The following is a 65,930-nucleotide window of genomic DNA, read 5'->3' as shown; positions in this document are numbered from 1 at the left end:
ACAGGGACTGAGTGTGCTTATATTGCTTTCGGCAGAAAACATCACCCCCGAGGCCTTGGCGATGCCTCTCCTGCATTGCCATACTTTCGCAACGATAATGGCAAGAACGTGTCCCAGGAGACTCTGACCTGGAGATGGAGGACTTCCTGCTTGTGGATCAGCACCTTCTCACTGGCCCAGGTCACTTAGAAACATAGAGCTGGAAAGGACCAAGAGGGTCATCTAGTCCAACCCCCTGTCCAATGCAAGAAATTCACAGCTCCCTCCCCGCTCCCACTCCCCCAGTAGAATTTAGAATTATCCTATGGCGGTGGGTGTGGTATAGCCAGGAGATCTGAACATTGTCTGGCAGCCTGAAACTCTAGCTCTTTTTGTGGGGAGCTAGGCTGGTTTTTTTGGGAACTGACTGACCTAAGATCACCTAACTGGCTTCAAGTAAGAACATACGAACATAAGAGAAGCCAATGTTGGATCAGGCCAGTGGCCCATCCAGTCCAACACTCTGTCACACATTGGCCAAAAATACCAGGTGCCATCAGGAGGTCCAGCAGTGGGGCCAGGACACTAGAAGCCTTCCCACTTTTCCCCCCCCCACCTCCAAGCACCAAGAATACAGAGCCTCACTTGCCCCAATCTGAGAGTTCCTATCTATAACTTGTGGCTAATAGCCACTGATGGACCTCTGCTCCATAGGTTTATCCATAGTAGAGGAGGAGGGAATCGAACCCGGTTCTCCAGATTAGAGTCTGCCACTCTTAACCACTCTACCAGACTGATCTCTGCTGTATGCCCAGAGGAAGGCAAAAAAACCTTCAGGATCCCTGGGCTCAACTGGCCTGGAGGGAAATTCCTTCCTGACCTAGGCTTGCCAAGTCCCCCAGAGGCCCATTCCCCGCCGCCGGAACCCAACCCCCAAAGCATGCGATGTGCACCTCACCCGGAAACGTCTTTGGTTTTCCCTCGGATGGTCGTGGCCCCGCCCCCAGCATGCCCAGCGTGGTCGCGTCACTTCCGGGTGATGTGGTTGTGGTGCACGCGTGCGCGCACACTCTCCCAAGGCAGCGCTGGAGTCCCCCGCTCCAGCGCCACTTCTTACTTGGTAACCCTATCCTGACCCCAAAGTGGCGATCGGCATTTCCATGGGCGAGTAAGAAAGAGCCACGAGAACTAAGCCCTGAGGCGACCCTTCCTGCCAATGCTCCCTCTAAGCTGTGGAGTCTTGTGAGCAAAAAGTCTACTTTGTGAGCTACTGGCATTAAAGTTGTGAGCGAGCGATTTGGCTGCTGCATAAATTAGTTTGCCTCTGGAGCCCTCCTTCCTGAGCTAAGACAAAAAGGTGTGAGCCGGATGCTAAAAACACTGTGAGCTAGCTCACACTAACTCAGCTTAGAGGGAACACTGCTTCCTGCTCTCCCTCTCGTGATCTGCCTAGATTCACAGAATCAGAGACGCTGTCAGACGGCCATCTAGCCTCTGCTTCAAAACCTTCCAAAAGCGCCGTCTCTCAGCTCAATCTGATTCTTGTTTCTCCGGATTTGGCAAGCAATGCCAAATTTGGGATCCAGATTTCAGCGTGAAAACAGAGCAAGGCTCTAGCCCTCAAGGGGAATTTCAGAGGCGGTATGGGTGGTGCCGACATCACAAGGAAAGATTTGCTGGATCAGAACAAAAGCCTAGTCTCTTGTTCCCAACCGGGAGTGGCCGGATGACTCAGAGATGAACATGAAAGGCATGATGGCAGCAGTCTATTTCTAGGGTTGCCAACCTCCCGGTGGGAGCTGGAGATCTCCTGGGATTAACACTGCTCTCCGGGAGACAGAGATCAGCTCACCTGGAGAAAATGGCTGCTTTGGGAGGTGGACTCTATGTCGTTACACACCCCTGAAGTCCCTCCCCTTCCCAAACCCCACCCTCCTCAGACTCCACCCCCAAATCTCCAGGTCTTTCCCAACCTAGAGCTGACAACCTTACCTCTCTTATCTCTAGTGTTTCGTGTACAGTGATGTACTGCCTCTGTTAGGGTAACCTGCTCCGAGTTGGGAAATTCCTGGAGATTTGGGGGTGGAGCCTGGGGAGAGCAGTATTTGGGGACGAGAGGGATCTCAGAAGGGTATAACGTCTTAAGAGTCCAGGGGAACTGATCTCTGTAATGTAGAGATCCGTTGTAATTCTGAGAGATCTACAGGCCCCACCTGGACGTTGGCAACTGTACATGGATACATTCGCTATCTTGGTGTTTTGGGGGCAACTTTGGGAAGGGCTTCTGGAGTTCTGGCCCCGCTGGTGGACCTCCTGGTGGCACCTCGGTTTTGACCACTGTGTGTGACACAGTGTTGGACAACAGCAGTGCCACTTCAGCTAACCCCGGTTAGCACTGCGCAGAAAAGGCAATGATGAACCACTTCTGACCAACTCTTACCTCATAAACACGATTATGGAATCCTTGGACTGCCAAAAAGACAAACAAGTGAAGACACCTTTGGATCTGGCATATGTTGAATAGTTGGTGTCATGTTACGGAATGCTCGCACACATTCCAATGCGGTTCTGCTTCTGTGAGGGAGGGCAGCATTTCCTCCTACCCATTCCATTTCTCTCCCACCCACCCTCCCTTTAAATAATTCAAAAACAGCCAACATTTTGATTCCTTTGAAATGTGGTGTTGGGGGAGAGTTTTATGGACACCCTGGACCACCAGAAAGAGAAATCAGTGGATTGTACAGCAAATCAAGCCTGAAGGCTAAAATGGCTAAGGGAGCCGCAGCCCTTAAGAAACAATGTTTTGGAGGTCATTAATTCATAGGGTTGCCATAAGTCGGAAGCAACTTGATAGCCCTTCACACACACACACACACACACACACACACACACACACACACACAGAGAGAGGCCTATGAATTTGTTCCGATTTATCAGAGACAGTCTCGCTCTTGGTTGCATCTGTTCCCATCCCTAGAGTGAGCCAGTGCGTGGCATGGCTGCTGGCATCAGACTAGGACTGCAGAGTGTTGTAAGAATTTTTGGGATGTGTGGGTGTGTGTTTAACCCTGTCACCCACACTCCCCCTCCCAACATCAAAGGAGGAGTTCTTTTTGATGATCATATCAGGTGTTGATTAGCATGGAAGTGGAAATTGCCTATCTGAAAATTGCTTCCTAAAAGATGAGATTGTATTACAGGAAATATTGTTTCCTTGGTCTCACACAATAAAAGTTCACATTCCAAAGGGATCAATACAGTGTCATCCAGGTGTCCCCCAATCAGGGAAATAAACTGTGCTTTGATGTTTAGAGAGATGAAAGCAGGGTGTGTGTGAACCCTCTGCATTTCAGGAAATTAGCTTGTCTTGCCAGCTGGTCAAATGACCATATATCTAGGAAATTGGGGTTATTGGCCAGTTTCACATCTGTGGAGTTTCCCTGGGAATTGAATATGTTGCCTCCTCAGTGAAAGAAAGGTCAAGCCTGTTTTTTTTTTTTCTCTAGCCAGGGCAGAGCCAGATATTGTATATGGAAATCATAAACTTAGTTGGTTCATTTTAAACCCAAATACTTCCATCTTTCAATATTTCTTACCACACAGAGTTCTGGGTTCATGTCCCCATGCAGCTGTGGATTTTACTGGGCAGTTTAACTGTGCTGCATCTCTACCTCAGGTGTTCCCAATTCAGGCATAGCTAGAGTCAAGTCCAGTAGCGGCTTAGAGACCAGCAAGATTAAAGTCTCAGGAGTCAAGCCTGCCTTTGGCAGATCCCTGTTCGGGGAGGTCACTGAATTATCCGCGGCTTCTAAGAGTCTACCCATCACTTCTCTGCATGAATATGTCGGAGGACCAATAATTCTGTTGCATCTCTGTATATGAAATGATTTTATGATTCATAATAAGGGAGATTTATTGGTACTCTGGATTTTCCTCCTTCTGATTAGCATCTATATTGGTCATTTTTACCCTATCTCTGTATTGTGATCTTATCAGCCAGACACACCCAAGGCAGAATGACTCATCCTTGGAGAAGGCTTCCCGTTGAGCTTCTGGATGAGTCACTGTCCTGGGTGCACCTCTGGATTGGGAAGAGGCAGCTCTTTCGCTGAGGTCCTTCTTACAAGTACAGTCTCTCAAAGAAGACCTCCTTGGCACTGCAAATGACGAGACGGCACTCCAGCTGGGAGTGAAATGAATTCCAAGGGGGATAAATGTCAAGTTCTGCATTTAGGTAGGAAAAATCAAATGCATAATTATAGGATGGGGGAGACTTGTCTTGGCAGTAGGATGTGTGAAAAGGATCTAGGGGTCTTAGTAGACCATCCGCTGAACAGGAGTCGGCAGTGTGATGCGGTAGCTAAAAAGGCAAATGTGATTTTGGGCTGTATCAACAGAAGTATAGTGTCCAGATCACGTGAAGTGATGGTATTGCTTTACTTTGTCCTGGTTAGACCTCACCTAGAGTATTGTGTTCAGTTTGGGGCACAACAATTTAAGAAGGGTATAGACAAGCTGGAACGTATCCAGAGGAGGGCAACAAAGATGGTGAGGGGTCTGGAGACCAAGGCCTATGAGGAAAACTTGAAGGAGCTGGGTCTGTTTAGCCTGGAGAGGAGACGACTGAGAGGTGATACGATAACCATCTTCAAGTACCCGAAGGGCTGTCATAGAGAGGATGGTGCGGAGTTGTTTCCTGTTGCCCCGAAGGTTTGGACCAGAACCAACGGATTAAAATTAAATCAGAAGAGTTTTCGGCTAAACATTAGGAAGAACTTCCTGACAGAGTGGCTCCTCAGTGGAACAGGCTTCCTCGGGAGGTGGTGGGCTCTCCTGCTTTGGAGGTTTTCAGACAGAGGCTAGGTGGCCATCTGACAGCAATGCGGATTCTGTGAACTTAGACAGTCCATGAGAAGAGGGGGAGGGAGGGTCGCCTCAGTGCTTAGTTCTCGTGGCCCTTTCTTACATTCCCAGAGAAATGCTGGTCGCCACTCTGGGGTCAGGAAGCAATTGTTCTCCAGGCCAGTTTGACCAGGGATCCTGGAGGGGTTTTGCCAACTCCTGGGCATGGAGGGGAGGTCACTGGGGGGGGGAGTATTTGTGAATTTCCCGCATTGTGCAGGGGGTAGGACTAGATTGCCCTGGAGGTCCCTTCCAACTCTATGATTCTATGAAACATGCCTAGACCAGGGAAGGCTTGAGAAGTTCTCATCACAAGAAGTGGAGCAGGCAAGTTCCCTTGGATGCTTCGGAGGTGGGCAGAGAACCTGACAGGCTCTGGGTGAGGCTGGCAGAGTTTACCACAGCAGAGGTTGCAAAATCCACCCCCTATTCCCCAAAGGAGCAGCAAATTTGCAAGCTGAGGGAAGAAAGCGTCCTCAGCCGGAGCTGATTTTCTCGCTCAGCCAGACTGGCTGGGCCCGCCCCGTGATGCTTGGGAGATCTAACAGCCACCTGCTTTGGGGTGTCTGGATATTTAGCAGAGCCATACGAGGATCATCTCCCAGAGCCTCTGGGTTTGGACGGAGGGTCCCTTTTCAGATCTTTGGGGCGACAGGTAAGCCGGGGCCAGGGAGGCTGTGGGGAGAGGGAGTAGGAAAGTGGCCTTTGAGATGATGCAGTTTGAGAGACAGGGATGGCCTGCGGCTTGGGGAAGTTGGGGAAGGGCTGTAGCTCAGTGGCAGGCAGTGTTCCCTCTAAGCTGAGTGAGTGAGAGCTAGCTCACAGGTTTTTAGCCTCCGGCTCACACTTTTTTGTCTCCGCTCAGGAAGGAGGGCTCCAGAGCAGACTAATTGATGTAGAAGCCAAATCACTCGCTCACGACTCTAATGCCAGCAGCTCACCAAGTAGAATTTTTGCCCCATGTTATTACTGTTTTTAATAACTCCGATTCTATTAAATTTTCCAGGCAGATCTAATGAATTTAATATCTCCCTCCCCCCCCCTTTCATATTGTTTTTACAAAATCGCCTCTAAGGTGGCCAAATCTTGCCCCTCGGCAAGATCAACAAGGAAGCAGCCAGTCAAGGCTTCTTACGAATTGTCTCTACTATCGAAATCGGCCTGGTAGGCTGCCTGGGAATCTTAGTGTCAATCGTGACTTATCTATGATTGTAACTAATAAAGAAAGAAAGTAGAATTTTTGCTCACGAGACTCCGTAGCTTAGAGGGAGCATTGGTCTCCAGCATCTCCAGAGAAAAGGATCAGGTGATGGGAATTTGGGAAACAAGGAAAAGAAAGACCTCTGGCTGAGACCCCAGAGCGCAGCTGCCATTCGGAATAGGGGCTGTGGCTCAGTGGGAGAGCTTCTGCTTGGTTTATTTGTTTGATTGTTTGTTTAATTTCTCTCCTGCCGTCCCCACGAACGGTAGGCTTGCCGAGTCCCCCCGGGGGTGGGGGGAACCCCTTCCCAGACGCCCGTTCCCTGCCGCCGGTAGATTGGGCCCCAGGGGGAACCCCACCCCCAAAGCACGGGATGTGCCCACGTCAGCACGTCACCTGGAAGTGACGCAGCCACGCCGGGCACGCCGGGGACGGGGCCATGGTCATCCGAGGGAAAACTCTATGTTTTTCCCTCGGATGACCGCAGCCCCGCCCCCGGCGCACCCGACGTGGCCGCGTCACTTCCGGGTGACGTGCTTGCGGTGCGTGTGCGCTTTGCGTGTGCGCTCCCGGAGCAAGCCAGGAGTCCCCCGCTGCGGCTTAAGGTAGGACTTGGCAACCCTAACGAACGGGCTCAGGGCAGGTTACACCATAAAAGTTATGACAGTGTTCACATTAAAATCCTAAAAGCCGTCAATTAAAATCACCAAAAAAAAACCCCAACCCCAATAAAGATGGCTGCGATTACACACACTAAGCAATGTGCCTTCAGTCCACTCTCTGTGTACTTTCCAACTGGATTTTACTGTGCGAACAAGCAATATCCAGTTGGAAAGTTCAGTGAAAGTGGATTGAAAGCGCATTATTCAGGGTGTGTGAGATCGCAGTCAATGGCATTCTGAATCCACGAAAGCTCATACCCAGAATCAGAGGTCATTTCCTGCAGGAGCGCACGGGAGCGGCGCACTGGCAGTAAAGAGCCCAGGGGGTGGGCACATGCAACAAGCCCCACCCCCTGCTCCCAGTAGCCCTCAGTCAGAGCAAGAAGCAGCCAGGTAAGCTGTAGAGAGCCAGTTTGATGTAGTGGTTAAGTGCGCAGACTCTAATCTGGGAGAACCGGGTTTGTTTCCCCCACTCCTCCACTTGCAGCTGCTGATGTGACCTTGGGTCAGTCACAAGCTCTGGCACAGCTGTCCTTGAAAAAGAGCAGTTGCTGTCAGAGCTCTCTCAGCCCCGTCTACCACACAGGGTGCCTGTTGTGGGGAGGGAAAGGGAAGGGAAAGGAGTTTGTAAGCCGCTCTGAGACTCCTTTGGGTAGTGAAGGGCGGGGTATAAATCCAATCTGTTCTTCTCTTCTTCTTCTTCTAGAGCCCTGCCCGGCCCCCCAGTCTAAAACAGTCCAGTGGCACCTTTAAGACCAAGTTTTATTCAGGTACCAGCTCTCCCTCCTCTGCGAGGACAGATCTGCATGCCCCCCCCCATAGCTAGCAATCCAAAACAGTTCAGTGGAGCCTGAGCAGTGGGTGTTGCCTTCTGACACACTTCCGGTGATGTCAGGGTGTGTGGCATATGCAAATAATTTATGCTAATAAGTTATGCGAATGAGCTCCTGCACCTCTTTTTCTACAAAATGACCCCTGCCCAGAAATTAAACTTTGTTGGTCTCAAAGGTCCCACTGGACTAAACGTCGTTCTGCAGCAGAACAGCTAGAGATACGAGACCGACAAGGTTTAGGGGGTTATAAGGGGGTCAAGAGTCAAAGCTGCCTTTGTCAGATAAGAGTCAGTTAGCCTGATCGCACCAGATCTCAGAAGCTAAGCAGGGTTGGTACTGGGAAGACTTTGCAGGAGGGAAGACTCTGCAGAGGAAGGCACTGGCAGAGCCACCTCTGCTTCTCACCTGCCTTGAAAGCCCCTTGGCTGGGGCAGTCCTATGTTGGAAGTGAAGCAGGGTCGGTACTTGGATGGGAGACCACCAAGGAAGGCTCTGCGGAGGAAGGCCATGGCCAACCACCTCTGCCTCTCACTTGCCTTGAAACCCCTTGCTGCATTTGTTATATGCTGGAAGCTAAGCAGGTACTTGGATGGGAGACCACCAAGGAAGGCTCTGCGGAGGAAGGCCATGGCCAACCACCTCTGCCTCTCACTTGCCTTGAAACCCCTTGCTGCATTTCTTATATGCTGGAAGCTAAGCAGGGTCAGTACTTGGATGGGAGACCACCAAGGAAGGCTCTGCGGAGGAAGGCGATGGCAAACCACCTCTGCTTCTCTCTTGCCTTGAAAGCCCTTTGCTGGGGTGGCCGTAAGCCGGTGGTGACTTGATGGCGCTGATGTATGTATTTAGTCTCTATGTGAGGCCCTCAGAAGAAATCACGAGGTCTGGAACTGGGTGTCATCAATGTGCTGATAGATCCAGGTGTAAATCCAAACAACGTTTAAGACCAAGACTAGTGTCGCCGAAGTCCCAAATATACACCAGGGGTCATTTTGTAGAAAAAAAGCTAGGGGAACTCATTAGCATAACTAATTAGCATATGCCACACACCCTGACATCACTAGAAGTGTGTCATAAGGCCACACACCCTGACATCACTGGAAGTGTGTCATAAGGCCACACCCACCACTCAGTTAGTCTTAGTCTTAGTCTTAAAGGTTAGTCTTAAAGGTCTTAGTCTTAAAGGTTAGTCTTAAAGGTTAGTCTTAAAGGTGCTATTTGTTAGTCTTAAAGGTGCGAGGAAGCCCCGCGAAGGCCCCCCGCCCCCAACGGTCCCGGCCGCCGCCGCCCTTGTGGCTCCACTGCCGAGCCCCATGAGGCGCCCGGCGGTGGACCTGCAAGGCCAGTGGGAGTGCGAGGAAGCCCCGCGAAGGGCCCCCACCTCCAACGGTCCCGGCCACCACCGGCCTTGCAGCTCCACTGCCGAGCTCCATCAGGGGCCCGGCGGTGGACTTGCAAGGCCGGCGGGAATGCGAGGAAGCCCCGCCAAGGCCCTCCCTGGCCCCAGGCAGGCAGGGGTGGGGAGAGGCGGGGAGGAAGCAACTTACCCTCCCTCTTCTCCTGCCTCCTCCTGGCTGAATGAGGGCCGGAAGCGGGGCAGCCGGAAGCAGGGGGCGGGGCTTCATCGTGTGCCCCGCCCCCCGCACCTCACTCGGGGGAACTGCGATCCCCCGCGATCCCCCCCGAAATGACCTCTGATCCCCACAAATGTGGGGCTCTAGGCGATGGACAAATGTGAAACTATTAAAAATGTAAAGCCATATCCGACATATTATAACAGTTAAAACAAGCAGCGAATTTTGTGTTTTGTAGTTCCTTCTCATTCCTGGTCTGTGAGTGCTTCATGGGCACGGGGAGGGAATAACTTCACAAGGGATAGGAGATCCGGGTAGGGTAGGGTACCAGCCACGATGTCAGCCGTGGTGTCACAACAACACTCATGCATACTGTGATAAGGCATTAGATACAATATTTCCTCCTCTGAAGATAAGACATAAACTCCATTTACTCAGTGTAACTTGATAGGAGGAGTCCACGTAATTATAACATATTCCAAACAGCCTTTGCAAAGACGCCCATTCTAGATATTTGGAAGATGCGTTTCCTTCGACTTCTTCAGTTTGCCGGCTGTGTGAGTGGAACCTGATTTCAGCAATTTCAACAGACCAAAAGGTTCATAGTGTAAGGACGGAATCACCAGATGTCTGGAACTGGGTGTCATTGATCTGCTGATAGATCCGGGTGGGTAGCCATGTCCGTCTGAAGCAGCAGAACACAGGCCAGTGGCACCCTTGAGACCGACAAAGTTTTATTCAAAGTGTAAGCTTTCGTGTGCAAGGCACCCTTCTTCTTCTTTTTCTTTTTTATAATCATTTTATTTTATTATACCGTTACAAACGATTTAAAGAGGAAACAGATTTGCATCAACAGGATAAACATAAAAAGGAGAAAATTAATAGGAATGTTGCTTACTGCGGCAAAAATTCTTATAGCCAGATCTTGGAAAGAAAAAGCAATTCCTACGGTAGCACAATGGGTTCATAAAATCTGGGATTTGTTTATGTTAGACGTTTTTTTCTGTTTATAAGGATTCTAACCACAATGAACAACTTTTTTGCAATCCGTTAAATATTTGGTTTCCTTTAGTAGAAAAGATAGATTTAGAATGTTTTGAATGGGAGGCTATTAAAGCTGCCAAATATAAGCTCCTCCTATTTTGTTGAGGCTACAAAAGGATTTTGCTTAATAGACTGTATTTTCACAGAAGTTAATGGTTGTCAGTTTATCAAAATTGCTTATATATTTAAATAGTTTTGTAAATGATATGGTTGTTGCGCCCCTTTTTCTCCTGTTGTCATATATATTATGTTATTGCCGCTGCTATTTTAAAGTGTAACATTATATAATTAAATAAAAAATTTAAAAACAGGACTAAAAAAAAATCAAAATGACACATTCAATAGATAAAAAGATTAAACTGGGGGATAATAGCCGACAATGAATACATGAGTCGGGAGTAATCGAATAGCCTCAGCATAGGAGCATAAAAGTCAACAACACGGACATAAACCGCCAAGTACTAAAGCATGACCATTATGTCAGAAAGTTAGCATTTTTTATATTCGACATTTTTAGGAATGATTTCACCTGAGGCAAAATATGCCAAGACTGGGAACCAGATTTCTGTAAAATCGGGGATATCTCCCCTTAATGTGTTGTGTTTGTGACTTTCTGCCACAAAACACCCTTCTTCAGACAAAAGTGGAATAGAATCTCAGAAGCTAGTTACAGGGTGGAAAGAGGGTGGGGGTAAGCCATTAGGAGGGGCCACACATTCCAGTTTCAGCTCTGCATATGCGTCTCAGCTCTGAACGGCCTCTCCTAATGGCTTACCCCCGCCCTCTTTTCCCCTGTAACTAGCTTTTGAGATTTTATTCCAGTTTCGTCCAAGGAAGTGTGTTTTGCGCACGAAAGCTTACACTTTGAATAAAACTTTGTCGGTCTCAAAGGTGCCGCTGGACTCAAACTTTGCTCTGTCAATATGCTCAGGAAGGGAACTTCGGCTCTTGAAAGTTTACACCCGACCCCCCCGATCTTGTCGTCCCTCTAAGGCGCTACTCAGGCCCGTAGCTATAGTGGGGCATTTTGGGGCTCCACCCCCTCAAATGTGAGGCGCGCCCCACAGCAGCTGCTGCCCCTCCCCACCGTGACATTAAAAGGGCCCTCCAGCTGATCGGAGGGAGCACGTGGCCCACCGATCAGCTGGAAGGCCCTTTAAATCTCACAGCCGCCTCTCTCCTTCCCCTCCTCCAAGATTTAAAGGGCCCTCCAGCTGACCAGCGGGCCCTTTAAATTTTGCAGGAGGTGTGAGAGAGGGGCGGCTGCCCACTGCGTGCCTTCCCTGAACTCAAAGGGGCTTGAAGTTCAGGCACAGGCAGCCTCCACTTGAAAGAACACCATTTAAAGGAAACCCTTTAAATGCTGTTTTTCTAGCACTGCTACTGGACTCGAATCTTGCTAATATATTGGCTGGCTGTGCACCGTAGGCTCCCTTCAGACACAGGGAACAATACTGGACTTTCTTTGGGATGGGCATAATCCTGGTTAATTGCTGGGCCCCCCCCCCCCCCCAGGTTCCTCTCCTTGTGTGGAGAAACAAGACGGAGATCTTGTATCAGGACCAATTTGTCGTGACTCCCAAATGCAGGCTCTGTAACCGGTTGTGGTTTGTTCTTTTCCTGGGATTAAGCTGTGGTTACAAATCTCGGTGATTGGGAAACCGACCGACTGCTGTTGACGAGCGTTTAACAGACCCGGGTTCTGAGTTGGGATGGAACCATGGCGAAGAATCCCCAGTTTACTGGGGAAAGAAACACACCTTGGTGTGTGAGGGCATCCATGTTGGGATGTTGCCGTAACCGGGGAAGGGTCGGTTGGTTTTTGATCTAAGCAGGGGAGGGGGGGGTGGGAAAAGGAAAGGTCCAAGCTTGACGGCTAATTGGAATTGTGTCTGTTCTGTTTCTAACATCTGAAATGGGCCTAAGTCTTCATGCATGCACACTGAGACATATGTGTGCTGCAGATGTTTTCCCCTTTTCCTACTCTGCGTTTTAGGGAACAGCAGTCACTGGGGGTGTGGAGGGGAGGAGAGGTAGTTGTGAATTTCCTACATGGTGCAGGGGGTTGGACCACATGACCCTGAAAGTCCCTTCCAACTCTATTATCATCAGCAGCAGCAGCAGTTTGTAAGCCGCTCTGAGACACCTTTGGGTAGTGAAGGGCGGGGTATAAATCCAATCTCTTCTTTCTTCTTCTTTTACCTCACAGGGTGTCTGTTGTTGGGAGGGGAAGGGAAAGGAGATTGTAAGCCGCTCTGAGACTCCCTTGGGTAGTGAAGGGCGGGGTATAAATCCAATCTCTTCTTTCTTCTTCTTTTACCTCACAGGGTGTCTGTTGTGGGGAAGGGAAGGGAAAGGAGACTGTAAGCCGCTCTGAGACCCCTTTGGGTAGTGAAGGGCGGGGTATAAATCCAATCTCTTCTTCTTCTAGTGTCATTTCCAGGTGGGGGTGGGACCCTCCAGCCAATCCACATGTGATAGGAGGGAAGCTATGATGTCAGAAGAGAGAATACAACTCCCAAGAGGGAAAACATCAGGCAGTCTTTCTTTAACTCTTTAAGAAAGAGTTTGCTGTCCCTTCACTCCCTTGAAACATACTGTCATAGCTAGGGATGCCATCCTCCAGGTGGGGCCTGGAGATCCCCTGGAATTACAGCTCATCAGATTACAGAAATCAGTTCCTCTCTGGAGAAAACGGATGCTTTGGAGGTCGGCCTCCGTGGCATTGCACCCTACTGAGGTCCCTGACCTCCCCAGGCTCTGCCCCCAAATTTTCAGGAGTTTCCCAATCTGGATCTGGGAACCCTACCCCCCATCCCCTGCTGATGGCCAGGGGGACCTGGCAACCCCATTTTGGTGTGGTTTGGTATAGTGGTTAGGAGCACAAACTCTAATCTGGGAGAACCGGGTTTGATTCCCCACTCTTCCATATGAAACCAGCTGGGTGACCTTGGGCAAGCCACAGTTCTCTCAGAGCTGTTCTCTCAAGACCAGTCCTTGAAAGAGCTCTCTCAGCCCTCACAGGGTGTCTGTTGTGGGGAGGGGAAGGAAAGGAGATTGTAAGCTGCTCTGAGACTCCTTCAGATAGTGAAGGGCAGGGCATAAATCTAACTTCTTCTTCTTCTTCTTCTTCTTCTTCTTCTTCTTCTTCTTCTTCTTCTTCTTCTTCTTCTTCTTCTTCTTCTTCTTCTTCTTCTTCTTCTGTGTCATGCTGGGTAGTGTCTGCTTGTGGGTTTCTAAGCTGAACTTTTTCCTCTTCAGGAAAAGGAAGTTCTCAGTATTTAACTGAAAATTGTACATTACACCTCTTTCTGGAAACGTAGCCAGCTTAGCGCCAGCACAGTATAGTGGCTGGAGTGTCAGACTCCATCAGGAGAGACCCAGGTTCAAATCCCCACTCAGTCACGATGCTCATCTGGCCAGTCACACAGCCTGCCTCACAGGGTTGTTGTGTGGGGAACCATGTAGACTCCCCCGAGCTCCTGGGAGGAAATACTTACGAAATGAATTCTACGTAGGCTGGGAGACAGGGGAGGGGTGGAGTAAAAAGGTTGTAAATGGATAGCTGTGGTGAAATCAGGCTTCTGGACATTATTGGTGGCCCAGTTTTGGCTACAGCCCTGCTAGGGAAGGAGTGGAATCCTGATGAATGAGAACTCAGACTTTAGTAGAGCTTAAGAAGGCATCCCTGAAGGGGGAAAAGAGGTCAAGATGCGGCAGAGATAAGGACGAGCTGAGGGCAGAGTGCAAAACATCTGGCCTTCCCCAAGGACAGTGAGAGCGCCACAGCTGTGCCCAAGTGTTGCAGTTTTAAATAGCAGGATGCGCAACGCTGGAGTCAGCTTCTCTCTCTTCCCTACACTTTCTTAGCCTCTCGTGGCGGAGCAGGTACTTTCCCTCCGGCTGGTTCATCCTGTACCTCTTCCAGCTCTGCAAGGCCGTCGCTCGCATCTCTTGACTCAGAGATGGGGCTAGATAGCGACGTTGCGATGGAAATCATAGAGACGCCTTGCATCCAAGGGGACTGCAGGATAAAGGTCATGTGCTTGATTCCGGGTGTTGAAAACACCTGGATACGGCTCGTTAAAAAAAAACAACCAGACAAACAACAGGGAGCCCAAACGGGCAGCCTCAGAGTCGGGGACTTTGGACTGATGTACGACACACCCGAGCACATCAGGGCGCGTCAAAGAGGCTGCCTGGGAGTGGCAGGTGTGGGCGGAGGAGAGAGAGGTGATGGGTGGGAGAACCTTCCCCTTGAGCAGTTTGCAAACGAAAACAAGAGCAGAGCATGACTGGAGCCTGGCACGAGGATGGTTTATTGTCAATCTGGTTTCCGGGCCTCCTAGGGTTGCCTAGGGGGCTGGGAGGGCAGGATTGCCATCTTCAGGTTGGGAAATGCCTGGAGATTTGGGGAGGGAACCTGGGCAGGACGGGGACCTCAGTGAGGTACTACACTACAGAGTCCACCACCCTCCGAAGCGGCCATTTCCTCCAGGGGAACAGATCTCTGCAGTCTGTGGTTGAGCTGTAATTCCGGGGGATCCCCAGGTCCCACCTGGAGGCTGGCATCCCTAGGGCCTCCGAACGTCAGACCAAAGTCTTGGGGAGGGGCTGCGGCAGAGCCTCTGCTTGGCATGCGGAAGGTCGCAGGTTCGATCCCTGCTATCTCCACGGAAAAGGATCAGGTGGTTCGTGATGTGTAAGAAGAAGAAGAGATTGGATTTATACCCCGCCCTTCACTTGGAGTCTCAGAGCAGCTTACAAACTCCTTTCCCTTCCCCTCCCCACAACAGACACCCTGTGAGGTGGGTGGGGCTGAGAGAACTCTGACACAAACTGCTCTTTTTCAAGGACAGCTGTGCCAGAGCTTGTGACTGACCCAAGGTCACATCAGCAGGTGCAAGTGGAGGAGTGGGGAATCAAACCCGGTTCTCCCAGATTAGAGTCCGCACACTTAACCACTACACTAAACTGGCTCTCAGCCTGGGATCCTGGAGAGCCACCATCAGTCTGAGTAGTCAATACTGATCTCACTGGACCAAATATCTGATTCGGTATGGCAGCTTTGTGTGTTCATCGAGGCCCGTATCCTGTTTCGAACGGGGGGCACCCACTCTGATACCTACGGGAAACTCCCAACAGAGCCACGAAGGCAAATAGCCCTCCCTGATTGTCACTTCCGAAAATGGTAACAGGAGTAGACTGCTGCGGTACATGGAAGTTTCATTTCATGATCACCCCCACCAGCTGTTACCGTCATTGAAGTCTGTACCGCTGACTTCCATCATGTTAAAAAAAAAAATCTGTTACATGTCCCATTTTCTGATTATTTAGATTACCCGCTGCTTCTGTTTCACCTTGACGGTTGTCTGAAGCAATTTTTTTGACTCATCCCAATCACCCACATTATTACAAGGTCAGTTTACCAGTGTGAACCTATACAGAGTTATTCTGGTCTGAGCCCGTTGGTGGGTTTAGGGTGGAGCAGGTGCCACAGACCGGCTGATACCTTTCCTGTTGTTGCCAAATGTTTTTACAAAGTGGGTGAGGCCCGGTGGGATCCAGCATCCTGTATCCAAAAGAGCCCTGCCAGTTGTGTCTGGGAGGCTGAAAATGAAGGCCCCTTTCAGACCGCCTTTGTACTCCATTTTGGCAGCTGGTTTCTAACGGATTTTTGTGTCATTTCAGACACAACCGTTTTAGCAACCGGCCTCGAATGGATTTTATTTACCTTTTCATACAAAGCCGCTTGCGTCCGGTTAGCAAAGCGCGATTGAGCCATTCTTGAGGTAAACAGCTTCCTTCCGTTTTCACCTGTTCTTTGCGCTTCTGAATCGCTGTAGTGTGCTGTTTAAAATGTCTGCAGCGCTTACAATAGCACGACGCACCCCCACACGCTCTTTTTCACCACACGATCTTCCACAAAGGGTTTTTTAAACATTCTAATGGAGCGCTATAGTGCTAGACCAATGTAGTACTTCAGTACCACAGCAGCACCAAAGAAGAAGAAGAAGAAGAAGAAGAAGAAGAAGAAGAAGAAGAAGAAGAAGAAGAAGAAGAAGAAGAAGAAGAAGAGGAGGAGGAGATTGGATTTATACCCCGCCCTTCACTACCCAAAGGTGTCGCAGAGCGGCTTACAAACTGTTTTTCCTTCCCCTCCCCACAACAGACACCCTGTAAGGTAGGTGGGGCTGAGAGAGCTCTGACAGAAACTGCTCTTGAAGAAGAAGAGAAGAAGAGATTGGATTTATACCCCGCCCTTCACTACCCAAAGGTGTCTCAGAGCGGCTTACAAACTCCTTTCCCTTCCCCTCCCCACAACAGACACCCTGGGAGGGAGGTGGGGCTGAGAGAGCTCTGACAGATTAGAGCCCGCGCACTTAACCACTACACCAAACTGGCTCTCTGGCCAAGGCACTGAGATGCCTTGGCATCACTGAGAGGTGCCATATTGGTCTACTGCTATAGTGCTCAACTTAGAACATTAAAAAAAAAGTCTAAAAGAACGTGGGGGGGGGGGGAAGGGCGGGAAGAAAGCATGGCCCTGTTTGAAATGGCCAGATTGCTTCAGAGACAGCTCATTCCGGGAATGAATTTCGCTGTATGAAACCTCCGTCCCTGTATTGCTTTACTCGGAACCGGGCCAACAACGGATAACATCTGAATGGTAATGTGGAAGGGGCCTGAGACGCAGAGCTGACAGAGAAATCTTGTTGGTTCCTAACCACTGTCATCCACTGGAAGACTGCCTCTGAACAGGGTGTTTCCAGTCTTAGCTGTTGTGGTTAATAACTCCAAAGACACCACACATTAATTACAGTTTATTAAAATCTCCCTTCTGGGTTAGGCAGAGGGACTACCTAGTTCAGCATCCTGCTTCCAGCACATTGTGAAAGCTCACTGTCCACCAGTCATGTCGACTGTACTTTCTCCCTTTTAAAATGTGTTAGGGAGGGTTACCGTATTTTGAAGAGCAAAAAAAGAGGACGTATTTCCCGACTGACTATTTCAAATGAGTGATCACTATGACAAATCTCATTTTAAATACCCCTCCTATTGAAGCTGTAGTAATTGCTCCTAACTAGGAATAGTCCTAACCTTCCAAACCAAAACCGGAGCTGCGGTGGCTCAAGTGGTTAAGACGCTGAGCTGCAGGCTGTGGAAGGTCAGTAGTTCAGCAGTTCGAGACCCGGGTGCCGCGTGAAGGAGTGAGCTCCCGTCTCTAGTTCCAGCTCCTGCCAACCTAGCAGTTCGAAAGCAAGAAATTGCAAGTAGATAAATAGGTACCACTTCGGTGAGAAGGTAACACACATCCTTGGTGTTTAGTCATGCCGGCCACATGACCACGGAAACGTCTTTGGACAGCGCTGGCTCTTTGGCTTGGAAACGGAGATGAGCACCACAACTCTAGAGTCGGACTCGACTGGCTTTCGAGCAAAGGAACCTTTACCTTTACCTTTTTTTTCCAAACCAAAAGAGGACATTTCCATCAGTTTTTTTAAAAAAGAGCCCAAAAGAGGCCAGACACCAGAAAAAGAGGACATACTTTCTAAAAAGAGGACATCTGCTAACCCGAAAATACGCAGGTTTTCCTTGTTAATTCCCCCCGGAATTATACCTTCTTGAGATAATTAGTAACAAAAAAACCGGCACTAGCACATGTTTAGTTAACATCCCAGTCGAAGGCTATCACCCGACGCTGAAGAATTCTGAGCTGATTTGTTGTTCCACATCTTAATCAATGAATCGATCGATGAAATATGCACATGAATAAAAATGATGGGTTTGAAAGGAAAGATGGAGTAGAATATATCTCTGGTATACCTCCTGTATATCTCTTCTGAGTTAAATCCTATACTTATCACAGCATTAATTTCAGAAGACTCACGTTGAGGACCCCTGAGCAGTGTTCCCTCTAAGCCGAGTTAGTGTGAGCTAGCTCACACTTTTTTAGCCTCTGGCTCACTCATTTTTGTCTCTGCTCAGGAAGGAGGGCCCAGAGCAAACTAATTTATGCAGTAGCCAAATGGCTCACTCACCTTTTTAATGCCGCTATCTCACAAAGTAGAACTTTTGCTCACAAGACTCCACAGCTTAGAGGGAGCATTGCCCCTGCGTCAGAGCTACATTTTTAGTTGATCAAAATATTTTAGCATTTCCAAACTTCCTTGTTATCTTTCTTGTTATCCAGTTTGGTGTAGCGGTTAAGAGCCCGGACTCTAAACCGGGAGAACCGGGTTTCATTCCCCACTCCTCCACTTGCAGCTGCTCGGTGACCTTGGGCAAGCCACAGTTCTGTCAGAGCTGTTCACTCAAGGACAGTTCTGGAAAGAGCTCTCTCGGCCCCTACCTCACAGGGTGACTGTTGTGGGAACGGGAAGGGAAAGACTCTGAGTGAAGGGCAGGGTATAAATCCAATCCCCCCCCTCCTCCTTCTTTCTCTTTTTAGGATCCAGTAAGAATGGGGCAAGGCCACCAAACATACATGAAATCTACTCCACTGGCATTAATTTATTTGTTTATTATTTATTTATTTCGTTATTTGTGAAGCAGATTATACTCCCCCACCCCCCTTTTTGACCTTGTTGAGGCGTAATACTAGTAGGATTCAGTCTTAGGCTATTGCCCTGTTTGGCCAGCAAATCAGTCCACTATACGGAGGCCAGCATCCAGTTGGGGCCTGGAGATGGTCTGAAATTACAGCTCATCTCCAGACGATAGAGATCCATTCCCCTGGAGAAAATAGCTGCCTTGGATGGTGAGCTCTATGGCACTGTACCCCACTGAGGTCCTTCCCCTCCCCAAACCTCACCCTCCTCAGGCTCCACCCCCAAATCCCCAGGAATTTTGCCACCCGGGGCTGGCAACCCTAGTCCTCGATCATTAACAGCCCTCTGAGCTGCACTCACGTAGCCAATTTCTTATTCGCCTGTGGTGAGCAGTAATGGCTCTGTAAGTGATCAGGAGGTAAACTAGAAGGACATTTGATGCCCTGTGCCAAATTGCCAGCTCGTACGCCCGCTGACATTATTGATACACTGACAGCACTGATATGCCAGTTTGGTGTAGTAGTTAAGAGTGGCAGCCTCTAATCTGGAGAACCGGGTTTGATTCCCCACTCCTCCGCATGCAGCTAGCAGGCCAGTCATAGTTCTCTCACAGGTCTCTCAGCCCCACTTACCTCACAGGGGGTCTGTTGTGAGGAGAGGAAGGGAAGAAGAAGAGATTGGATTTATATCCCCCCCTTCACTACCCAAAGGAGTCTCAGAGCGGCTTACAAACTCCTTTCCCTTCCCCTCCCCACAACAGACACCCTGTGAGGGAGGTGGGGCTGAGAGAGCTCTTGACAGAAATTGCTCTTTTTCCAGGACAGCTCTTGTCAGAACTATGGCTTGCCCAAGGTCATCCAGCCAGGTGCAAGTGGAGGAGTGGGGAATCAAACCCGGTTCTCCCAGATTAGAGTCTGTGCACTTAACCACTAGACCAAACTGGGAAGGCAGTTGTAAGCCGCTCCGAGACTCTGACCAAAGGGCAGGGTATGAATCCAACTCTTCTTCTTCTCCTCCTCCTCCTCCACTTCCCATGGGTTTAATTTGCAAGGTGCTTTTCCACATGTTCGGAGTCATTCTCATCTTCTTGCGGGTCTCTCTGCCCCAAGCTTGAGTGTCAAACTACATTATTTATTTAAAATATTTCTATGCCACCTTTCCAACAAGAGTCCCCAAGAGGGCGGACATTAAAAAGTTTCAAAGATTAAAGCAGTGTTTAATATATAAATGTATATATTAAATATTAAGTGCTGTTCGCCACTTTGGGGTCAGGAAGCAATTTTTTTGCAGGCCAGTTTGGCTGTAGATCCTGGAGGCTTTTTGTCATCATCTGGGTGTGGAACAATGGTCACTGCGAATGTGGGGAGGGAGGTATTTGTGAAGGTCCTGCATTGTGCAGGGAGTTGGACGAGATGACCCTGGAGGTCCCTTCCAACTCTATGATTCTATGATTCATATAAGTTCACAGTTTTGGTTTTGACCTTTTAAGGCCTTGAGTGGTCTGGGACCAATGTATCTGCGGGACCGCCTCTTCCGTTACACCCCCGGTAGAGCATTACGCTCTTCACTGAATATCTTACGGGTGGTCCTCAGCCAGCCCTGGCCCCAACCTGGTGGAAGTCTGTGCCAAATAACATCGGGGCTCTGCGGGATCTGATGCAATTCTGCAGGGCTTGTAAGGCAGAGATGTTCCGCCAGGCATTTGGTTGAGGGCAGCGACGGTTGACATCGTGGCTGGTACCCTACCCTACCCGGATCTCCTATCCCTTGTGAAGTTATTCCCTCCCCGTGCCCATGAAGCACTCACAGACCAGGAATGAGAAGGAACTACAAAACACAAAATTCGCTGCTTGTTTTAACTGTTATAATATGTCGGATATGGCTTTACATTTTTAATAGTTTCAAATTTGTCCATCGCCTAGAGCCCCACATTTGTGGGGATCAGAGGTCATTTCGGGGGGGATCGCGGGGGATCGCAGTTCCCCCGGGTGAGGTGCGGGGGGGCACCACGTTGGGGGATCGCAGTCCCCTAATGAGTTATGCTAATGAGTTCCCCTAGCTCTTTTTCTACAAAACGACCCCTGGTGGGGATTAGGCGATTTATAAATGTAATGAAATAAATAAATTAAATAAATAAATGAAATAAACACACTGTCAGAGAGGAGGCTAACTATTGCTAAAGAGGGAATGCCAAACAGAACAAAACATCTTCACCTGCAGGTGAAAGACAACAATAGAGGGAGACAGACGAAACTCCCTGGGGAGAGAATTTCATAATGTTAGTGCCACTACCCATCTTCTCAGTTTCCTTCCTTCCTGGGGTTGCCAGCTCTGGGTTGGGAAACACCTGGAGATTTTGAGGGTGGGGCCTGGGGAGAGTGGGGTTTGAGGAAGGGAGAGACCTCAGCAAGGTATTAATGCCACAGAGTCCACCCTCCAAAGCAGCCATTTTCTCCAGGGAAACTGATCTTAGTCGTCTGGAGATAAATTGTAATAGCAGGAGAACTCCAGGTGCCACCTGGAGGGGTGGCAACCCTATATACTCTAGCCTTAGAGGGGGAACCTTTGGAATTCTGACACAGGGAGGTGGGTGTAACCACAAAATGGCTGCCACAGGGGGTGGAGCCAACCACAAAATGGCCATTACAGGAGGCAGAGCCACATGTACATAAGAAGCCCAAATACAGGGAGAAGTGGGACAATTAAAACAATATATATACTAGGAAAGAGAAGTGAGTCACAGGGTAAAACCAATACTGTGGTGATAGCTGTTGCCGAAAAAACATTATTTTAACCTGCACAGTCAATCAGATCTCCAATGGCCAATCAGAAGCCCTGCTTAGTAAGGGCCCCACCCGCTTTCTAAAAAACTCTGGGCAATAGGGTTGCTAGGCACCATGGTGGAGGCAGGGGTCCTGTGCTGCCAGGCCTTGTGCTTCAATCCCAATCAGCTGGCCGGCAGGGGGACTTACCAGGAGAGAGAGTGAGGCCCAGGTTTCTTCACCAGCATTGTGGTGACATCACTTCCAGTGTGCACCGGAAGTGACATCATCAAGTTGGCAGTGCCCGAACCACGTGTGGTATTTGGGCAAAAACTCTATGGTAAAAGCCATTTTCACCATAGAGTTTTTGCCCAAATACCAGCATTTCACCCCCAACATCGCAAAATGACGATGTCACTTCTGGCACATGCTGGAAGTGATGTTGCTACATTGCTGGCAACATCACCTGGACGTCCCTTCTGCTTCTGGTAAGTCCCTCCAGTCCCCTGCCAGTTGCTAGGGGGGACCTGGCAACCCTACTTGGCAGGCATCAGGAAAGGAATTGGTAGGCACCATGATGCCCTTGGGCACCACATTGGAGATCCCTGTGCTAGGGTAACTCCTAATGCTTTATAACATCTAAAAAATTCATTGAAAGATTTGATCAGGAAGTTCCTACGTACGTTTGACCCTGAGCCTTGACAATGAAAAAACCTTTGGGGACTACAGAAGTGTGGGAAGCTACTGGGGACGGGGCAGTGCGGCTCAGATCCCATCCCTTTTCTCTTCTCGTTTCAGGTACCCGAAGCTGCTGAATCCCTTCTGGACTGTAAAATCCATACCGAGGTGTGCCAGGGTGTCGCCATGTGGCAGGGGAAAGTTGGTGTCTTGGCTGGCGTCCTGTTTTTCCAGTTGACAATTAGCGTGGCAGGTGAGAGGGCGAGATTGCTTTAGGACAAACCAAAGAAAGGACTTCCAAACATAACGCCTAATTAATGTATGCCGTGTCCTGCCTAAGATGTGGCAAAGGCCATCAACTTCACAAAGAAGGAACTGGAGAAAGTTGTTACGGTAGCAAGGGGGAAAAGGGTGTCTTTCCTTCCTGGGAAACTCTCTCAGACCAAGGATTCCCTCAGAGCCTCCTGAGAACGTCTAGACCAGGGTCCCCAACATGGTGCATGTGGGAGCCATGGCAGCCGCTGACACCTTTTCTGGTGACCGCCAAGGATTTTTAGGAAGTGAGTGGGGCCAGGTAGGGCTTTTGGCCGGCTAGGCTTCTGACTGACAAATGGAGATCTGATTGGCTGTGCGGATTTTTTAAAATGTTGCTTTGGCAGTGGCGGCCACCACAACACAAAGATCTGCACAAAGAAGAACTGGCCGAACCTTTAGTTACAGTTTGTAATTCAATTTTAGATCCTGGAAATATGCCTGCTTCATGGCCGGAGGCGAACGACAGTTCCAAAGGGAAATAAAGATAAAAAAGATCCAGCTGCTTATCGTCCGATATCTTTGCAGAATACGGACGCAAAGATATTTACAAAAAATTTAGCCAACCGTTTGACACAGTTTATAGCACAGTACATTAAAAAAGATCAGTCAGGGTTTATCTGGAAGAGGCATCTGAAAGATAGCATCGAAAGGACTATAAAAATTATTAATCATTGTAGGCATTCAAAGCAGGAGTCCCTGATCATACAAAAAGCCTTTGATTGATTGGAAATTAATTATCTAAAAATGCTTTTACGACTTTCTGGGTGTGGCCCAAAATTTTTGAATGCTATTAAGGCAATCTATGGTCATCCGTCAGCTAAAGTAAAAGTGAATAATTGCTTTTCTTCAAGGTTTAACATATCTAGAGGCACGAGACGGGTGTTTCCCTTGTCACCCCTGCTCTTTGCCTTAGCAATAGAACCTTTGGCAGAGGCTATTCGGTCTAATCAACAAATTTCGGGAATTACTACAGGAGGTTTTACCCTTACGCTCAGATTTTATGCTGATGATTTTGTAGTTTATATCTCTAACCCAAAGATGTCACTCCCAGCTTTGTTAAAGATGCTCGACAATTTAAGTAAAGTTTCTAGTTTAATGGTAAAAGAAACCCTCCAAAAATCAGATTTATATCTAATTTTTTAAAGCTTTGAATTAACAACCGATTTGTAGGAGAACTTTCAATTGGAAAACTGAACAATGGAGGTAACTAGGGGTACAGATCCCTTTAGATCTATCCACACTACTTTAGGCAAATTTTTATAGATTATCTACAAACATAAAAGCTCAACTAAAAACATGGTCCACTTTAAATCTTTCCTGGGCAGATAGAAGTCATACTATAAAGCCTTACATCATTCCCAAATACCTATTTTTATTTCAAACTATTCTGATAACAATTCAAAAAACTGATTTGAAAAATTGCCAAAGAATATTAAATAATTATCTGTGGAACTCAAAAACTCCAAGAATAAGCTTTAAGACTTTAAAATGTTCAGTAGGCAATGGAGGCCTGGGTATTCCAGATTTACAACTTTACTATGGCCCCTGCCACACGGCAGGGAAAAGACGGGGCGAAGCACGGCTTTTAAAAGCCGCACCAAAAAAGAAATGCCCCGGCGGGATCCCACGGATTCCGGTTGCTGCACTCCGTCGCTCCCCGGCACGATCAGATGCCGGGGAGGACAACACTAGTCGGAGGGGGAGGCTGCCGTACTGCGCATGCTCGAGCATGCGCAGTACGGCAGGGGGCCGGGGATGCGACGGCGGCAAGACACGCCGCCGATCCCACGGCCAGGATGAAGCGCCTCAACCGGATGAACCACCGAAGTAGGTGGTTCATCTTTGACGCGCTTCATCGGGGAAAGGGCCGGGTTGGAGGCGGGAGCGCGACGCCAGGCAGATGTTGCCATGGGATCACGCCCGTCTGATGCGCCTCCAATCCGGCCTGCTCCCGGCCCAAACTGCCTCGTATGAACGGGGCCCTTGAAGCAGCAAATATAGCAAAAATATTAAATATACTCACCAATGCCTCTAATGAAGAACGGGGTCAAATAGAGGAATCTTACTCTGACAAGATTTTTGAGCTATATTGGACAAAACACAAATTGAGAAATTCAGCAATAAAACATGATGAATTTTTACAGACCTCACTAAAGATTTGGGATAATAGACGGACAAGAGTAGCTCCAGATATAACCCCAGTTTCATCCTTTCTAAATCAAGAATGGTTCCCTTTGGAAAAGAATATTTAGCATTTCTGCACAGGCAAAAGAAAGGGATATGCAGGATAATGAACTTGACAGGCAAAGGCCACGGTCAGACATGCCATTTGGTGCGGAGGGGAAGCGAGCCTATTTCCCCCGGGCCTGGAGCTCCCTGCTGGTGCCCGCTGGAGGTCGCCGCCGGCTGTGGGGAGGACACACTTCCGGTGATGTCAGGGGGTGTGGCATATGCTAATGAGTTATGCTAATTAGTCCCCCTAGCTCTTTTTCTACGAAATGACCCCTGCTTCTGACTCCAGCAAATCTTATTTAGCAACTCCTCTGGCTCCTGAGAGGTCACTGGGCCTTGCTCAAAGACTTTCAAGCAACCATGTGGACTACAGACTTGTTTTATTGGTTTTAAAAATAAAAGGGGTGAGTCTTAGCCAAGTTGGGATGGGGCATTCTGCAGCTTTTACATGCAGGGAGTGCAGAGCCTTCTGGCAGCGCCCTCTGGACATAGGGTTACCAACCTCCAGGTGGCACCTGGAGATCTCTGGTTTATTGTAACTGATCTCCAGACAACCAAGATCATTTCCTCTGGGGAAAATGGCTGCTTTAGAGGGATGACTCTATGGCAGGGGTGTCGTACTCATTTGTTACGAGGGCTGGATCTGACGTAAATGAGACCTTGTCGGTCCGGGCCACGTGTGACATAAAAGGTAAAGCCAGGTAGCGGAGATATAAACTTTATAAAGGACACAAACAAAGGGGGTTTTTTTTAAAACTTAAAATGAAAACATGCTTAAAACGTTAGCACTCTTACAATATTTTGTTTATTTAACAGTGTCTGATAACTGACACCTCTTGCTGTGAATCATTGCATCAAAATGTCTGTGCTGTTGCAATCTTGAGTGTGCTGTTCAGGTGTGTATCTGTAAGCTGCAAACCTACGATGACGCAGCAGCAGCAGAAGTGGAAGAAGAAGCAGAAGACAGCCAGTTCCACTGCAGGCCTGATAGAAGTCCTCCGGGGGCCTGATCCGGCCCCCGGGCTGCATTTTTGACACCCCTGCTCTAGGTGGTATAGCCTGCTGAGGTCCCTCCCCTCCTCAAAGCCCCGCCCTCCCCAGGCTCCAACCCTACAATCTGAAGGCATTTCCCAAACCAGAGCTGGCAGCCCTATAGATGAAGGATCCACATCTCCAATAGGTGGATATGGAGCTCCTGTGTTCAGACACTGTGTACTTCTGATTGCTAAAGTATATTAGAGTTGCCAGACTCCGGGTGTGTCCTGGAGGTTTCCCAGAATCACAGCTGGAGAAAGCGGCTGTTTTGGAGGGTGGACTCTATGGCTTTATACCCCACTGAGGTCCCTCCCCAAACCCCGCCCACCCCAGGCCCCACCCCTCAAATCTCCAGGAATTTCCCAGCTCACAGTCGGCAACTCTATGTTGATTGTGACAATATTCCAAGGTGAAATTCTGGCACTGAGACTCTATTCCAGTCAAGACTCACCCCTGAGGCTTGAGTGTGTATGGGATTCTGCCCCTCAAGCCTGTCCAGGAATGAGAGGGAACCCTATACTTTTTCAATACAGTAAACAACAACCCACAGAGGTAGGCTACCGTCATCGGCTACATGACTTTTTGCACGCTGGCCTAGCTTCCAGCATAGAAGTGTGAAGAATGTGTGGTTATATGGCAGGGCTATAAAGTTTCTCCGGCCAAATGTGCAGGCCATGTGGCTTCAACAGGAAACAAGGCACAGCAGGTTACCAGCAAGACATCCCAGGGGAAGGCAGGGGCTTTTAGAAATCAATATTTCTATACAGGATAAGCCCACTCAGGCCTGTCCAGGGATGAGGGGAATCCTGTACTTTTTCAGTACCTTAAACAACAACCCACAGAGGTAGGCTACCCTCTCTGGATTTCAGAACAATAAGCCACCAGAACCTCTTTTAACTAGAGTCCCCTTTCAGCCTAAGAGCAAGGTTCAGGCTCTTAGCTGGCATCTGGGCTTTACACATTAGCACCTCTACCTAGAGATGCACGCTTAATTCTTACAAAGGTAGCTTATATGGTGAGCAGAAGGCACAGGAGTTTAGCCTTAGAACTCAGTTACACATCAGAGACCATTTAGAAATAATCAGGTCTTCATTCCATTCAGAGTCTTGCAAATAGACTACAAAAGATTTCAAAACAACAAGCCTAAGGCAGTTTGCCTTGACTACACAGTAAGGTACATAATTACCATATCAGGAACATCTACAGTCCAGGGTTCCAGGGGATCTTGAAGGGAAAGCCCATTTTTGCACACCATGTGCTCCAGTTACCAAGCAGGTCTTTGTTCTCCCAGAGACCACATGTCCAGGTGCAATAAAACAACAAGCAGGGAGCAGAGAGCTCACGAGCAGGAACAAGAACACAAGAGCAGCAGAGAGAACAGAGCTCTCTCCCATTGGGAATGACCAGTTATAGGCCCATTCCAGTCACAAATTAGCTCTGGCCAGGAGCCAATTGTGAGTGGGCAGGGGGGTGGCCAATTCTTGGTTGTCATGGGTGCAAGTGGGGATAGGCTGGGAGTCTGGGAACTCCCTCTGCAGTCAGGTGACCCAACCTCCAGCCTTCCCCATCAGCTACGTGACTTCTGGCATGCTGGCCTAGCTTCCAGCATAGAAGTGTGAAGAATGTGTGGTTATATGGCAGGGCTATAAAGTTTCTCCGGCCAAATGTGCAGGCGATATGGCTTCAACAGGAAACAAGGCACAGCAGGTTATCAGCAAGACATCCCAGGGGAAGGCAGGGGCTTTTAGAAATCAATATTTCTATACACTTGAGTGAGGCAGCCTATTCCTGTGCAGGGACTAGCAGGAAGCTGAATTAGGGTTCCCAGACCCCCAGTCTGGCCAGGGGATCCCCCAATCTTCAGGGTCCAATCCACTGCCAGCCAGCTGTCCAGCAGGGGAAACCCCACCCACGAAAAGGCCCGTTGTGTATCAACATAGTCAGCGCAATGACGTCACACAGAAGTGATGTCATCATGCAGGTACGTCGCGTGTCGACACTCTATTATCTTGGCTGAGAACTGCATGGTAACCATAGAGTCTCAGCCAAAATGCTAGAGCATCAATGTGCGATGTTCCCGGTGTGATGATTTCACTTCTGTGTGACGTCACTATGCAGACGATGTCACATGCGGTGATGTCACCCCACCTCCCACACTCCTGGATGGCTTCCTCCCACCTGCCGCTGCCGGGACAATCAGACCTGACAACCGTAAGATGAATCCCGTTTGCAAGTAGGTGTTCAACACCAGTCACTTCGACTCAAATAATTTTTATTTTACTCTACGTACATTCAGAAGATCATTACTCACGATCCAGCTGCTGAATGGTGACACAGTTCATCTTTAATGACAAGAGCCCATTTGTATGACTTTGAGTGACTTTGATTAAAAGAGGTGATCCTGTGTGTGTCTTGTTTGCTGCTAGAGTTTTCTAAAGAGTGGGAATAGGCGGGCTTACTAAGCTACCAGAAAGGAACCTGTGTATGACCAATAAAAAGGCTATCTCAGAGCATCTCACCTAAGGGGCTAATGAACTACAATTCCCATCATACCTTACTTTAAAGGTAAAGGACGTATTTTCCTACACTGATGCAAACTGCGTATTATGTGCCCTGCCGGGGCAGTCCACAGCCCAAACCTACAGAGGAGCTTGGCCGTATGTTTAACTCAGCACAAGCTTTCCTGCTGACAAAAGCATGCTTGTCTTTCGCAGGAGGACACCCTTGCTCTGCCAGGAATTTTGGACATGGCTCCTTGGTGTGCGAATGTGGAGCCTCCTACTGTGACACATTAGAGCCTGTCTCCCTTCCTCCCTTGGGCTCTTTCGTCAAGTATGAAAGCAGCAAGGCTGGGAGGCGCATGGAGCGCAGCGAAGGAAGCTTGCTTGATCATCTTCAAGACACAGGTAGGTTGGTCTGCTGTTTAAAGCTGTCTCCATTTTGTAAAACTGTCTCCATTCAGTGGTGCTCTGTCTCCATTTGGTTCTGCTCTGTCTCCATTTACATAAGAACATAAGAGAAGTCATGCTGGATCAGGCCAATAACCCATCCAGCACAACACTGTGTCACACAGTGGCCAAAACCCAGGGACCATCAGGAGGTCCACTAGCAGGGCCAGAACTCCAGAAGCCCTCCCACTGTTGCCTCCCAAGCACCAAGGATACAGAGCATCATTGCCCCAGACAGAGTCGTCCATCTAGACCTTGTGGCTAATAGCCACAGATGGACCTCTGCTCCATATAAGAACATAAAGAGAAGCCATGTTGGATCAGGCCAATGGCCAATCCAGTCCAACACTCTGTGTCACACAGTGGCCAAAACTCAGGCGCCATCAGGAGGTCCACCAGCGGGGCCAGAACTCCAGAAGCCCTCCAAGCACCAAGAATACAGAGTATCACTGCCCCAGACATGGTGTTCTCTCTAAACTTTGTGGCTCATAGCCACTGATGGACCTCTGCTCCATATACTCCATATGCTTATCCAGTCCTCTCTCAAAGCTGTCCATGCTTGTAGTCACCACAGTGGCAGTGCATTCCACATGTTCCTGACTCTTTGCGTGAAGAAGGACTTCCTTTGAGCTGTTCTAAGCCTCCCGCTAATATCTCAGCAGGCAGGCATTCTCTCCTGTGTCAGAAAGACAGGAAATGCATCTTTTTTTGGGTTGCCAGCTTCCAGGTGGTAGCTGGAGATCTCCTGCTATCACAACTGATCTCCAGACAATAGAGATCACCTCACCTGGAGAAAATGGCCACTTTGGAAGCTGGAATCCGTGGCATTCTATTCCACTGAAGTCCCTCCCCTCCCCAAACACCACCCTCCTCAGGCTCCCCCCCCAAAAAAAAATCTCCAGATATTTCCCAACCTGGAGCTGGCAACCCTAAATGCCCACACCTGTCAAGCAGTCCCTGTTTTAAAGAGCCAGTTTGGTGTCGTGGTTAAGAGCAATGGACTCTAATCTGGGAGAACCGGGTTTGATTCCCCACTCCTCCACATGCATCTGCTGTTGTGACCTTGGGTCAGTCACACGTTCTTTCAGAGCTGTTCTCTCAAGGGCAGTTCTCAAGAGAGCTCTCTCAGCCCCACCTACCTCACAGGGTGTCTGTTGTGGGGAAGGGGAGGGATAGGAGATTGTAAGCCGCTCTGAGACACCTTCAGGTAGTGAAGGGAGGGGTATAAATCCAATCTCTTCTTCTCCTTCTTCTTCTCTTCTAGAATAGGGATTCCCTCCCTATGAGCAGAGGAAAGATTCTTCTTAGGTAGCACCTACTAGTATCACAGCAGGCAGCATCTCACAAGAGGCATTCATAGAATCATAGAGTCGGAAGGGACCTCCAGGGTCATCTAGTCCAACTCCCCTGCACAAGGCAGGAAATTCACAAATACTTCTCCCTCCACACCCCCAGTGCCCAGATGACAAAAATCATCCAGGATCTCTGGCCAAACTGGCCTGGATAAAAATGGCTTCCTGACCCCAAAGTGGCAATCAGCATTTCCCCAGGGGTGTAAGGAAGGGCCATGAGAACTGAGCACGGATGCAACCCTTCCTGCCCTCCCTCTCATGATCTGCCGAAGTTCAGACTCAGCATTCCCTACTATGCATGAGAGAAAGGCAGCCCCCTTTTAACAATGTCTTTATTTACTGATTTACTTCATTTATACCCCACCTTTCTCCCAAGTGGCTTCCATCATTCTGTTCTCTTCTACTGTATCCTCACAACAACCTGGCAAGGTAGGTTAGACTGAGAGTGTATCACTGGCCCGAGGTCACTCAACAAGCGTCCAGGGCAGGTCGCTGTCCAGCTCTCTAACCACTGCAACACACCACCTGTAATTATTTATAGCGGTAACATCATACTGTTAATCAGAGCATGGCGGTCGTGTTTTTAAAAGAGCTGATTAATTTAACCAATTAGTGCATTTCAGCTGCATTCGGACCTCATGTTAAACTGCAGTTTTATTGAAGTCTCCTTTAGGATGTCCTCTGCAGCTTTATTAAACTCTTTTTTCAAAATATGGTATCTGATTCCTGGCCACTCCATGTAAATCTGGTTAGCTGCTGTTTTGGTTAGTGGCTCGCTAGGTCTAAATTCAGGAATCCCAGTTTGATCTCGTTTTGTTCATGGATAGGTTTATCAGTGGCTATGAGTAGCCATAGTGACTGAATGGAACCTCCTCGTTCAGAGGCAGTCGGTTTCTGAGTCCCGGTGCTGGGAGGCAACATCAAGGGAAGGCCTTGGCAACTTGGCCTCTCTGCCCTGTTGTTGGCCCTCCAGAGGAACTGGTTGAGGCCACTGTGTGAGACGGGATGCTGGACTAGATGGACCCTCACTGGTCTGATCCAGCAGGGCTCTTCTGATGTTCTTATGAGGGGAAGGCCTCGGCCTCTCTGCCCTGTTGTTGGCCCTCCAGAGGAACTGGTTGAGGCCACTGTGTGAGACGGGATTCTGGACTAGAGGGACCCTCAGTGGTCTGACCCAGCAGGGCTCATCTGATGTTCTTATGAGGGGAAGGCCTCGGCCTCTCTGCCCTGTTGCTGGCCCTCCAGAGGAACTGGTTGAGGCCACCGTGTGAGATGGGATGCTGGACTAGATGGACCCTCACTGGTCTGATCCAGCAGGGCTCATCTGATGTTCTTATGAGGGGAAGGCCTCGGCCTCTCTGCCCTGTTGTTGGCCCTCCAGAGGAACTGGTTGAGGCCACTGTGTGAGACGGGATGCTGGACTAGATGGACCCTCACTGGTCTGATCCAGCAGGGCTCTTCTGATGTTCTTATGAGGGGAAGGCCTCGACCTCTCTGCCCTGCTGTTGGCCCTCCAGAGGAACTAGTTGAGGCCACTGTGTGTGAGACGAGATGCTGGGCTAGATGGACCCTCACTGGTCTGATCCAGCAGGGCTCTTCTTACGTTCTTATCAGAAGAAGGCCTCAGCCTCTCTGCCCTGTTGTTGGCCCTCCAGGGTAACTGGTTGAGGCCACTGTGTGTGAGACGAGCTGCTGGGCTAGATGGACCCTCACTGGTCTGATCCAGCAGGGCTCTTTTGACATTATCAAGGGAAGGCCTTGGCCTCTCTGCCCTGTTGTTGGACCTCCAGAGGAACTGGTTGTCCACTGTGTGAGACAGGGTGCTAGATTAGATGGACCACTGTTCTGATCCAGCAGGGCTTTTCTTATGTTCTTATCTTCTAAATGTTCAGCTCCTGGGAGCATGACTATAGAGGAGAACAATCGAGGTGTGTAGCCATGTTGGCCTGAAGCAGTAGAACAAAGTTTGAGTCCAGTGGCACCTTTGAGATCAACAAAGTTCTATTCAAAGTGTAAGCTTTCGTGTTCAAAGCACACTTCTTCAGACAAATAGGAATAAAATCTCCTCAAGGGCTACTTACAGGAGAAAAGAGAGTGGGGGGCAGCCGTTAGGAGTGGCCCCTCAGAACCAAGATGCATATGGAGAGCTGAAATTGGATCAGGCAGCCAGTAAGATCAATGAATGGCAACAATTTAGAGTGTAAATTAGGGTTGCCAAGTCACTTACCTCGTGTGGCGGGGGAGTCCTTGTCCCCTCCTGGGACATTCGTGCGGGCGCATAGTGCGGATGTGCCGCTGTGACACCACTCATAAGTGACGTCATCATGCCGGGGGCATCACCAGGTGACGCTCTACCAGTTGCCCAAAAAACTCTATGGTACCATAGAGTTTTTGGGGGGGCGACTGCTAGAGTGTCACCCGGTGACGCCCCCGGCGTGATGACGTCACTTCCGGGTGGCGTCATCACACTGGGGGCGTGGGCCTGATCTGGCCGTTTCGGGGGTGGGGTTCCCCCCGGCGGCCCAATCCCCGCCGGCAGATTTGGGGCCGTTTCGGCGGGGGTTCCCCTGCCCCTGGCGGGGCCTTAGCAAGCCTAGTGTAAATGCAAGAGTTTACAAAGAGAGGTGAGAATGAAGTTAGAGTCCAGCGGCACCCTCAAGACAAGACAAGCTCAACCCTGTGTGCATGCGAGAACAGAGAGAGAAGAAAGGAGGAAATACCCACCTCTTCCATTTTGGTTGTGGTAGGTGTCCCATTTCCGCCTTGTATCTTCAGAAACCAGAAAAACCTTTCCATTCCTCGGCCACCGGTTCTTCTTGGCACCAGACAATCTGGGATTTCTGAGCAGACTTGTCAGTCATTAACCATCCGAATGCAGCCCTAAGAAAACGTTTGCCATTTTCAACAATAACACACAGACTCTGTGGGGCTCATTTGGGTGTTCAAGGCACTTCGCGTACAGGGCCGGCCCCAGCTTATTTTGCACCCTAGGCAGGGATCCCTTCTAGCACCACCACCCCCATGCGCCCACCATGGCTCGGACCCATTAATTGGATCTGTACCCCGGACCTCCTGTTCCCCTGGCACCCATGCTCTTAACACTCACTTTTGCTTTTGTAACTTTGCCTGCTTTGCACATCTGGCTTCCACCAAGGAAGACTCTGCAAAGAAAGGCACTCGCAGTCGCAAACAACCTCTGCTTCTCACTTGCCTTGACAGTTCCTTGCTGGGGTTGCCATAAGTCAGTTGCAACTTGAGTGTCCTTATGTAATAGCCCCCCTACTTAGGTTCTTCTTTGACTCAGCTGAGTGACCCTTCTGTGCCCAGAGGGCTATGTTCTTTGTTGGGATTGGTGTTTGTATCATCAGAAAGATCATAACATGTTTAAAACTCAGTAGTGTTTGCAGCTGAACCAGAACAGGGTGTGTGTGTGTGCCAGTTTGGCGCCCCTAAGGGCCGGCACGCTCTAGGCGAGCGCCTAGTTCGCCTAGTTTGCGAGCCGGCCCTGTTTGCGTACATCCACTTGTAATCTTGAATAATAGACAGATTGTCTTCGGTTCTGGAATTTAAGAGAACTGATTCTGGATTTTTGTTTATAGTTTGTTCAGTAATATACCTAATTTGTTCTAGTATTTTGTCCCAAAAAGTTGTAATTACTGGACAATCCATGCAGCAGTGTATATAAGTCCCAATCTCTTTCCACTTTCTCCAACAAAACGGATCAGAATTGTTTGTAATATGGGATATTTGCACAGGGGTTAGATACCAATGTGTCTTTATTTTAAAATTTTGCTACTTTAATGAGAAAATAGATGTATTGTTCTCATAATTACTCCAAATTTTAACCATATATTATTAGTAAGCTCTGTTGTGCATATTTTTGCCAAAGTTTCTGATACGTTAATGGTGTATTTTCCTGCAATATATCTATAGCAGAATATATCTTAGATATAACCCCCTTTTATTACCTTGTAATCTTGACAGCAGTCCTGTAGGATAGGCCCTCATCATTACACCTATGTTGCCTAAAGCCCTCCTAGCAAGTTCTCAGCAGAATCCAAATTTGAACTGGGGAGGTTCTCGCTTCCACTCAGTCTCGTACAATGTCAGCAAATAAAACTAAGTGCTCCCAGCTAAAGCCGTTCTCCAAAATTTAGAAGTCGTATAAAACCAGCCAGATCTGTTTATAGATGGCGGTTGGTCTGCCGTAAATCATCTTCTGCAACTTGAGAGCCAGTGTGGTGTAGTTGTGAAGACTGCTGGACTAGTATCTGGGAGACCTGGGTTCGAATTCCCACTCATGCCATAGAAGGTGGCTGGGTAACCTTGGGACAGTCATACACTCTCAGCCTAACCTACCTCACAGGGTCATTGTGAGGACAACATGGAGGAGAGGAGAATGATGTAGACCGCTCTGGGTCCCCGCTGGAGAGAAAGGTGGGATATAAATGAATTAAATAAACAAAATAAACCTACATCAAAGAACAGCCTTAAAAAGTTCTGCTTGAACAAAGAATTTCGACTAGTCTAAGACACCAAAGATATACAGGTCTTTCCTAAAAATAATGACCAGTGTTTCTGTCCTGGATGAATGATAACATTTTTACTCTCTGAGATCCTTATAAATATTTAGAAATCGTTAGCATCCTCCCCTCCAAATCCTAATCCCCCAAAATGAAGCATAACTGGTTATGGAAAGGATTATTCAGTGCCGATGCTGCCTAAAATGGCATTGGCGTCACGTGCTGCAGCATCACAGCACTGGCACCCATTCCAGCTGTTATTCACCACAGTCTAGCCTTTTATTGTTGGTTTGTGCAAATGTGCAGGCCAAACATATGCATGTTATATTTATTATCCCAGGACTGATCACTGAAGCGGGGTTGGGATTAAAAAAAAAAAAGACCTGACGAGACACAACCCCCGGTGCCTTCTTCCTAACACAGCTCCTTTCTCCCCCACCAGCAGGTCTCCAGCTGAAGCTCAAGACATTCCAGAAATATCAGAAGATCAAGGGCTTCGGAGGGGCTCTCACAGACTCTGCAGCTATCAATATACTGGCACTGTCGCCAAAGGCTCAGACGAATCTTCTCAAGTCTTACTTCTCGGAGCAAGGTAAGCGCCAGGGGAAGGTTCTCCGGTGCTCCCGTGCCTTTAACAGGGCTGGCCAGCTAAAATTAGATAAGCAAAGATTCTCCTATCCTGTTGCCTCCATGCCAAGCTTTGTCTGTTCAGCTGATTCAGATGGTTGTTAAGAGTTGGTCACGTTCAGGGCTGGCTCACTCACTAGGCGATCGCCTAGAGCGGGACGGCCCTTAGGGGCACCAAACTGCACCCGGCCCCGTACTCTGGGAGTTTCTTGATTATTTGTGTTTTTCATTCTTCCTAAAATGCATTTATTTTTGAACATTGGTGGGCATATGGGGGGGGGGGCAGAAGGGATCCTTGCTTAGGGTGCAAAATAAGCTGGAGCCGGCCCTGGTCACGTTCAGGCAGAGCCTGGGGCTGTTACTCCATACAGACCTTCCGAAATGCACAGATAATTATGATCGATCACTGCAAATGTCCCATTCAGGGCAGATCCTGGCACTTTTTACTCTACCTGGGATCTCCCGGAGCCACAAAGGCAATCACGATAAATCAGGCAAGAGATAAAGGCAAGGTCAACCAACCGGCACAGAGTCAGAGAGAGAAGGTTCGGTCCCCAGCGTTGGGGGAACAGGAAGATGTGGAGTCCAGGGTCCAAAGCCTGGAAGTGAAAGCAAGAGATGGGATCTGGAGTTCTAGCTGAAAAGCAAACACAGGTTAGCAGGACAGGGTACAAGGTAGTAATCTGTTCATTCAGTGGTTCCGCTCACAGCAGGGGTGGCGAGGGAGGTTTTATCTGCCTTTTATTTGCCTTGTTAGCTGGCTCATCCCCCGAGCCCAGGTGTTTCCCAGCTTGTCCTTCCTGCTCCTGTAAGGAGTCTGCTTCAGGCATTAGCGTTGATCACTGTTGGGCTTCCCTGTGTAATCTGATATGGTAATTGGATGTGTTGTCCAGCCTTTCAGTGTCTTGGAATAAGATACTGCGTCCAGTTTCAGTTAGGCTATGTCCAGCCACTGCTGATTTTTCAGGTTGGCCAAGTCTGCAGTGTCTTTCATGTTCTTTTATTCTTGTCTGGATGTGGTGTTGTGCGGTCCCATTATGTGGTCCCAGGGAAGCCATTGAAATTCACAAACATAAACACAATTTCAACCGTAAAAAAGAGAGTTTAAAAATAAACGGGGCATGGTTTCCTGTCCTGTTGCATATTTGATGGAATTTACAACATTTTACGCAATTTACAGTTTGTGTTTTGCATTGTATTGACTTTACACTACAAAAAAATATCCTAATAAAATGCCTGTCTACGTGACTGCTAAAAGTGTTAAAAGAAGTAAGCGTTTATGCTTTGTATACAACGTCCAGGTAAGGTCTGAAGCTCTCCTGGAATTGCAACTGATTTCCAGACTATGGAGATCAGTTTCCCTGGAGAAAATGGCAACTCGGGAGGGTGGAGTCTATGGCATTATAGCCTGCTGAGGCCCAGCTCCTCCCCAAACACTGCCTCCCCCAGGCCGCACCCCCATATCTCCCAGTTTCCCAACCCAAAGTTGGCAATCCTAGTTCTTACTCAGCCATTCCTGAACAGAGCAAGATAAGAGGGGCCGTGTGGCTAAAGAGGCAGCATTTTATTTTAGTTTCATTTCCTCGTGTTCCTCGGCCTCGCTTAAGATGGAGTCCTTCTACCCCCTCAGTTTCTGTGGCATCCTAGACGGGAGGAGACCTGAGGTAACAGTAAAGCAGGCCTGTGATTTTAGTCAGGAAACAGAACGGGCACGTAGCAAAGGGCTCGCTTGCATGTTCCTGTGGGTCATTCTCGCCTCTCTCTCTCTCTTTCTCAGGCATCGAGTACAACTTAATCCGAGTCCCCATGGCGAGCTGTGACTTCTCAGTGAGGCTGTACACCTACGCCGACACAGAGAACGATTTCGAGCTGAACAATTTCAGTCTGACTGAAGAGGATACCAAAATGAAGGCAAGCGCTGCCGAAGATGGACGTGTAGGCTCCCCCACCGCCCCCTCAGAACAGTCATTTCACTCATGGCCCAGGGGGAACCAAGAAAGTTGTAAAAGGGGAACCCGTGTCAGTCTGCTGTGGCAAAACTAAACAAAATTCCAGGGGCACCTTTATTTACACCCCACCTTTCACTCTAATGAGAGCCAGTTTGGTGTAGTGGTTAAGTGCACAGACTCTAATCTGGGAGAACCGGGTTTGATTCCCCCCTCCTCCACTTGCACCTGCTGATGTGACCTTGGGTCAGTCACAAGCTCTGGCACAGCTGTCCTTGAAAAAGAGCAGTTTGTGTCAGAGTTCTCTCAGCCCCACCCACCTCACAGGGTGTCTGTTGTGGGGAGGGGAAGGGAAGGGAGTTTGTAAGCCGCTCTGAGACACCTTTGGGTAGTGAAGGGCGGGGTATAAATCCAATCTCTTTCTCTTTCTTTCTTTCTAATGGGGACCTAAACTGGTTTACAACATCTGCCTCTCCTCCATTTTTTCCCTCACAGCAACCCCGTGAGGGAGGTTAGGCTGAGAGCGTGTGACTGGCCCAAGGTCACCCAGCGAGCTTCCATGGCAGAGAGGGGATTCGAACCTGGGTTGCCCCAGAGCCTAGTCTGACACTCTAGCCATTGCACCACGTCGGTGTTTACTTCCGTATGAACTTTCACGAGTTGCAGCTCACGTCTTCTGATATGTGAAGGGGAGATTGTCTTAAGGAATTCTTACAGAACAGATTACAAAGGAGGGAGCAGTTGCATCAGAGAAGCTGTGGGTGAATTCTGTGTCAAGGATCCTTCAAGTGTACATTTTCTGCAGAAGAAGAAAAAGGGAGGAGCTGAGGGAGAAAGATGAGGTGTGAACCCCATCGTCAGCCTTCCAAGTGTAAATTCCCTGTGCCAAGTGGCTGGGAAACAGAATTAGCAGTTAGAAACACAGAAATATAGAGCTGGAAGGAACCTTAGGGGTCATCTAGTCCAACCCCCCGCACAATGCAGGGAATTCAAAACTACCTTCCACCCACCTCCATTCCCCCAGAGAAAGGCAAAAAACCCTCCAGGGTCCCTGGGCCAATCTAGCCTGGAGAAAAATGCCTTCCTGGCCCCAAGGTGGCGATCAGCTTTACCCTGGGCATGTAAAAAAGGGCCACGAGAGACGAACACTCACTGACTTATTCCTTCCTGCCCTCTCTCTCATGATCATTACATATCAGGTCAGAGGTTCGAGCAAACAGGAAAAGTGACAAAGTAAAATAATGTAGGGTAAATAACAACTACTGGGGGAGAAGTAGTCCCAAGTTTACATGAAAATTAACTGATCTTCGTACAAGGTTATAATGTGATAAAACAGATGAAGAACAGCCAATTAAAATGTCTAAAAAGTAGGCCCCATGGAGCTATTAGAGATCATAAGGAAATTCAAATCTTTGTTTAGACCAGGATGACATGTAGAGTTTAATTTCTTGATAAGTTCTAGTTCAGCACTTTCACTTTGCAAATTCCCTTTGAAGGTTTGTCGTTGTTTTTATCTGGAGTGGGGAAGAATGGTGACTTTCCAGTCTGTAAGAGTTATTTCTACGGAAATAGGAAAACAACAACTTCCAGAAACTGGGGAGGGAACATTTTAACCCTCAGGGCTAGAAACTTGTTTGAAAGTTGGGATTCTCCACACATTTTCACATGCGCCTTAGGAAATTTGCTTTGAAGGTCAACGCTGTTTCACAGATTCTGCATTTCCTTGTTCATTGGAGAAGATACGCCCAACCCTTGTGTAAGCATCATGGCTGAAATTTAAAAACACACAACAACCACACAATTCCCACCATTTAAAATCACATTATAGTAGTTAGCAAGTTATGAACAAAGTCATGTGATGCCTGAAGTTGTCTTAACAATGTGGCTGAAAATGAGAAGAAGAAGAAGAGATTGGATTTATACCCCGCCCTTCACTACCTAAAGGAGTCTCAGAGCGGCTTACAAACTCCTTTCCCTTCCCCTCCCCGCAACAGACACTCTGTGAGGTAGGTGGGGCTGAGAGAGCTCTGACAGAAACTGCTCTTTTTCAAGAACAGCTCTGACAGAACTGTGGCTTGCCCAAGGTCATCCAGCAGGTGCAAGTGGAGGAGTGGGGAATCAAACCCAGTTCTCCCAGATTAGAGTCTGCGTACTTAACCACTACACCAAACTGGCTGTAAAGTTCTAAACACCTTTGGGAATGGACAGGCCAAGCCAAATCTGCTCAAATAAAACCTAAACCAAAAGTCACAGCCATTTAAAAGCCTGTTCTGCACAATCGCACAACACTCCAGCATGTTTGCCAACCTCCAGGTCGGGCCTGGAGATCTCCTGGGGTGACAACTGGTCAGACTGCAGAGTTCAGTCCCACTAGAGAATATGGCCACTTTGGAGGAGGGATTCTGGGCCATCATGCCCAACTTCCCTCCCGAAGCCCCACTCTCCCCCCAAATGTCCTGGAATTTTCCAACCTGGAGTTGGCATCCCTGCGAGCACCAGTGCCCTAGCAGCCATTATTATTTAATGCTGACTAATGAAGGGTAGCTATTGTTGGGAAAATTGGCAAAAATACTTAGTTTGCAATGGATCTTTGTTCACTGGAGAGGAGGCATTTTCTTTCTTTGTAAAAATGTTTATTTCTAAAGGGAAGGGGACACAGGAAAATCTACAAAACAACAAACACAACTACATGCTTGCAAGGACAGACACAGGGCGATTTCGCACTAGAGCTGCCTCGCGGCGCAGCCGCCTTTTGCCCCGACACTATTTGTCAATTTCACACCCAAGGCTGCGGGGCTGCATTTGACCCGCGGCTTCACCTGATTTCCTCCGCAGTTTCGTGATCCTCAAAAACCAGGATCACGAAACTGCGGAGGAAATCGGGCAAAGCCACGAGTCAAAATACAGCCCCGCAGCTTTGGGTGTGAAATTGACATGGTTGTGTCGGGCCAAACAGCAGCTACGCTGCGAGGCAGCTCTAGTGCGAAATCGCCCACACAGATAGTAATGAAGATTCTTCCTTTCTTCTTGAAAATCACCTGAATGCATGAACCAATGATTGTTAATAAATAGGCTTCAGTTTCCCAGGCTTTCTCTCCATTGGCTTCCTGCCAGGCTCCCTTCCAGGTCATTCTAAACAATAGCACACAAGATAAGCAGATTAACCCTACAGTGACTGACTTTAGACCTTGCCACACACATATTTCCAACAGCAATACAGGCCAGGTGACTGCACAAATGTCCAGATGAATGACAAAGACCTTCTTTCCCCCAGATCCCCATCCTCCAGCAGGCCCAAGCTGTGGCCCCGAAACCCCTGTCCCTCTACGCCAGCCCCTGGACCTCCCCGGTCTGGATGAAAACCAATGGAGCCATGACGGGCCGTGGGACCCTGAAGGGGAAACCGGGCGACAAGTACCACAAGACCTGGGCCAACTATTTCATCAGGTAACGGTGCTTAAAGTCGATATTGTGCTGTGCCCACTGTAGGCACCCCCAATGGGTTACTTCCGCGCCCAGGAAAAGCTCCTGCTTTTATTGGTTTTACTTTACAAAATGTATATCCTCCCTCTCTGTCTCCACAAGAGGCACCCAGGCGGCCACCTGGAACCTAGAGTTGCCAGCTCAGATTCAGGAGGCAGAGCCTGGGACTTAAGGGTGGAGCCAGGAGGATCGGGGTGAGCCTTGGGGGATATGGGAGGGGCATAGTAGTTGCAGAGGGTGGCTGAAGGCGGGTAAGGGTGAGAGCTTGGCTCAGTGGATGTGGGAGGGCAGAATACTTAAGAGAATCTACTCTGTTGATGGAGAACAGAGGATGGCTGTTTCCTTCATGGTCAGGAGTGCAGACTCTAATCTGGGAGAACCGGGTTTGATTCCCCACTCCTGCACATGCAGCTGCTGGTGGGACCTTGGGTCAGTCACAAGTTCTCTCAGAGCTGTTCTCTCAAGATCAGTTCTCAAAAGAGCTCTCTCAGCCCCACCTACCTCACAGGGTGTCTGTTGTGGGGAGGGGAAGGGAAAGGAGATTGTAAGCCGCTCTGAGACTCCTTTGGGTAGTGAAGGGCATGGTATAAATCCAATCTCCTCCTCCTCCTCCTCCTCCTCTTCTTCTTCGTGGGTTTTTTTGGAAGCACCCGACTGCCCACTGTTAAAAACAGGATGCTGGAACAGATGGACTTCTGTTTTGACCCAGCAAAGCAGTTTTTACTAATTATGGGCTCTTCCCCATTCTCATTATTGTCGCTTGTGTGTTCCTATTTCTTCAGGGGCTTTTTCTTTTCTGCCCTTGTTTTGCTCCCTCTAGTGGTCGATTTGATATTTACATCAGTGTGCGTCCAACATAAGAACCTACAGTTTAAATCCGCAGGGAGATATTCCATACATGTAATATCTGATTGACTAATAGAGGGAGCAAAACATGTGCAGAAAAGGGGGGAAAGGGGCACATGGGTGAGGAACATGAGAATGCGGAAGAGCCCTATAGTAGGAATGGAAACTCCACATTCAGAAGCACTATACCCTTAAATATCAGATTTGGGGAGGGAGACAGGGGAGGGCTGTAGCCGTTTAGCCGGCTTGGGGGCTTTCCTGAGGCAGCTGATTGGCCATTGTTAGGATGATGGGCAGGGCTCTTTTTTGTAGCAGGTACTTATTTGCATATTAAGCGACACACCCCCTAATGTAGCCAATCCTCCAAGAGCTTACAGTAGCTCCTGTAAGAAGAGCTCTGTAAGCTCTTGGAGGATTGGCTACATTAGGGGTGTGTGGCCTAATATGCAAAGGAGTTCCTGCTACAAAAAGAGCCCTGAATTGATGGGTCTGATTAGGGTTACCAACCTCCAGGTGGGGGCCTGGAGACCTCCCAAAATTACAATTGACCAGGCTACAGAGATCAGTTCTTCTGGAGAAGATGGCAGCTTAGGAGGTGACCTCTACAGCATCAAATCCCTCTTGAGTTCCACCCCCTTCCCGAAATCCCACCCTCCCCAGGCTCCACCCCCAAACCTCCAGGGGTTTCCCAAATTAGAGTTGGCAACCCTCGGCTGGATGGGTCTTGACTCGGATACCGCAAGCTTCTTACGTTTCCGCCTTCTCCATAACGCCCACTCTGACCTCCACCGTTTCCCCGCTTACAGGTTCTTAGATGAATACGCCAAATATAACCTGACTTTCTGGGCACTGACGGCCGGGAACGAGCCGACGGCTGGAGACATCATCTTCTACCCGTTCCAGTGCCTCGGCTTCTCCCCGGAGCACCAGCGAGACTTCATTGCGCAAGACTTGGGCCCCGCCTTGGCCAACAGCTCCTACAAGGGCATCGAGCTCATCATCCTAGATGACCAGAGAGTCATGCTCCCTTACTGGGCGGAAGTGGTGAGTTTGCTGACCCCCCCCCCAGCGGGATCCCCGCATCCCAGATTAGGTTTCGAAAGGGAAGTACAGGAGGAGGCCAGATGTTCACAGATGTGGTACAGGGCAGATGTTCACGCTGTGTCCTGAGAGGCCCCCTCTCCCACATGTGTTAATTGATTAATTAAAGCCGTTATCGTGCTGCCTCTTCAGAGTCCTGCGGGAGGAAGCTTACAAGTGAAACAACATCACAATATAAAAATGAACCGTTCAGAACAAGTCATTGGGGGTGAAAACGGTCTACCGTTCTTCAGGACGGAGCCTTACAGCTTCCCTGTGCTGAATCAGTTGTTCTCATTTCCGTTTGTCTCATGAGGTCTAGAAACACACCTGTTTAAAAGACAAACATGGAAGACTGTTAGGGTCTAGGGTTGCCAGCCTGAGGTGTTTTGTCTTCAGCCATTCACGCCTTACCTTTTTCTGCCCCTCTTGGCTCAAAACTCCCAGTCTGTTGCTGTCCCCCCTTTCTCTGTTCATAAGAACATCAGAAGAGCCCCGCTGGATCAGACCAATAGTCCATCCACTTCAGCATCTTGTCTCACCGAGGGGCCAGCCAGTTCCTCTGGAGGGGCAAGAAACAAGGCAGAGAGGCCGAGGCACTGGAACGGGTAGAAGATGATGTCTTCTCATAAAAACATAAGAAGTTCCCTGCTGGATCAGACCAGTGAGGGTCCATCTAGTCCAGCATCCTGTCTCACACAGTGGCCTCATCCAGTTCCTCTGGAGGGCCAACAACAGGGCAGAGAGGCTGAGGCCTTCCCCTCACAAGAACATCAGAAGAGCCTTGTTGGATCAGACCAATAGTCCATCTACTCCAGCATCCTGTCTCACCGAGGGGTCAGCCAGTTCCTCTGGAGGGGCAAACAACAGGGCAGAGAGGCTAAGGCCTTCCCCTCATAAGAACATCAGGGGAGCCCTGCTTGATCAGACCAGTGGTCCATCTACTCCAGCATCCTGTCTCACACAGTGGCGAACCAGTTCCTCTGGAGGGCCAACAACAGGGCATAGAGGCTGAGGCCTTCCCCTCATAAGAGGAGCCCTGCTGGACCAGACCAGTGGTCTATCTAGTCCAGCATCCCGTCTCACACAGTGGCCTGGAGGGCCAACAACAGGGCAGAGGGCTGAGGCCTTCCCCTGATAAGAACGTCAGAAGAGCCCTGCTGGGTCAGACCCAGTGGCGCATCTATTTATGGACCAACTAGTGTAAGCCACCCTGAGCCTGCTTGCGGGGAGGGCGAGGTACAAATTAAACAAACAAATAAATAAATAAATAAAAATCTAGTCCAGCATCCTGTTTCACACAGTGGCCAACCAGTTCCTTTGGCGGGCCAACAGCAGGGCACAGAGGCTGAGGCCTTCACCGATGCTGCCTTCTGGCTCTGGGATTCCGAGGTTTAGTGCCTACCCTTCCACAATTTCTCCTTGCCTTGATGGGTCTCCTGTTCAAACCAGAGGGAGACTCCCAACAACCAGGGGAACCATCTTGTGATTTTTACCTCCCCTTGACGAAATGTCAGCTCCTGGGCCTGAGCAGTCCTCCAAAATAAAAGACGTATTGGCCAGTAGCTGCAATGTCAACACTCTGCTTGTTTCTAGGTTCTCAAGGACCCCAATGCTTCCCAATATATTAATGGGATTGGCATCCACTGGTATTTGGACTTCCTGGCCCCCATCGACTTGACACTATCCATCACCCACCATCTCTTCCCCCAATACTATCTCATCTCCACGGAAGCCTCCACCGGTTCTTACTTTTGGGAGCCGCGTGTGGTGCTCGGGGGCTGGGACCGTGGCAGCAAATACAGCCACAGCATTCTTGCGGTAAGTGCCCTATAGCTGCGGATAAGTTAACCCCGACCCTGGGGACATGTCTTTCTTTGGGTCATGGAGAATTTACGGCATCTGTATAAAAAACCAGGCAGAGAGATAAGTAAACTTTGGCAGAAGAATCCAGTCATCCGTTTCAGAGGCTTCCTGTGGTCGTTGTTAACACTGCAAATTGTATAGATCCAGTTGGTCAGCCGTGTTGGTCTGTAGCAGTAGAACAGTTTTAGAGTCCAGTGGCACCTTTAAGACCAACAAAGGTTTATTCAAGGCGTGAGCTCTCGTGTGCACGCTTTTGTTGTTGTTCAGTCGCACAGTCGAGTCCGACTCTTCGCGACCCCATGGACAAGATCTCGCAAGGCCCTCCTGTTTTCCGTCGTGCTCCGAAGTTTGCTCAATTTCATGTTCGTTGCATCTGTGACACTGTCTAACCATCTCATCCTTTGCCGTCCCCGTCTTCTTTGACCTTCAATCTTTCCCAGCATCAGGGTCTTCTCCAGTGAGTGCTCCCTTCTCATGGGGTGGCCAAAGTATTTGAGCTTCAGTTTCATCATCTGGCCTTCCAGGGAACAGTCAGGGTTGATTTCTTTTAGGATTGACTGATGTGATCTCCTTGCAGTCCAAGGGACTCTCGAGACCTATAGCCAGAGAACGAACAGCTAATTAACATGCAACATGATGATCGAGATATGCAAAGTGACAGTAAATAACAGGTTAAGGTTGTAAGGTCAACAGTGGTAAAGCAATCAAATATGCCAGACTAGCAACTGTCAAGGCTCAGGTTGCCAGATCAGAGTTGGAAAATCCCTGGAGATTTGGGGAGGGACCCTTTGGGAGGGGAAATGTTCCAGAAGGGAGGGAACTCAGCAGTAGCAGGAACATGATGCCTTCCACCCTCTGATGCTGCCGGCTCCTCCAGGCAGCCCTGGAGTAACCATTAAGTAAGCTTAATGGCCCTTTCTTACACGCCCAGGGAAGTGCTGATTGCCACTTTGGGGTCAGGAAGCAATTCCTACAGCCAGTTCCACTTCGGCGGGAGGGCGGGATAAAAATCGAATAAATAAATAAAATAAATACATTTGGTGTAGTGGTTAAGTCTGCGGACTCTAATCTGGGAGAACCGGGTTTGATTCCCCACTCCTCCACTTGCACCTGCTGATGTGACCTTGGGTCAGTCACAAGCTCTGGCACAGCTGTCCTTGAAAAAGAGCAGTTTGTGTCAGAGCTCTCTCAGCCCCACCCACCTCACAGGGTGTCTGTTGTGGGGAGGGGAAGGGGAAGGAGTTTGTAAGCCGCTCTGAGACTCCTTTGGGTAGTGAAGGGTGGGGTATAAATCCAATCTCTTCTTCTTTTACCTCACAGGGTGTCTGTTGTGGGGAGGGGGAGGGGAAGGAGTTTGTAAGCCGCTCTGAGACTCCTTCGGGTAGTGAAGGGCGGGGTATAAATCCAATCTCTTCTCTTCTTCTTTTACCTCACAGGGTGTCTGTTGTGGGGAGGGGAAGGGAAAGGAGTTTGTAAGCCGCTCTGAGACACCTTTGGGTAGTGAAGGGCGGGGTATAAATCCAATCTCTTCTTCTTCTCTTCTTCTTGTTTTCCAGGCCAGTTTGGCTGGAGATCCTGGAGGGTTTTGGGGGGGGTTTTTTGGACCTCTTCTGGGCATAGAGCAGGGGTCACTGGGGACGTGGGGGGGTGTTTGTGAATTTCCTGCATTGTGCAAGGGGCCGGACTAGATGACCCTGGAGGGTCCCTTCCAACTCTGTGATTCTGTGATTCTAAGCACGTGCTTAGGGCACCAAGGGAAGGGGGGAACCGCAGAGTTTCCCCCCTAGCTATCATGCCTTTAACTCTTTCACTGCCACACTCGACTTCAATCATTTTCTTTTTTGCAATTGTCCTTATCTGCTGTGTTCGACTTGAATCTGCATTGTTAAAAAAATGTTTTCTTAGGCGTGGTGAATGTCTAACATTTAAAAATTTGGTCTGAAGGTGTTGTCAGATACCACGTTTTCCCGTCTCATGGCGTGAGAGTTTCGCTTCCGCTGAGTGTAAACACAGCTGTCTGGGTCTGGCTAGCATTTAACTCATCAGCTGATTTGTGTAACGGATCCTTATCCATAAGAACATAAGAGAAGCCGATGTTGGATCAGGCCAATGGCCCATCCATCCAACCCTCTGTCCCACAGTGGCCAAAAATACCAGGTGCCATCAGGAGGTCCAGCAGTGGGGCCAGGACACTAGAAGCCCCCCCCCCACACTGTTGCCCCCCCCCAAGCACCAAGAATACAGAGCATCCCTTGCCCCAGACCGAGAGTTCCCATCTATACCTTGTGGCTAATAGACACTGATGGACCTCTGCTCCAGATGTTCATCCAATTCCCTCTTGAAGCCGTCCATGCTTGTAGCCGCCACCACTTCCTGTGGCAGTGAATTCCATGTGTTAATCACTCTTTGGGCGAAGAAGGACTTCCTTTTATCCGTTCTAACCCAACTGCTCAGCAATTTCATTGAGTGCCCACAAGTTCTCGTATTTACTTTATTATTTATTTTACCAATTTTTCACATAAACAAGGCAAGTTTTAGTGCCAAGGGGGCACCACCGTTGGGTTGTGCTGAGGGCATCAGTTGGCCGTAATCCAGCCCTGCCTCTGGGGGGGGGGGACAGCTCTCTAGTCTGGAGCCTTTTTGCATTCATTTGGATGCATTTCTTGTGGGCCGCAAGCAAAGCTCAGGACTGGCTGCTACACGGTCTCTTCGTCTTGCAGAACCTGAACAACTATGTCACGGGCTGGACGGACTGGAACCTGGTGCTGGACATGGAAGGGGGTCCCAACTGGAGCAGGAACTACGTGGACAGCCCAATCATTGTTGACGCGGCCAACGATGTCTTCTACAAGCAGCCCATGTTCTACCACATGGCCCATTTCAGGTGAGAGACATGCGAGGCCTTTTCACTGTGTGGAAACAACAGGGCAAGCCTTTGGGCCAAAGAGCCCTGGGCCTCAGCCACCTTGCCTCTACAGGAAGGTTCCAGTTTGGTGTAGTGGTTAAGTGCGCGGACTCTGATCTGGGAGAACCGGGTTTCATTCCCCACTCCTCCACTTGCACCTGCTGGATGACCTTGGGCAAGCCGTAGTTCTGATAAGAGCTGTCCTCGAAAAAGAGCAGTTTCTGTCAGTGCTCTCTTAGCCCCACCTACCTCGCAGGGTGTCTGTTGTGGGGAGGGGAAGGGAAAGGAGTTTGTAAGCTGCTCTGAGATTCCTTTGGGTAGTGAAGGGCGGGGTATAAATCCAATCTCCTCCTCTTCTTCTTCTTCCTAATGGGGGCTGCAGTGAAAGATGGGAACAGCCAGTTCACTCCCTTTTTTATTCCTCCACAACCTTCTCCCCAGCATTACTTGGTCAGGCGTAAGTGACATAATTAGACTGTTGTGTGGAAAAGCCAGGCTGTGCCTGTGAATAACATCTCCCCTGTGGCCATTCAAGATTTCTTGGGCCCAGGACCTTAAATAAAATATATTAATAATTCTTTTTAAAAAGATTTATTGGGCCCCACTTGACCTGTTTCTCCACTCCTCCACTTGCACCTGGCTGGATGGCCTTGGGCAAGCCATAGTTCTGATAAGAGCTGTTCTTGAAAAAAGCGCACCCTCTGTCAAGAGCTCTCTCAGCCCCACCCACCTCAGAGGGTGTCTGTTGTGACAAACAAACACAGTTGTGGTTGCAGGATACAACCCTTAATTGCCTTGCTGTTCTCTTCATATAGTAAGTTCCTCCCAGAGGGGACCCAGCGCATCGGCATCCAGAGCAGCAAATGGACCGGTTTAGAGTACTCGGCTTTCCTGCGCCCGGATGGTTCAGCTCGTGGTCTTGAACAGGTGAGCATCCAGGATTAAGAATGGGTAGGGCAGTCCCTGAGATTGGGCTCAAAGTAAAATGGGAAGCTGTGTGTGGGTGTTTGTCTGTGTGCATGCAAGTGGCTGCCCATGTTGAAAAGTGAACGGTGCTGCTGACATACCGAAGGGAGGCATAGCCCTCACTCGCCGCTGCCTCCTGGATCTACATTGCTGCTGACTGGATCCGAACTCAGCCCTTGCGGTTCTACCAGGGCTTTTTCTGCCCCCTCCAGCAGTGCAGAGGGAAGAGACAAGCATATCTTGCTGGGGGTGGCCAAATAATGTCAATCGGCCTCTGTGTATGTGCGTGTGCGTGCACAGCTGCTCAAAGGTACTATCTAGAAATTCAACAGAAGCAAAAAGTATTTTGAGAAGACAGGCAGTTTCTCAGGTGGGGAGGGGGGTCTGCCTCCTCAGCATGGGAGGTTTCTTTGCCTCACCGAGCTTGGTTGGTCACTATGATTTTCTTAAAAACATAGACACTTCTTTTGTGCTTGGAGTAGCGTCCAAAGTAGTGCACAAGTTCAAAACCAGCGAAAAATTCTTATTTTTTAAATGAAAGAAGAAGAAGAAGACATACAGAGTCCACACTTCAGAAGAAGAAGAGAAGAAGAGATTGGATTTATACCCCGCCCTTCACTACCCAAAGGAGTTTCAGAGCGGCTTACAATCTCCTTTCCCTTCCCCTCCCCACAACAGACGCCCTGTGAGGTTGGTGTGGCTGAGAGAGCTCTTTCGAGGCCTGCCCTGGAGAGAACAGCTCTTAGAGAACTTGTGACTGACCCAAGGTCAGGCCAGCTGGCTGCAGGTGGAGGAGTGGGGAATCAAACCCGGTTCTCCCAGATTACAGTCTGCACTCCTAACCACGACACCAAACTGGCTCTCAACACAGAGAACAGCAACAGAGCCACAACGGGGTCAGATTAAATCTAATAGAAGTTCAACGTCTATCGAGAAAGCCTCAGAGAATCAGGGGTCTTCACCTGGTGTTGAAATGAGAATATCGCAGGTGCCTCGCAAAGCTGTCAAGAGGGCATTCCGTAACCAAGGCACTGCTGCCTGAAAAGACCTCTGCGTGCTACCTGTTAGTTGTGAGCGAGCGATTTGGCTGCTGCACAAATTAGTTTGCTCTGGAGCCCTCCTTCCTGAGCTAAGACAAAGAAACTGTGAGCCGGAGGCTGAAAAAAACCTGCGAGCGAGCTCATACGAACTCACCTGAGAGGGAACGCTGGTCCCCAGGCCCACCCTGGAGGCTGGCATCCCTATTTTATCTTCTGGCATTCTGTCCTGCCTTATCATCCCTTGGCGTGCACTCCCCTTGTCTGTTCTTCTTCCCAGGTCCCTCAAGGACGTGCCGTTTGGAATCTCCGATCCCGGCGTGGGCTACATCCAGGCAGTGGCGGCCGCAGATTCCATCCAGACCTACCTGTGGAAACGGCCCACGGGAGACGCAGGGCAGCCTGGCTCCGGGTCGTCGCAGCTCTAAAATGCTTTGCTCCCTTGAGAAGGCTTAACGCTGCTGGGTAGATTGGGGATCAGGGTCCTGTGGAGGGGTCTGCACAGAAAGGCCTGCATGAGCCAGGAAGAGATGGTCGAGAAAGGCGTGGTGACCAGGATCGGCACAGTACATATTCCCAGGGCTGCCCTGCCTTCCGCGTCCACTTCCTCCCGGTTGCTTGACATCAGTCCCTCAGCGTTCCCCGTGTCCTCCTCATTGGGTCGGGGTCCCCTTTTCTCAGATGTTTTCATAGAATAAACCATTTCTTTTTCTAGAAACCCGTTTGTTCTCTGGCTCTTTATTTGGCATTCTGCCTGGGGTGGGATCGAGGGCAGACTGCCATGGAGGAGGGGGAGGAGGAAGAGGAGGCAGAAGAAGAGATGGGGTTGTTGTTTTTTGAGCCCCCAGAGGGTTTTTTTAATTATTTTTTCTAAGACTACAAAACTAACACAGAAGAAAGGGAGGGGAACTACATTTACAGGATAAAGTAAAGAACATAAGAACATAAGAGACGCCAATGTTGGATCAGGCCAAAGGCCCATCTAGTCCAACACTCTGACACACAGTGGCCAAAAATACCAGGTGCCATCAGGAGGTCCACCAGTGGGGCCACCTGAAACCCACTACTACCTAAAAACCCAAGAGAGGAGATCATCAATCGCTTAGTTACATCAAGTCTTCCCTTCTTTTATGTCATTATAAACAGTCAAACATTTGTAGTACTTTTTGCCCTTTTCTTTCAATCTTAAACTTAACTGTCTAAGAACAGTACCCCCAATCATCCCATTTCAATGTTCTCAAAGGCACAAATCAGAGTCCTTCAGCCTTCACTTCTCCTTTCCCCATCTCTTCCGCAACTTGTAAGGACTTCTGGGGGCTGCTGCCCCTTGCTCTGCCAGAGAGTCCTCTCCATAAGAACCCGAGTCCAGCTCGCCACTAGACTTACTGTCCTCTAGAAGAGATGGGATTTATACCCCGCCCTTCACTCAGAGTCTCAGAGCGGCTTACAAACTCCTTTCCCTTCCCCTCCCCACAACAGACACCCTGTGAGATAGGGTGGGGCCGAGTGACAGAAACTGCACTTTCTCAAGGACAGCTCTGACAGGACTATGGCTTGCCCAAGGTCATCCAGCAGCTGCCAGTGTAGGAATGGGGAATCAAACCCAGTTCTCCCAGGTTAGAGTCCGCACCAAACTGGAAGAAGGAGAAACATTAAATAGAAAAATAAGGCCTCTTCTACTTGCAGGAAGTTCTTGCCATAGAGTCGCCAACAATTCCTAGAGCTACCTTTCACGTGGTTTTTCTTTTAAAAAATTTCCTCCCGGGACTCTGCCCCCTCCTCAACCTTCCTGCTTGGGAACTGTAGAGAAATTTGAAGGCCCAAACCAGAGGTTCCTGTTCAAGCAGAAGAACCAATACACGTCAAGGGAACTGACGTTTTGGTAAGGAAGGCCTGACCGAATTCAGGGGAGTTTCCATGCCTCGAATTTTACCTCCACGAAAACTTCAGGGTGAGATTCCCTGTAGGGCTTTCGTAGCGTCGCCAGCTCCGAGTTGGGAAATACCTCGAGATTTTGGGGGTGGAGCCTAAGGAGGGCGGGGTTTGGGGAGAGGAGGGACTCCAATGTGGTAGAATGCCATAGAGTCCACCTTCCAAAGCAGCCATTTTATCCAGGTGCACTGATCTCTGTTGCCTGGAGGTCAGTTGAAACAGATGAGGTTGGCAACCCTAGGCTTTCAGAATGTCGAGATTCCTTAATACAGAACAAGGGACTTCTTTTCTTCCCTGTGAGAGAATGTATTGTTGGGGAGGGCTTGTTGAAATGTAATAGGCTTCTCAAGTCCCCCCGGGGGGCGGGGAAACCCCCGCCCCAGAGGCCTGTTCCCCGCCGCCGGCGGATCGGGCCCCGGGGGGAACCCCACCCCGACGTGCGCGTCACCCGGAAGTGACGTGACCACGCTGGAGGCGGGGCCACGGTCATCCAAGGGAAAACTCTATGGTTTTCCCTCGGATGGTCGTGACCCCGCCCCAGCATGCCCGGCGTCATCACGTCACTTCCGGGTGATGTGCATGTGGTCCGTGCGCACTTTGCGCGCATGTGCGCGCTCCAGCTGCGGACTGGGAGTCCCCCGGTAAGGAGATTTTTCGACTTGGCAACCCTAAAATGTAATAAGGGGGTACCAGCAATTTTGGGCACATTGGTTCGGCTGTACCAGTTTATACCCAATAAGAGCATGGAGACCAAAAAGGGGGTCTGCATGTGAATCGGGGGTGTGTGTGTGTCAGTGATTCTGGGACCCTGGCAAAAGTCCACGATGGGCCCCCTGAATCACTGCCAGCCCACCGCAGGCCTTTGCAAGGTGGTTGGGAACTGCCCAAGTCCCAGACGGGGAGGGTACAAGGAGTGGCAAGAAACTACCTGTACTTCCCCCACATCCTGGTGTGGGGGGCCAGGGGCAGTTGGGGCCCTCCCAGTGTGGGGCCCAGGGCGGCTGCCCTCATTTCCCACTGGCTAAGACCACCCCTGTGTAAGTGCAGAAGATACCCAGAAAGCAGGCAGAGCGCATCTACTTGAGGCAGACCTTCATTTCAGAGGCCCTGGCTTTCCAGAGCAGCTTTTTGGGTCAAAGTCTGCGGCGCCACCTGGTGCTGAATTCCTTTTAAGAACATCAGAAGAGCCCTGCTGGGTCAGACCAGTGAGGGTCCATCTAGTCCAGCATCCCGCCTCACACAGTGGCCTCAAGCAGTTCCTCTGGAGGGCCAACAACAGGGCAGAGAGGCCGAGGCCTTCCCCTCATAAGGACATCAGAAGAGCCCTGCTGGATCAGACCAGTGAGGGTCCATCTAGTCCAGCCTCCTGCCTCACACAGTGGCCTCAACCAGTTCCTCTGGAGGGCCAACAACAGGGCATGGAGGCTGAGGCCTTCCCCTCATAAGAACACAAGAAGAACCCTGCTGGATCAGACCAGTGAGGGTCTGGATCCAGGTCTGGCAAAGGCTGATAACAGAAGGCCTTTTTATTGCCATTCTATACCCAGGAAACCCAGAGCCCTTGAAGCTGAGTCAGCCCCTCGGTCTATCACGGTCAGGATTATTGACTCAGACTGGCAACGGCTCTCCAGGGTCTCAGGCAGGGGTCTTCCCCATCACCTATTGCTTTGACCGTCTAACAGGAGATGCCGGGGATTGAACCTGGGGCTCTCTGAAAACTGAGTAGATTCCCTTCAAGGCATTCCCCGGGACTGTGGCAAAAAGTGAATTATTAACTCAATCCCTGATAATGATAATTACAAGGCCAACTAAAATGGCTCACCTTCCCTATGAAGAAAGGTTAGAGAGGTGTGTAGGGCTCTTTAGCTTGGATAAATGATGATTGAGGGGTGACATGTCAGAAGTGTACAACATTATGCATGGGATAGAGAAGACAGAGGGGGAAAGTACTTTTATCCCTCTCTCACAATACAAGAACTCCATGGGAACTCCATGAACTTAAAGAGCATGAGGTTTAGAACAGATGAAAGCAAGTCCTTCTTCATCCAAAGAGTCATTAACACACGGAATTCACTGCCACAAGAAGCTGTAGTGGCTACAAGCACAGACAGCTTCAAGAAGGGATTGGATAAACATATGGAGCAGAAGTCCATCAGTGGCTCTTAGCCACAAGGTCTAGAGCAGGGGTGTCAAACATGCGGCCCAGGGGCTGGGTCAGGCCCCCGGAGGGCTTCTATCAGGCCCGCAGTGGAACTGGCTGTCTTCTGCTTCTTCTTCCACTTCTGCTGCGTCATTGTAGGTTTGCAGCTTACAGATACACACCTGAACAGCATACTGAAAACTGCAACAGCACAGACATTTTGATGCAACAATTCAGAGCAAGAGGTGTCAGTTATCAGACACTGTTAAATGAACAAAATATTGCAAGAGTGCTAATGTTTTAAGCATGTTTTTATTTTAAGTTAAAAAAAACCCTCCTTTGTGTTTGTGTCCTTTATAAAGTTTATATCTCCGCTACCTGGCATTACATTTTATGACACACATAGCCTGGCCCAACAAGGTCATAACAAATGAGTTTGACACCCCTGGTCTAGAGGGAGCACCCCGTCTGGGGCAAGTGATGCTCTGTCTTCTTGGTGCTTGGGGGGGGGCAACAGTGGGAGGGCTTCTGGAGTTCTGGCTTTGCTGGTGAACCTCCTGACGGCTCCTGGGTTTGGGCCACTCTGTGACAGGCCTGTATCCATGGTGGGGCATTTGGGGATGGAAGCCCACCACTGATGAACCGTGCCCCACCCTGGGAGAATGCCAGTCTTGCCAAACACCCCCCCACCTCCGGTGCACCTCCCTTGCAGTGGTGGGGAGGCTGGGGAAGGAAAGGGAAGTCACCCCCGTCAGTTTCACTTCTGGAAAAACTGGAGGGGAGCAATGTTCCCTCTAAGCTGTAGAGTCTTGTGAGCCAAAATTCAACTTTGTGAGCTACTGACATTAAAGTTGTGAGCAAGCGACTTGGCTAATGCATGAATCAGTTTGCTCTGGAGCCATCCTTTCTAGGCTAAGACAAAAATGTGTGAGCCAGAGGCTAAAAAACTGTGAGCTAGCTCACACCAACTCAGCTTAGAGGGAACATGGAGGGGAGTGAAACTGCCTAGGGTTCCCCTTCCCTTCCCCAGCCTCCCCACCAGCTGCGGGAGGGGGTGGCTGGGGAAGGGGAGAGAGAGAGAGAGAGAGAGAGAGAGAGAGAGAGAGAGAGAAGGCATACCTTCTGTTGGACTGGATCATCCATTGGCCTGATCCAACATGGCTTCTCTTAGGTTCTTATCCTTCCTTCACCAGCATTCTGCATAGCGAGGCCCATAGTTGCTTCCAGCAAGGGTTAAGGTAAAAGTAAAGGTTCCCTTGCTCGAAAGCCAGTCGGATCTGACTCTAGGGTTGCGGTGCTCATCTCCGTTTCAAAGCCGAAGAGCCAGCGCTGTCCAAAGACGTTTCCGTGGTCATGTGGCCAGCATGACTAAACACCAAGGTGCATGGAACGCTGTTACCTTCCCACCGAAGGGGTACCTATTTATCTACTTGCAAGTTCTTGCTTTCAAACTGCTAGGTTGGCAGGAGCTGGAACTAGAGACGGGAGCTCACTCCGTCGTGCGGCACACTCGGGTCTCAACTGCTGAACTACCGGCCTTCCACAGCCTGCAGTTCAGTGTCTTAACCACTTAAACCACTAATCTGAGGGAAACCAGCTATGGATTTTAGACTTTTTTCAGGCTTACAAGGCGCTCCTCCCCAGGACATGGTTTGAAAGGTAGACCTCAGCTTTAAAATCTGAGATGCTCTATCGCTCAGATCAAGACAGGTAGCCGTGTTAAGTGTTTCTGTAACAGCACAAAAAGAGCAAGCGTCCAGTAGCACCTTAAAGACTAAAAAATTTTTGTGGCAGAGTATAGGAACTGTCGTGAGTCCCTGCTCACTTCTTCAGAGTGTGACACAAAGCTGTGGACTGGATGGGCCATGGTCCTGATCTGACATGGCTTCTCTTATGTTCTTATGTCCCAACCAGTGTTCCCTCTAAGCTGAGTTCGTGTGAGCTAGCCCACAGTTTTTTAGCCTCCAGCTCACAGATTTTTGCCTTAGCTCAGGAAGGATGACTCCAGAGCACACTAATTTATGCAGTAGCCAAATCGCTCGCTCACAACTTCAATACCAGTAGCTCACAAAGTAGGATTTTTGCTCACAAGACCTCACAGCTTAGAGGGAACACATGTGCAGAGTGTCCCTCCTTTCTCCAGCTAGCCAGAAATAGCAGATAGGGCTGCCGGTAGGGTTGCCCTCTCCAGGTTGGGGAATTCCTGGAGATTTGGGTGGCGGACTTTGGGGAGGGCGTATTTTGGGAGGGGAGGGTCTTTTGTAGGTTATAATGCCCTAGACTCCACCTTCCAAAGGGGCCGTTTTCTCCAAGGGAACTGATTTCTGCCGCCTGCATTGTAATCCGAGGAGATCCCCAGCCACCGCCTGGAGGCTGGCTACCCTAGCTGTCAGTTTAAAAGACACGCTGGTCTCGAGACCACCAGAACGTGTGTTTTTTTGTTTCCCCAAAGAGCAAAAATACAACCTCGCTTTCCGAGGCCACCCACCGCGCTGGTGGCTGGATGAGGATTCATATACCCCAGCGTTCCCAGATCCAGTGTTTAAACAGAACCGCTCCGGTCCCTGCAAGCGCAAGAGGCCTGAGGAGATGGAAAGCGGGGCTGCCAAGGTAAATGGGTCAACCACCCTGTCTCCGAAGGCTGGAGTATACAGGCGAGAGGCACCAAGCGACCGCAGGGCACAGGGGGTTGGGCGGGTTCCAGGCCTCACTACGGAAAACAGAAGCTGCTGGCTGTGGAACTTGGCAAGCCCAGAGGGCTGATGTCACCCTGTCTAAATCAACAGCTCCGTCTGGGGAGGAGGCTTCTGTCTGGCCAGCGCTGCCAGGAAGCGCCCCTGGCCGGAGCGCGGCAGCCAAACTGTTTGCACAGCCTTGGCGGCAGGCCCCAGACCACGTGAGAAGGGCAAAGCCGGGGGTGCGAACAAGGTCATGGAATTCTGGGGCTGGTTAGCTGTGGGAGGAGGGAGGGATTCTGGGGAAGAAGAAAAAGAAGAAGAGGAGAGGAGATTGGATTCATACCCCGCCCTTCACTCGGAGTCTCAGAGCGGCTGACAAACTCCTTTCCCTGCCCCTCCCCACAACAGACACCCTGTGAGGCAGGAGGGGCTGAGTGAGCTCTTTTGAGAACTGCCCTTGAGAGAACAGCTCTGAAAGAACTTGTGACTGACCCAAGGTCACCCAGCAGGCTGCATGTGGAGGAGTGGGGAATCAAACCCGGTTCTTCCAGATTGGAGTCCACGCTCCTAACTGCTACACCAAACTGTCTATGGCAAGGAAGCTCTGCCCATTATCCTTCCTCTCTCCTCCTCCACAAAACCTCCCCGTCAAGACAGATTGACACACAAGCTAAGTAAGCTATAGTATACAGCAGGGGTCCCCAACACGGTGCTCGTGGGCACCCTGGCACCCACCAAGTGTTTTTAGAAAGTGGGTAGGGCCAGGTGGGGCTCTTGCCCAGCAGGGCATCTGATTGGCCACTAAAGATCTGATGGACTATGCAGTTTAAAACGTCCAGTAGCAGCCGCCACCACAGTGTTGGTTTTATTCTCTCTTCCCCATTGGAGAGCCAGTTTGGTGTAGTGATTAGGAGCGCAGACTCTAATCTGGGAGAACCGGGTTTGATTCCCCACTTCTCCACATGCAGCTGCTGGTGTGACTTTGGGTCAGCCACAAGTTCTCTCAGAGCTGTTCTCTCAAAGGGCAGTCCTCGAAAGAGCTCTCTCAGCCCCACCTACCTCACAGGGTGTCTGTTGTGAGGAGGGGAGGGGAAGGGGAAGGAGATTGTAAGCCACTCTACCCTATCATTGCGCCCTTCCTATCCGGGAGCAAAGCTTGCATTTAATTATATCCCTCTTTCCTCCACACGGCTGAGACTCGAGGCAGCTGAGCCTATTGCTTGCCCTGCCTCCATTTTCTCACAACAACCTTGTGAGGTAGGCCAGGGTGAGTTTTTGACGGGTCTAAGGTCACCCAGCCAGTGGGGATTCAAAGCGTCATCGGCCCAAGGTCCTCGTCCGCCACTCTACACACTCACAGCATTGGCTCCGGTCCAAGGGGAGTGGCTTTCTGCCACAAGGGGCGGGGCTATTAATGGCCAAGGGGTGGAGCCGGCACTGAATCCAAAGTCACAGCTCCCATAAAGGAAGGTCAGGACATACAGAGTGCCCTGATCTCCTAAGATACTTTAGACTCCTGGTTCCTAAATTCCAGGGCATCCCAAAGGTGCCCCTCCTTGGCCTTCCCTACCCACCCCACAATGCAAGGTCGTGCCCTGCCCAATGCTCCCTCTAAGCTGTGGAGTCTTGTGTGCAAAGATTCTACTTTGGGAGCGACTGGCATTAAAGCTGTGAGCGAGCCATTTGGCTGCTGCATCAATTAGTTTCCTCTGGAGCCCATCCTCCCTGAGCTGAGACAAAAATGGGTGAGGCGGAGGCTAAAGAACTGTGAGCTGGCTCAGACTAACTCAGCCTAAAGGGAACACTGGCCCTGCACACCCACAATTTCTGGAGACACAAGGATGCAGGGCGTCAGGCTACGGGGAAGAAAGAGGAGCATTTTAATATATTCCTGCAGCATTTCTGTTTTTAAACACAGCCATACATGCCCCTCAGACTTTCCAAGGGGCTGGTTCCAAATCAAAAGATTAATCCAGATGATTAAGAAAACACTGTGCCAGTTTTTTAAAAAAGAACACAGACGACTGAGAGGAGATATAACCATCTTCACATATTTGAAAGGGTGTCACACAGAGAATGGGGCGGAGGTTGTTTTCTGTTGCCCCAGAAGGTCGGTCCAGAACCAACGGGTTGAAAATAAATCAAAAGAGTTTTCAGCTAAACATGAGAAAGAACTTCCTGACAGTCAGGGGTCATTTCGTAGAAAAAGAGCTAGGGGGACTCATTAGCATAACTCATTAGCATATGCCACACCCCCTGACATCACCGGAACTGTGTCATAAGGCCACACCAGTGGAAGAGGCTTCCTTGGGATGTGGGGGGGCTCTCCTTCTTTGAAGGTTTTTAAGCAGAGGCTCGATGGCCATCTGACAGCCATGCTGATTGTATAAACTTAGGCCAATCACGAGAGGGAGGGCAGGAAGGGTCGCCTCAGTGCTTAGTTCTCATGGCCCTTTCTTAAATGCCCAGGGAAATACCATTCACCACTTTGAGGTCAGAAAGCAATTTTCTCCAGGCCAGTTTGGTCAGGAATCCTGGAGGGGTTTTTTTTGCCATCTTCTGGGCATGGAGCAGGAGTCATTGGGGGGGGGGTATTTGTGAATTTCCTGCATGGTGCAGGGGGTTGGACTAGATGACCCTGGAGGTCCCTTCCAATTCTATGATTCTGTGATAAAACAGGCCCGTAGCCAGGATTTTGTGGTTTGTGGGGCAATTTTTTTTCCTGGTGGGGCTGACGTTCTCCCTGCAGATCTCTAAATTGCAAGCTGTCAACAACTTTAGATGACAGTTCTCAGCTGCTGCAAGTTAATCACTTCTGCCAACCTAACCAACCATTCTGATAACAAGCCGGCAGGTGGGGGTGATGACTTCTATAGTCAAGAAAGCTCACACTTAGGCAGAAAAACTCTCTTAAAGGAGACCAGTTTCTGACACAGAGTTGGAAGGGATCCCAGAGGCCACGTACTTCAACCGCCTTGCTCAGTGCAGGAATCAGTCAACGACAGCACCCCACTCCACTTAAAGGAGCACACCCATTTAAAAATGTTTTTAAATGATTGAAAAAAGCATTTGCTGGAGAAATTCTTGTGGGCCTCTGCCTTTAAGAAGAAGAAGAAGAAGAGAAGAGATTGGATTTATACCCCGCCCTTCACTTGGAGTCTCAGAGTGGCTTATAAACTCCTTTCCCTTCCCCTCCCCACAACAGACACCCTATGAGGTAGGTGGGGCTGAGAGAGCTCTCTTGAGAACTGCTCCTGAGAGAACAGCTCTGACAGAACTATGTCTTGCCCAAGGTCATCCATCCAGGTGCAAGTGGAGGAGTGGGGAATCAAACTTGGTTCTCCCAGATTAGAGACCACACATTTAACCACGACATCAAACTGGCTCTCAGTTTGGTGTAGTGGTTGAGTGGGGCAGAGCCCCCAAATGCCCCAGCATAGCTACGGGCCTGAGATAAAACACCTTCAACTCTTTTTAGTTGAAACAGAACACAAAAGAAATTGTTTAGTGCAGAAAAAAAAAAGAAAGACTCCATACCAAAGTGCTGTGGACTCCCAAAAACCCAGTTTCGCCCATGCTCGGATTCTCTGTTTCACATCCCCCAAAAGAAAGAAACGGCTGAGGACCAAAAGGCTGGAGAAGACACAAACTGAGCCTCAGAGGATTCACGTGGATTTATTGGCTTCAGTTCCCCACCCCCACCCCGGACTCTGGAATGGATAAGTGGAAAAAGTCTGAGGAGACGGGTGGGCCGGTCCTGGCCAGGTACAAAACAGTCCGTGGAAAGATGACGGCGCACGTCTTCCGCCTGTGTGCGTCACTCCTCTTCCTCCTCCTCTTCTTCCTCCAGGTTGATGGCACGAGGCCGTAACTGGCTCGGCACCTGCCTCTGGACAGAGACGATGCCGCTGAGGAAAGCGTAACCGATCATGGCCGCCAGCCCCACCAGCACGGACAGGATCTGGTTCCGGCGTTTGTAGGGGTCCTCCTCGGCCTCGTCGCCGGTGGCTGCCTTGGGAACCACAGGCGGGGGGTCACCTGAACAGAAGAAGAGCCGTGCTGGATCAGACCAGTGGTCTATCAAGCCCCACATCCCGTCTTAACACACTGGCCAACCAGCTCCTCTGAAGGGCCAACAATAGGACAGAGGCCGAGGCCTTTTTCTTATGTTGCCTCCTGGCACTAGGATTCAGAGGATTACTGCCTGTGGGGGTTCTCTTTAGGCACCATGGCTCATCTTTGATCAATCTGTCTCATTCTCTTTTAGAGCCATCTATGCCCATGGCCGTCACTGCATCCGCTGGCAGCAAATCCCACATTTTAAGCATTTGTGGAGCAAAAAAGTACTTGCTTTTGTCTGTCCTGAGCCTACTGCCCATCACCTTCACTGGACATCCTAGTACTTTGGGAGAGGGAGAAAAAAAATTATCTTTGGCAACTCTCTCCACCCCGTGCCATCCTTATACTAATAGTGAAAGGCGCCCCCTGCGTGCGGATATCTAAATCCGCACATCGGGGCCACCTGGGGGGCAGGGAGATTTTCGTGCACATGTGGGGCGGTCCCCAGGTGTGCAAAAAAATCTGAAAACTGCAAAAAAACTATCGGGGGGATACTTAAATCCCCCCAAAAGTGACAGAGCGTCCCCTGCGCATGCGCAGGGAACGCTCTGCAAACGGCCTCGCTGACGCTTGGGGGGGGGAGATCGAGCCGGGGGAGGGTGGAGGAGACGGAGGGGAACTGGCGGGCTCTGCAAACGGCTTCGCCGACGACGACGCTTCGGAGCTGGGCGGGGGGGGGGAAGCGCCACAACCCGCCTGCTGCCTTCCTCCGACCCGCCAAGCAGGCGTTGGCGTCTGCCACAGTCCCTCCTCATTCACCAGGCACACACCGGCAGCACCCGGATCCCCTCCGCTCCCTTCCTACACATGCTCGCTCTGCACGCGGGATCACGCAGTCCCCCTCAAAGAACCTGGCTCTTTGCAACGCGAACAATCACTGCTAAATCACTGCAGAAAAACTGCTTTCCAAACTTTCACCCTGAGAGCAAAGAGGACCAGACTCTGTAGGGCAGATATGGTGGGAAGGGTTGGGTTTTTTTAGTTCCGTGGCAGTGCAGCTACTTTGCCTGAAGGAGTTCCCCAGTTCAATCCCCAGCAGGTATTTATTTATCATTTAGAACATTTCCCATGCCACCTCTTCAGAGTCCTGCTCGCGGCGGCGGCTTACAATTAAAAGCCACAGTATAAAAAACAAGAAGCCATTTTTTAAAAACCAGTTTTTAAAAAGAAGAAGAAGAGATTGGATTTATATCCCGCCCTTCACTTGGAGTCTCAGAGCGGCTTACAAACTCCTTTCCCTTCCCCTCTTTCAGGAACAGCTGTGTCAGAGCTTGTGACTCACCCAAGGTCACATCAGCAGGTGCAAGTGGAGGAGTGGGGAATCAAACCCGGTTCTCCCAGATTAGAGTCCACACACTTAACCACTACACCAAACTGGTAGTATTCATAAAACAGAAGCAGAACATTCAAAAGCCGATAAGATAAAAACCCCAATTAAAAGCCTTTACAGCCAGGACTAGCAACTTGCTTTGGCACCTAAGAGAAAGTAGAGTAGGTGCCAGGTGAGCCCCGAGGGGGAAGGGAGTTCCAAGTGCGAGAGGACACCACAGAAAATGCCCTGTCCGTAGTCACCAGTCGCCTCATCTCTGAAGGTGAAGGGGACAGACAGCAGGGCTTGAGAGGAAGATCTTGACTGGCGGGATACAGTACAGTACATATACAGTAAAAGGTTCTCAGGGACTGGGAGACAGGTCCTTCCCTGCCAATCAGAACAGACCATGCTGAGCTAGATGAACCAATGGTCTGGCTTGGCATAAGGCGGCTTCACGAGTTTATATAAGAGGTCCACAGCTAGAGCTATGTGTATCTTGAGATTCTGTAGAAACCCCGGGCAGAATATCATCGTGGTCACAGTCAGTGTTCCCTCTAAGCTGAGTTAGTGTGAGCTAGCTCAGTTTTTTAGCCTCCGGCTCACAGATGTTTGTCTTCGCTCAGGAAGGATGAGTCCAGAGCAAACTAATTTATGCAGTAGCCTAATTGCCTAAGTAGTGACAGACTTCACGTTCCTGGGATCCCAGATCACCGCAGACTGTGACAGCAGCCATGAAATTAAAAGATGCCTGCTCCTGGGGAGGAAAGCGATGGCGAACCTAAACAGCATGATAAAAAGTAGAGACATCACCCTGCCAACAAAAGTCCGCATGGTCAAAGCAATGGTATTCCCAGTAGTCATGTATGGCTGCGAGAGTTGGACTATAAGGAAGGCCGAGCGCCGAAGAATAGATTCTTTTGAACTATGGTGCTGGAGAAGACTCTTGAGAGTCCCTTGGACTGCAAGGAGATCAAATCAGCCAATCCTAAAAGAAATCAATCCTGACTGTTCCCTGGAAGGCCAGATAATGAAACTGAAGCTCAAATACTTTGGCCATCCAATGAGAAGGGAGCACTCATTGGAGAAGAAGACCCTGATGCTGGGAAAGACTGAAGGTCAAAGAAGACGGGGACGGCAAAGGATGAGATGGTGAGACAGTGTCACAGATGCAACGAACATGAAATTGAGCCAACTTCAGAGGACGGCGAAAGACAGGAGGGCCTGGCGTGATCTGGTCCATGGGGTCGCAAAGAGTCGGACTCGACTGTGCGACTGAACAACAAAAATTGCTCATTCACAGCTTTAATGCCGGTAGCTCACAAAGTTGAATTTTGGCTCACAGGACTCCACAGCTTAGAAGGAGCATTGGTCACAGTTCCCCATTTTGAAAAAAAGAAGCAAGTTTCTAGTCCTGGCTGTGAAGATATGCTTGAAAAAAATGCAGATCTCTGAAGCCGGACGGACAGGTGACTCAGATCTCCAGTAACCAGGGGACGGGGCTTTGATACTCCAAGCAGCTCACCGCCTCTCCCCAAGATGAGCAGGATCAGTTATGCAAATGAGAGGAAGCTTGCAGAACTGTGCAGGTTGCAGAATCGGATGACCCACTGCAGAATTTAAATTGTTTGTATAACGGAGAAAAAAAACCCACAAAACCCTGCACGTGGGCTTTCCCCTGGATCAAATGAGGGTTGGCTCCTATGACTCTTTTTCACGAAGACTTCCTCTCAGGGAGAAAGACTTCCTCCGCTGAAGACTTATTTCTGAGGGAAAACTTTCCCCCTCTGATGGAAAAAAAGCCTTTCTTTCACAAAGGAAGTCCTTCTCAGTTGAAGGAAGACTTGGTGGAATCCAACGCAAACTATCTTTGGGTCCATCCCCAAAGTGTTTGGCCTCCTCGCTGACCCTTCTGAGTGTGGAAGCCGACAATTCCCTCACCTCCCGTCTCCCACACGGCGGGAGCGGCCCTCACCTTCATCCCAGGGGAAGTAGAGACTCAAGATGGTCATGCAGTAATTGCAGAGATTTGGTAAGGTCTTCAAGTGCTGCTGGAGCTTCCCGTTGGGCAGCTTGGCCTTCAGGAGAGGGGCCAGATGGCTGAAGACAAAGGCATCCAAGGAAGCTGGCCTGAAAGAGAAAGAAAATGGGACACACTGAGAACATTCCAGCTCGTTTGGACTGGGTAGTCTGGGAGGAGAGCATGGGCTTGCAACTGTCCTTTCTGCTTCATAGGAAAGTCAAAAAGGAAACAAAGTTATCATCTGTGTGGGGAACGGTTGCCTACTTTTCTCGGCCTCGCGACCAATCTTTGGCCTCCTTTGGCCTGAAAGTTATCATCTGTGTGGGGAACGGTTGCCTACTTTTCTCGGCCTAGCGACCAATCTTTGGCCTCCTTTGGCCTGAAAGAGAAATAAAATGGGACACTCTGAGAACCCCCAGCCCGTTTGGACCGGGTAGTCTGGGAGGAGAGCATTGGCTTGCAACTGTCCTCTCTGCTTCATAGGAAAGTCAAGAAGGAAACAAAATTATCATCTGTGTGGGGAACGGTTGCCTACTTTTCTCGGCCTAGTGACCAATCTTTGGCCTCCTTTGGCCTGAAAGCTATAGACTGTGTGGGGAACGGTTGCCTACTTTTCTCGGCCTAGCGACCAATCTTTGGCCTCCTTTGGCCTGAAAGAGAAAGAAAATGGGACACTCTGAGAACCCCCAGCCCGTTTGGACCGGGTAGTCTGGGAGGAGAGCATTGGCTTGCAACTGTCCTCTCTGCTTCATAGGAAAGTCAAGAAGGAAACAAAATTATCATCTGTGTGGGGAACGGTTGCCTACTTTTCTCGGCCTAGCGACAAATCTTCGGCCTCCTTAAATGCCTTTACCTCAGAGACAGCCTGTGAAAAGTTCTATTTTATTGTGTTGTTTAAAAATCCCAACCTTCCTCCAAAGAACTCGGGGCAGAATATATGAGGTGGGGTTTTTTTTGCCCACCCCTCATAACAGCCCCGTGAGGTAGAAGAGGCTGAAAGAAAGAGTAGCAAGGATTTTGAACCCGGTTCTAGCTGAATTATTTCATACCCGATTGCTTAAAAAGCCCCTGATAGGAAAAGCTGATAGCATGAGAAATAAAGATCATACATGCAAGGAAAGTGAGGGTGAGTTCATTTCCCCTTGTATCCCCTTCCCCATGCTATTTTCTCTTTCCTTCCTTCTTTCCTACCCACCCACCTCCTGGTAGCCCCATATCCTCTCCCCTTTCCCTGCTTCCTTCTCTCCTTCCCACCCACCAGCCAAACTACCTTTTATCTGGCCCTCTTTTCAGCAATATTAATTTATTTACTTCATTTATAATACAACTTTCTATGCAATGGGGACCCAAAGAGGTTACGTCATTCTCCTCTCCTCCATTTTAATCCTCACAACAATGCTGTAAGCTAAGTTAGGCTGAGAGAGAGTGACTGGCCGAAGGTCCCATGGCAAGCTTCATTGGCATAACGGGGATTCAAACCTGGGACTCTCAGATCCTAGTCCAACACTGTTACCACCACACCGGCTATACGCAGCAGCTGTGGTTGAACAGTAGCAAGCAGCCAGGCCTGGGTGAGTCATACAAGTCTTGTGGTAGCAAGTTTCCCAGCGGTTGCCTGGCTGTGATGAGTCCCCCCTCAAGACCAAAACATCCCTGGAAAGCCCACCCCAACCTGCCAACATAAACCAAGGCATGGAAGCTGGCAATACTGTTGTAATTGCCTAGCAACAGCCACTAAGGTGTCAGAGGGCACTTGTTTCTTAAAGCTACAGGAACTCCTCCTATTTTATCTGTGGGGTTAACCCCAGTTAGCCTCCCCAGTGTATTTTTTTTCTTGAGATTTCAGATTTTTCTGCAAACTCGGGGCTTTCCTCAGGTTTGTAGAAAGATCTGTCTGGTCTATTCATGGCCCTAATATCCAGATTTAAGTATCCACAGATGGGGCATTGTTGAGAATTAGAAACATCGACGTTAATAAATATGTTGCCCTTGTCACCACTGACCCAGACTATCTGCACCACCACCACCACCCCTCAGCAGAAGGCCTCCGCCATCAACTCCCACGTGCCATTCCGCTGGCTACTTACGAGTCTCCGAAAAAGAACTTCTGCCTCCCAAGGCGCTGGGACAGGAGTGTCAGGCACTCGCAGGCTTCCCGGTACAGCTGCAGGGCACGGAGAAAGTCACTGTGTCAAAGCCCATCATGACTCACACCCTATCATGAAACGTATGTACACCTGAGCACACTCCAGAGAGGCACACCTCATGCTTTGCCAGTCCCCTTCTCTAAGTCATAAACTTTGTTAGCAGAGTTGGGGTTGGGGGGGCAGACAGTATCCTGCTGTGTGAGGGTGGTGGGGAGTCAATCAACCCTGATCAGT

At 49.6% G+C, this 65,930-nt stretch overlaps 2 protein-coding genes across 2 annotated transcripts in view; one reads left to right on the top strand and one right to left on the bottom strand.

Moving 5' to 3' along the window:
- The first annotated feature begins 5,469 nt into the window (after positions 1-5,469).
- On the top strand, positions 5,470-50,014 carry GBA (glucosidase, beta, acid). The gene is made up of 11 exons (XM_015419121.1): positions 5,470-5,536; positions 22,308-22,440; positions 28,484-28,675; positions 35,038-35,184; positions 36,997-37,130; positions 40,440-40,612; positions 42,301-42,538; positions 44,171-44,395; positions 47,161-47,324; positions 48,161-48,255; positions 49,607-50,014. The coding sequence occupies exons 2-11, from the start codon at positions 22,374-22,376 to the stop codon at positions 49,774-49,776; spliced, it is 1,605 nt and encodes a 534-aa protein (XP_015274607.1). The 5' UTR covers positions 5,470-5,536; positions 22,308-22,373; the 3' UTR covers positions 49,777-50,014.
- A 9,756-nt stretch (positions 50,015-59,770) lies between these two features.
- Positions 59,771-65,930, bottom strand: part of MTX1 (metaxin 1) — a 15,429-nt gene continuing 9,269 nt past the window's right edge. Inside the window, exons 6-8 of the mRNA XM_015419128.1 lie at positions 65,637-65,713; positions 63,502-63,656; positions 59,771-60,136 (exon numbers count right to left, since the gene is read on the bottom strand). Coding sequence (XP_015274614.1) covers positions 59,916-60,136; positions 63,502-63,656; positions 65,637-65,713 — 453 coding nt within the window. The 3' untranslated portion in view covers positions 59,771-59,915. The remainder of the gene's footprint in view (positions 60,137-63,501; positions 63,657-65,636; positions 65,714-65,930) is intronic.

The sequence above is a fragment of the Gekko japonicus genome, unplaced genomic scaffold, assembly GCF_001447785.1.
Source record: "Gekko japonicus isolate JY-2015 unplaced genomic scaffold, Gekko_japonicus_V1.1 scaffold25, whole genome shotgun sequence".
In the NCBI taxonomy this organism is placed as follows: Eukaryota; Metazoa; Chordata; class Lepidosauria; order Squamata; family Gekkonidae; genus Gekko; species Gekko japonicus.
This window is presented reverse-complemented; position numbering and strand designations above follow the sequence as displayed.

Excerpts from the sequence above, each read along its gene's own strand:
- GBA (XM_015419121.1), top strand. The coding sequence starts at position 22,374 with ATGTGGCAGGGGAAAGTTGGTGTCTTGGCTGGCGTCCTGTTTTTCCAG. Across the intron at positions 35,185-36,996 it reads GTCTTACTTCTCGGAGCAAG|GCATCGAGTACAACTTAATC; the intron begins GTAAGCGCCAGG and ends TCTCTTTCTCAG. Across the intron at positions 37,131-40,439 it reads AAGAGGATACCAAAATGAAG|ATCCCCATCCTCCAGCAGGC; the intron begins GCAAGCGCTGCC and ends TCTTTCCCCCAG.